The 63510-nt window shown below is 65.8% G+C and overlaps 1 protein-coding gene across 1 annotated transcript; it reads left to right on the forward strand.

Moving 5' to 3' along the window:
• Positions 1-733: 733 nt before the first annotated feature.
• PGAP1 (post-GPI attachment to proteins inositol deacylase 1) lies at positions 734-57016 on the forward strand. The gene is made up of 27 exons (XM_029069686.2): positions 734-843; positions 5862-6015; positions 7211-7386; positions 8437-8608; positions 8958-9118; positions 10191-10243; positions 12469-12535; positions 15772-15877; positions 20221-20276; positions 21034-21117; positions 23451-23497; positions 24906-24957; positions 27222-27299; positions 29519-29594; positions 31993-32066; positions 32201-32252; positions 34101-34167; positions 36209-36317; positions 37504-37542; positions 39959-40052; positions 42406-42496; positions 45099-45296; positions 46070-46259; positions 48888-48938; positions 51800-51999; positions 53374-53478; positions 56398-57016. Exons 1-27 carry the CDS (start codon positions 811-813, stop codon positions 56534-56536), a joined length of 2724 nt encoding a protein of 907 aa, XP_028925519.1. The 5' UTR covers positions 734-810; the 3' UTR covers positions 56537-57016.
• Positions 57017-63510: the final 6494 nt, after the last annotated feature.

A 63510-nucleotide genomic window follows, 5' to 3' on the forward strand; every position in this document is an offset into this window, starting at 1 on the left:
CGCAGGCGCGCTGAGCAGAGGCTGAGCGGAGGGAGGCAGGGCGGTGTAGGGCGCAGGCGCGTCGGGCGGAGGGACGGGGCAGGTGTAGGGCGCAGGCGCGCTGCGGGCGGAGGGGAGGAGGGGTGTAGGGCGGAGGCTGAGCGGCGGGAGCAGGGCGCAGGCGCGCAGAGCAGAGGCCGAGCGGCGGCAGCAGGACGCAGGCGCGCTGGAGGGGAGGGGGAGTGTAGGGCGCAGGCGCGTTGAGCGGAGGGAGCAGGGCGCAGGCGCGTTGGACGGGGGGAGGGGGGGAGGGGCGGGCATAGGGCGCAGGCGCGCTGAGCGGAGGCCGAGCGGAGGGTCCGGAGTGTCGGGCGCAGGCGCGCTGAGCGGAGGCCGAGCGGCGGGCGCAGGGCGCAGGCGCGCTGGAGGGGAGGGGAGTGTAGGGCGCAGGCGCGCCGAGCGGAGGGAGCAGGGCGCAGGCGCGTTGGACGGGGTGGAGGGGGGGGAGGGGCGGGCATAGGGCGCAGGCGCGCTGAGCGGAGGCCGAGCGGCGGGCGCAGGGCGCAGGCGCGCTGGACGGGAGGGGGTGGGAGGGGTGTAGGGCGCAGGCGCCCTGAGCGGAGGTCGAGCGGCGGGCGTAGGGCGCAGGCGCGGGGGCCGGTCCTGCCGTCCGGCGGGGCGGGGGGCGGAGGTCGGGGGTCGGGGTGGGCTTGCGCCATGGGCCCGGGTCGAGGATGGGGGTGGGGGGCCTGGGTGTTCGGGGCGGCGGGGGCGCTGGTGGCGCTGGGGCTGTGGGACGTCTTCTTCGGCTTCGAGGAGAACCGCTGCCGCATGAGCTACATGTTCGAGGACCCCGAGTACCAGGTCCGACCCACCGACCCCTGCCGCCCCCCAGCCTCCTCCTCCTCCTCCTCCTCCTCACCCCCTCCCCATCCATCCTCCTCCTCACCCCCTTCTCATCCCCTCCTCATCCTCCTCCCCCCTTCATCTCCGTGGCTCAGTGGAAAGAGCCCGGGCTTCGGAGTCAGGGCTCATGAGTTCGACTCCCGGCTCTGCCACTCGTCGGCTGGGGGACCGTGGGCGAGTCAGTCGCTTCACTTCTCCGGGCCTCAGTTCCCTCCTCTGGAAAATGGGGATGAAGACCGGGAGCCTCACGGGGGACAAGCTGATGACCCCGTCTCTCCCCCGGCGCTTAGAACGGTGCTCGGCACAGAGTAAGCGCTTAACAGATACCAACGTTATTATTATTATTATCTCCACCCCCCCATCCGCCTCCTCATCCTCACCCCCCCTTCATCCCCCCATCATCATCTTCCCCCCTCCTCCTCCCCATCCTCCTCCTCCTCCTCACTCCCTCCTCCCCATCATCATCCTCACCCCCTCCCCATCCTCCTCCTCACCCCTTCCTCGCCATCATCATCCTCCTCCCCCCCCTCCTCCCCCCCTCCTCCCCATCCCCCTCCTCCTCCCCCCCTCCTCCCCATCCTCCTCATCCTCACCCCCTCCTCCTCCTCCTCATCCTCCTCCCCCTTCATCCCCACCCCCCACCATCATCCTCACCCCCTCCTCCCCATCATCCTCATCCAGCGCTCAGAACGGTGCTCTGCACATAGTAAGCGCTTAACAAATACCAACCCTATTATTATCCTCTCCTCCTCCTCCTCCTCCCTTCATCCCCACCCCTCCATCATCCTCCTCCTCCTCCTCACCTCCTCCTTCTCCTCTGACAGTAGTCACCCTGAATGATCATTTTATATATATATCGTTATATTATCATATTCTATTCTATCATATTATCGCATCGTTATATCATATCGTGTCATTGTATTACATCATATTATCACGTTGAAGAAGCAGCGGGGCTCAGGGGCAGGAGGCCGGGCTCGGGAGCCAGAGGTCATGGGTTCGAATCCAGGCTCTGCCGCTCGTCAGCTGGGCGACCGTGGGCCCGTCGCTTCACTTCTCTGGGCCTCAGTGACCTCATCTGGAAAATGGGGATGGAGACCGGGAGCCCCACGGGGGACGACCCGACGACCCCGGATCTCCCCCGGCGCTTAGAACGGTGCTCTGCACAGAGTAAGTGCTTAACAAATGCCGACATTATTATTATTATTATTATCATCATCATCCTAATCACCCCGTTGAGGGCGGCATCTCTTAAGCTTGGGAGCACTGTCCCAAGCCCTGGGCCAACCCGCTGCTTTTCTTTTGCTCTCTTTTCCTTTGCTGTCTGTGCCCCCTCCCCCTCTTCTAATAATAATGACGATGCTGTTTGTTAATAACGATGTTGGTGTCCGTTGAGCGCTTGCTATCTGCAGAGCACCGTCCTAAGCGCCGGGGGAGATACGGGGTCATCGGGTCGTGCCCCGTGGGGCCCCCGGTCTTCATCCCCATTTGACAGATGAGGCCGCTGAGGCCCGGAGAAGTGAGGTGACTCATCCAAAGTCACCCAGCTGACAGGTGGGGGATGTGGGATTCGAACCCATGGCCTCTGACTCCCAACCCCGTGCTCTGTCCACCGAGCCACGCCGCTTCTCTATTATTTGTCACTCCGATTAACGTGTCTCTGTCTGTGAGCCTCTTGATCTATCTCGATGGTATCGACGCCTGACCCCTTGTTTCGTTCTGTCGTCCGTCTCCCCTTTCTAGACCGCGAGCCCTCCGTCGGGCGGGGACGGTCTCTCTCTGTTGCCCAGTTATCCGTTCCGAGCGCTTAGCGCAGTGCTCTGCACACAGGAAGGGCTCGGTAAATGCAATCGAATGAATATTTCAGTGACTCTCCCCACTAATTTATCAGGTCGTGGGTTCTAATCTCGCCTCCGCCACTCGTCGGCTGCGTCGCTGGGCCTCAGCTCCCTCGTCTGTAAAATGGGGAGGAGGACCGGGAGCCCCCCCCCCCCCCCGATGACCTTGGGTCCCTCCCGGCGCTTAGAACGGTGCTTGGCACATAGTGAGCGCTCAACGAATGCCGCCCTTATTACTACGATTACTTTCCAGGTGCTCAGTTGGAGGCTTGGCGCGCATTAAGCTCTCGATAGGTACGATCGAGCGAGTGGGATGACGCCAGGTTTACGAGCTTGCGAGACAGGGAGGATGGTGGTCCGGCTCCTGGCACGCTGTGGGCTCTCGGTTGCGTGCCCGGCCCGCGGTGGGCGCTCAGTACAGCGCCCAGCCCGCAGCGGGTGCCCGGCGAACGCCGTCGAATCCCTCCTTGAGCTGTGAGCCCCACGTGGGGCGGGGACGGTGTCCGAACTGATCGACTTGTCTCTCTCCCGGTGCGTAGGACACCGGTTGAAGCGTAGTAAGCGCCCGACGAATGCCCTGATTATCGTCGATGGATCAGGGGCTTTGGTCGTGGCATTTAATAGTGGTATCCGTTAAGCACTAGCTGTGTGTCACGCACTGTTCTAAGCGCTGGGGGACCTTCTAGCTCATCATCCTTTTCTTCCTCTTTCCTTCCTCCTTTCCTCCTCCTCCGTTCCTCCTCCTCCTTTCCTCCATCCTTCCTTCCCTCCCCCTTTCCTGCCCCTCCCCTCCTTTCCTCCTTCCCTTTTTCCTTCCTCCTTCCCTCCAGTTTTCCTCCTCCTTCCCTCCTGTTTTCCTCCTCCTTCCCTCCTCTTTCCGTCCTCCTCCCCCTCCTCCTCTCCTCCTTCCCTCCTTCCTTCCTCTTCCTTCTCTCTTCCTTCTCTCCTCCTTCCCTCCTTCCTTCCTCTTCCTTCCCTCCTCCTTTTCTTCCCCCTCCTCTTTTCTCCTCCTTCCCTCCCCCTTCCCTCCTTTTCTTCCCCCTTCTCCTCTTTCCCTCCTCCTCTTTCCCTCCCCCTTCCTTCTCTCCTTTTCTTCCCCCTTCTCCTCTTTCCCTCCTCCTTCCTTCCCTCCTTTCCTCCCCCAGCGTGGAAGCAGCGTGGCTCAGTGGAAAGAGCGTGGGCTTTGGAGTCAGAGGCGATGGGTTTGAATCCCGGCTCGGCCACTCGTCAGCCGGGTGACTCTGGGCGAGTCGCTTCACTTCTCGGTGCCTCAGTTCCCTCATCTGTAAAATGGGGATTAAGACCCTGAGCCCCAGGTGGGACGACCTGATTCCCCTGTGTCTACCCCGGCGCTTAGAACGGTGCTCGGCACGGAGTAAGCGCTTAACGAATGCCACCGTTATTATTCCCCCTTCCCCTCCTTAATAATAATGTCGGTACTTGTTAAGCGCTCACTCTGTGCCGAGCACTGTTCTAAGCACCGGGAGGGATACCGGGCGATCAGGTTGTCCCTCGTGGGGCTCCCGGTCTTCATCCCCATTTGACAGATGAGGTCGCTGAGGCCCAGAGAAGTGAAGTGACTTGGCCAGAGTCACCCAGCTGACAGGCAGTGGAGCTGGGATAGGAACCCATGACCTCTGACTCTCGAGCCCGGGCTCTTGCCACTGAGCCATGCGGCTTCTCTTTCCCTCCTCCTCGTTCCCTCCCGTTTCCTTCCCTCCTCCTTTCCTTCCCCCTTCTCCTCTTTCCCTCCTTCTCCTCCCTCCTTTCCTTCCCCCTTCTCTTTAATAATAATACCGATAATAACGATGTTAGTATCTGTTAAGCGCTTACTATGTGCAGAGCACCGTTCTAAGCGCCGGGGGAGATCCGGGGTCGTCGGGTCGTCCCCCGTGGGGCTCACGGTCTTCATCCCCATTTTCCAGATGAGGTCACTGAGGCCCAGAGAAGTGAAGCGACTCGCCCCCGGTCACCCAGCTGACAGGCGGCAGAGCTGGAATACGAACCCGTGACCTCTGATTCCCAAGCCAGGGCTCTTGCCACTAAGGCACACCGCTTCTCTTTCCCTCCTCTTCCTTCACTCCCCCTTCCTTCCCTCTTCCTTTCCTTCCCCCTTCTCCTCTTTCCCTCCTCCCCTTTCCCTCCTCCTCCTTTCCTTCCCCCTTCTCCTCCTTCCCTCCTCCTCCTTCCCTCCTCCTTTCTTTCCCCCTTCTCCTCTTTCCCTCCTCCTCTTCCCCTCCTCCTTCCCTCCCCCTTCCCTCCTTTCTTTCCCTCCTTTCCTTCCCCCTCCTCCTCCTCCCCTCCTCCTTTCCTTCCCCCTTCTCCTCTTTCCCTCCTCCTCTTCCCCTCCCCCTTCCCTCCTGTCCTTCCCCCTTCTCCTCTTTCCCTCCTCCTCTTCCCCTCCTCCTTCCCTCCCCCTTCCCTCCCTTCCTTCCCTCCTTTCTTCCCCCTTCTCCCCTTTCCCTCCTCCTCTTCCCCTCCTTCTTCCCTTCCCCTTCCCTCCTTCCCTTCCCTCTTCTCCTCTTTCCCTCCTTCCCTCCTCCTCCCTTCCTTCTCCCTTCTCCTCTTTTCCTCCTCCTCCTTCCCTCCCCCTTCCCTCCCTTCCTTCCCTCCTTTCTTCCCCCTTCTCCTCTTTCCCTCCTCCTCTTCCCCTCCTTCTTCCCTTTCCCCCCTCCTCCTCTTTCCCTCCTCCTCTTCCCCTCCTCCTTCCCTCCCCCTTCCCTCCTTTCCTTCCCCTTCTCCTCTTTCCCTCCTCCTCCTTCCCTCCCCTTCCTTCCTTCCCTCCTCCTTCCCTCCCCCTTCCTTCCCCCCTCCTTTCCTTCCCCCTTCTCCTCTTTCCCTCCTCCTCTTCCCCTCCTCCTTCCCTCCCCCTTAATAATAATAATAATAATAATGCACTGTTCTAAGCGCTGGGTTCCTTCCCCCCCCCTCCTCTTTTCCTCCCCCCCATTCCTCCTCCCTTGCGCCTCTCCCCCACCCCCCCCCCCCCCCTCCTCGTTCCCGCCGTCTCGGAGCCCCGTCCTCCCGTCTCCCCGAGGCTGTGGCGGGCCGGGGGGGGCGTGGCGGGGGGGGGGGGTCCCTCCCTCCCGCCCCCCGTCGCGGGGTCTGACCCGGGGGGCCGGGCCCGTTTCCCCGCAGAAGATCAAGCTTCCCAAGAAGCTGAGCCGCCGCTTCCCCGCCTACGAGCTCTACCTGTACGGCGAGGGCAGCTACGCCCGCCGCAACAAGAAGCTGCAGCTCGCGGGCGTCCCCGTCCTCTTCCTCCCCGGCAACGCCGGAAGCTACAAGCAAGGTGAGCGGGACACCGGACGTCCCGGACGTCCCGGGCACCGGGCGCGGGGGACGCCCCGGCACGGAGAGACGACCCGCGTTCGCCCGCCGACCGGGCGCGGAGCCGGGGGGGTCCCCTCCCCGCCCACACTGGCTATCGGGACCCCGGGCCCCGGACCGCGGGAAAGAGGCGGCGCTGGCGGGTTATCGTCGAAAGGGTAACCCCGCTATCGGAGCGCTTGGTGATGGCATTTGATGACTGCCTGTTCTCGTTATCAATATTGACGATGATGAGGATATTTAAGGGCTCGATGATGAATAATCCTCTCGATGGTATTGCTTAAGCACTTGGGCCCGGGGGAGGGGAAGAGGCGGGATCGATACTCTGTGATCGTCATAGCCGTGGCATTCAAGCGGTCCGTATTAATAAGGGGATTCCGTGGCTCAGCGGAAAGAGCCCGGGCTTGGGAGTCCGAGGTCGTGGGTTCGAATGCGGCCTCTGCCGGTCAGTCGGGTGACTGTGGGCGAGTCGGGTAACTTCTCCGTGCCTCGGCGACCTCATCTGCAAAATGGGGACGAAGACCGGGAGCCTCGCGTGGGACCGCCCGATGACCCCGTATCTCCCCCAGCGCTCAGAACGGTGCTCGGCGCCTAGTGAGCGCTTAACGGATACCGACGTGATTATTATTAATAATGATATCGTCGATGACGACGGTGTCCGTTAAGCGCTCAGTACGTGCCAGGCACCGTCCCGAGCTCGGGGGCGGATATGAGGGCGTCAGATCGGGCGCGGTCCCCGTCCCGCGCGGGGCTGGCGTCTCCGTCTCCATCTTACAGGCGAGGAGACCGAGGCACGGGGAAGTGGATAACGATGATCGTCGTACGCGTCAGGCGCCGCCCGCGTGCCCCCGCGCCGTACCGAGCGCCCTTCCCACTTCGTACGTGGACGGAGACGGCGCGGCCGAGTGGGCGGGGCCCGGGAGCCGGAGACTCACGGGTTCCGATCCCGGCTCCGCCGCTCGTCCGCGGGGGGAGCCGCGGGCGAGTCCCCTGGCTCCTCTGGGCCTCGGTTCCCTCCTCCGTGGAAGGGGGGACGGCCCGACGGCCCTCGATCCGCCAGCCTGAGCGCCCGAGAGATCCCGGCGTCACCACGTAGCGAGCGTCGAAGTGCCGCGGTGACGCTGACGGTGACGATTGTTATTACGGTGCCCGCCCAGTGCGATCGCTGGGCTCCGTCGCCCTCCGCAAGGCCGAGGACATCGACTTCAAATACCACTTCAACTTCTTCAGCGTCAACTTCAACGAGGAGCTGGTGGCCCTCTACGGCGGGAGCCTCCGCAGTCAGACGAGGTTCGTGCACGAGTGCATCAAAGTCATCCTGAGACTCTATAAGGTAACGAGCGCCGTCGTCGCGCCCTCGGCCGAGCGCCCGCTACGAGCGCCGGGCGGGGCGGGGGGGGGGGGGGCGGGGATACGAACCCGCGGCCGCTGACGCCCGAGCCCCGCCGGGCGCTCGCCTCCTCCGGGAGGCCTTCCCGGACCGAGCCCTCCCCTTCCCCTCCGCCCCGACTCCCTCCCCCCCCCCCCCGCTGCGTGCCCGGCGCCGTCCCGAGCGCCGGGGGAGAGGCGGGGTCGTCAGGGTCCCGCGTGGGGCTCCCGGGCCTCGTCCCCGTTTGACGGATGGGGAGACCGAGGCCCGGAGAAGAGCCGCTTAAGAAACGATGGCATCCGTTGGGCGCTTACCGTGCGCCGAGCGCTGTTTCGAGCGCCGGGGAGGATACCGGGCCATCCCGTCGTCCCCCGGGGGGCTCCCCGTCTTCATCCCCCTTTTCCGGCCGAGGTCACCGAGGCCCAGAGCGGCGAAGTCACCCGGCCGACGGGCGGGGGAGCCGGGACCTGAACCCACGACCTCCGACTCCCCAGCCCGGCCTCTCTCCGCCGCGCCGCTGCTCTGAGGGAAGCGGAGCGACCGGCCCGAGGTCACGCGGCAGGCGGGCGGGACTGGGATCCGGGACCTTCCGGGCTCCGCGCTCCGGCGTCCGGCCCCCCGCCGTCCCCGGCGCCCAGTACGTCCGGCGCGGCCCGGTGGAGAGAGCCCGGGCTCCGGGGGTCGGAGGTCACGGGTTCGGATCCCGGCTCCGCCGCCCGCCGGCCGGGGGACCGTGGGCGAGTCGCGTCGCTCCCCGGTGCCTCGGTGGGGGCGGAGACCGTGAGCCCCACGGGGGACGGCCCGATTCCCCCGCGTCTGCCCCGGCGCTCGGCACCCGGTAAGCGCCCGACGGGCGCCGACGTCGTCGTCGCGCCTCGCGGCACGGCGCGGCCCGTCGGCGCCGGGATCGCCGCCCCGTCCCCCGTCCTCTCCCCGGGCCCTCGGCTGACGCTCGGTAGGCAGCCCGGGGCCGGGGCGGGGGGGGGCCGACCGACTCCCGGATCTTCCCCGAAGGGTCAGGATTTCGCCCCGCGGAGCGTGGCCATCGTGGGCCACTCGATGGGCGGCCTGGTGGCCCGCGCCCTGCTCACCCTCGACCACTTCGAGCCCGAGCTGCTCAACCTGTTGATCACCCAGGCCGCCCCTCACGCCGCCCCCGTCGTGCCCCTCGACCGCTACCTCACCGGTGAGTCTCTCCGCTCGGCGCCGTGGTGGTCGCCGCCCGCTCTGATGATCGGGGGATTGGTTGGGCGCCCCCTCTGAGCCGGGCCCCGTCCCGATTTGACCGCGAGCCCGTCGGAGGGCGGGGACCGTCTCCGTCCGTTACCGGTTTGTCCATTCCGAGCGCTCGAGCGCTCCGAGGCGGCGCGGCCTAGGGGACGGAGCCCCGTTCTCGTCGATCGTCGATCCCTCGGATCGGCCGGGGGGGGCGGGGGGGGACGGGGGTCCGGCGGCGGGCGCGGCGCCGGCGGCGGGCGCGGCGCCCGCGCCGAGCGCGCACCGACCGGCGGCGGGGGGGCCGGGTCTCCTCCTAGACTTCTACGTGGCCGTCAACTCCCACTGGGCGCGGAGGGGCCGGGACGTCCAGAACCTGACGGCGCTGTCGGTGGCCGGCGGCTTCCGCGACTACCAGGTCCGCTCGGGCCTGACCTTCCTGCCCACGTCCGCCCGGCACGGCGGCGCCTTGTCCGTCGTGGTGAGCTCCGCGCCCGCCCCCGCCCGCCCCCTCCCTCCGTGGCGCCCGCGTCCCGCCTCCGGCCCGCCCTCCCTCCTCGGGTCCCACGGGCCGGCCCTCTCCCCGCCCCCCGGATCCTCAGAGAGGCGGCGCGGCGGCGGGAGCCCCGGGCTCGGGAGGCCGAGCTGGTGGGTTCGAATCCCGGCTCCGCCGCCCGTCGGCCGGGCGACCCCGCGTCTGGGTCTGGGTCTGGGTCTCCCCTGGGCCTCGGCGACCTCGTCTGGAAAACGGGGATTAAGATCGGGAGCCTCACGGGGGACGACCCGACCACCCCGTGTCTCCCCCGGCGCTCAGAACGGCGCTCTGCACGGAGTAAGCGCTTAACGGATGCCGACCTTATTATCGTCGAGGGCCCGCCTCCTCCGGGAAGCCTTCCCTGCCCGCGCCCTCCCCTTCCCCCGCTCCCTTCCTCCGTCGCCCCGTCTCCGCTGTGGGCGGGGGACGCGTCTGTCCGCCGTTCCGCCGGACCCTCCCCGGCGCTCGGTACGGCGCCCTTTCGGCCGTATCCGTCGAGCGCCCGCCGTGTGCCGAGCGCCGGGCCGAGCGCTCGGGAGAGGACGGTGTGACGCCGGATCCCCGCCCGCCACGAGCTCGCGGGCTAGACGCCGCGAGCGCTCGGTAAATACGATCGAGTGGGGCGTCTCCCTCTCCCCTCCGAGCCCCCCTCCCGAGCGCCCGGTACGGCGCCCTCTCGGTCGTCTCCGTCGAGCGCTCGCCGGGCGCCGTACCGAGCGCTCGGGAGAGGACGGCACCACGACGACGGATCCCCGCCCACGCCGGGCTCACGGTCTAAGCGCCCAATAAGTAGGGTCGAATGACCGAGCGGGGCGTCTCCCTCTCTCCCCTCCGAGCTCCCCTCCCGAGCGCCCGGCCCGGCGCTCCTTCGGTCGTATTTAGTGAGCGCTCGCCGTGTGCCGAGCGCCGCGCTAGGCGCTCGGGAGAGGACGACGCGGCCACCGGGAGACCCGGCGCCCCGAGACCGCGAGCGCTCGGTAAATACCACCCGGCGCCTCCCCTCCCTCTGTCCCGTCAGAGCTCCGCCGTGCCGAGGACCTGGGCCTCGACGGATCACCTCTCCATCGTCTGGTGAGTCGGGAGGACGCCTCGCCGCCTTCCGTTCGGCCGGGGGACCCGGGGGCGGGGGGCGGACGGACGGTGGCGCCGACGGGATCCGTCGGGCGCTTACTACGTGCCGAGCGGCGTCGGCGGCGCCCGGGGGGGGATCCGGGGTGGTCGGGCGGCGCCCCGGGGGGGGGGGCGGGGCTCACGGCCTCCGTCCCCCTTTTCCGGCCCGGAGAAGCGAAGCGACCGGCCCGAGGTCGCCCAGCCCGCCGGCGGCCGGGGCGGGATCAGAACCCACGGCCTCCGACTCCCGAGCCCGGCTCTCGCCGCCGAGCCCCGCCGCTTCTCGGGCGGGTGGGGGTGTCCGCTTTGACGCCCCCCCGCCCCCCCCCAGAGCCGAGCGGCTCCGCGTCCCACCCCCCCGTCAGCGGAAGGAGGCCGGGCTTGGGAGTCGGAGGTCGTGAGCTCGAATCCCAGCTCCGCCCCTCGTCAGCCGGGTGACCGTGGGCGGGTCGCTTCGCTTCTCTGGGCCTCAGTCGCCTCATCTGGAAAACGGGGATGACCCGTGAGCCTCCCGTGGGACGACCCGACGACCCCCGGATCTCCCCCGGCGCTCGGAACGGCGCTCGGCACGTAGTGAGCGCTTAACGGATCACCGACGTTATCGTTACCGTTATTAAATGACGATGACCGTAGGACTTCTCGAGCGCCCACGCTGGGCCCAACGCACCGTTGTAAGCGCCGGGGTCGGCTGCGTGACCGTGGGCGAGTCGCTTGGCTTCTCCGGGCCTCGGTGACCTCATCTGGAAAAACGGGGATGAGAAGGCGTGAGCCCACCGTGGGGCCATCCGACGACCCCGTGTCTCCCCCGGCGCTCGGCACTTAGTGAGCGCTTAACGGATACCGTAATTATCATCGATCATCGCTTCGCCTCTCCGGGCCTCGCTTCCCTCATCTGGGAAATGGGGATGAAGACCGGGAGCCCCACGGGGGACGACCCCACGACCCCGTATCTCCCCCGGCGCTTAGGACGGTGCTCTGCACGTAGTGAGCGCCTAACGAACGCCCTAATTAATTATCAGTTATCACTTCGCCTCTCCGGGCCTCGGTTCCCTCATCTGGAAAATGGGGATGAAGACCGGGAGCCCCACGGGGGACGACCCGATCGCCTCGGATCTCCCCCGGCGCTTAGAACGGTGCTCGGCACCTAGTGAGCGCTCCTCGAGTACCGTAACTGTCTGTGTCATCAGCACTGTTTTATAAGTGCCCGAGAGAGGCGGCGTGGCTCGGCGGAAAGCGCCCGGGCCGGGGAGTCAGGGGTCGTGGGTTCAGGTCCCGGCCCGGCCACTCATCAGAGAAGCGGCGGGGCTCGGGAGTCGGAGGTCAGGGGTTCGAATCCCGGCCCCGCCCCGCGTCAGCCGGGTGACCGTGGGCAAAGTCACCTCGCCCCTCTGGGCCTCGGTTCCCTCGTCCGGCCAACGGGGACTGACCGCGAGCCTCCCGCGGGACGACCCGGTGACCCCGTGTCTCCCCCGGCGCTTGGAACGGTGCTCTGCACGTGGTGAGCGCTTGACGGATGCCGACCTCATCGTCGTCCTTATCGGCCGGGCGACTCTGGCCGGGTCACTTCACTTCTCTGAGCCTCAGTCCCCTCCTCTGTCGAATGGGGATGAAGACCCCGAGCCCCGTTCGTTCATTCGGTAGTATTTATTGAGCGTTTACCGTGTGCTGAGCGCTTGGAATGGACGGTTCGGCAACGGGGGGATATATACGTATATCTGTCCGTGTACACGCGGGCATAGATATAGAGGCATAGACGCGTACGTGTCGTTAGTAAAATAAATAGAATGGTAAATACATGGGGCGACCTGATGACCCCGAACGCTTAACGAATGCCGTCGTCGTCGTCATCATCATTATCATCATCGTGATTATCATTAAGAAAGCGTTCTCCTAGGCCCCCCGAAGAGTCAGAGCGGGATCAAAACCCGCGAGCCTGCCCCGGAGGAAATCACGGGCCGGGGCGGGACGCCGGACGGACGGCCACCCGCGACGGCGTCGAGTGCGGCGGACGGGAGGCGGGGGCCGCCTCGCGGGAAGGAGCCGGGGCCCCGGAGGAAGAGGGCCCTCGGGGCCCGACCGCGGGCTCCCCCGCCCGCCCGCCGCGCCGCGCCGCCTCCTCCCCGCGAGCGTTGGGCACGGCGCCCCGGAGACGCCGCCCGGCGATCGACTCTCCTTTGACCCCTTAGGTGTAAGCAGCTGATCCTCGCCACCGTCCGGGCCTTCTTCGACCTCGTCGACGCGGACACCAGACAGGTCGGGATTCGTTCCTCCGGCGGCCGCCGCGAGGCGCGGTCGGGTCCCCGTCCCCCGCGGGGCCCCCGGTCCTCGTTCCCGTCTGACGGACGAGGGGGACCGAGGCCCGGAGAGGCGACGGGACCGGCCCCGGGGTCGCCCGGGGGATGGGGCGGGATGAGAACCCGGGACCTCCCGGGTCCCCCGCGTGGACGGCGTCGGGGCGGAGAGGGGACCCGCACAGCCGACGTGACGTGTCGGGAGGGCGGGTCCGGGCCCATCTTCCCACGCCGTGCCGGGCGCCGTGCCGGGCGCCGGGGGAGGTGGGAGCGGCGGGGCTCAGGGGAAAGAGCGCGGGCTTTGGAGCCGGAGGTCACGGGTTCGAATCCCGGCTCTGGCCACCCGTCAGCCGGGTGACCCTGGGCGAGTCGCTTCACTTGGTCCGGGCCTCGGTTCCCTCATCTGTCAAATGGGGGTGAAGCCCGTGAGCCCCGCGTGGGACGACCCGATTCCCCTTTGTCCACCCCGGCGCTTAGAACGGCGCCCTGCGCACGGTAAGCGCTTCACGGATGCCAACGAATACCAACGTCATTAGGAGGCCGTCGGGCCGTCCCGCTCCCGCCCTCCGTCCCCGTCGGACGGGCGGGGGAACGGAGGCGCCGAGAGGAGCGGCTCGGCCGCCGGGCTCAGGACGGCGCTTTGCACATAGTAAGCGCTCCGCACGGCGTGGCTCAGTGGAAAGAGCCCGGGTTTAGGGGCCGGGGGTCGTGGGTTCGAACCCCGGCCCCGCCACCCGTCAGCCGGGTGGCTCCGGGCCGGTGGCTTCGCTTCTCGGCGCCCCGGCGACCTCGTCCGTCAAATGGGGATGAAGACCGGGAGCCTCCCGGGGGGACGACCCGACGGCCCCGTGGCTCCCCCGGCGCTTAGAACGGTGCTCGGCGCATAGTGGGCGCCTAGCGGATACCGGCATCGCTATAATTCTTCGCTTCTCCGGGCCTCGGTTCCCTCACCTGTGAACCGGGGACGGAGACCGTGAGCCCCACGGGGGACGGGGGGCCGCGGCCGACCCGATTTGCTTGGATCCACCCCGGCGCTCAGTACACCGTCTGGCCCGTAGCGGGCGCCCGACGGAGACCGGAATTATTAGACCGGCGCTCAGGACGGCGCCCGGCCCGTAGCGAGCGCCCGACAGATAAGCCCGTGAAACGGCAGGGACCGTCTCTATCCGTTGCCGACTTGTTCATCCCAAGCGCTCGGCCCAGTGCTCTGCACAGAGTAAGCGCTCGATAAATACCGTTGAATGAACGAACGGATACCGGAATCATTCAGTCGGCGCTCAGAACGGTGCCCGGCCCGTAGCCAGCGCTCGACAGATCCCGGAATCGTCAGACCGGCGCTTGGTACGGTGCCCGGCACGTGGCGAGCGCTCGACAGGTATCGGAATCATCAGACCGGCGCCTGGGACGGTGCCCGGCCCGTGGCGAGCGCTTAATAGATACCGCCGTTGACTATTATTCTTCACTTCTCTGGGCCCTCGGTTCCCTCGCCTGTAAAATGGGGATGGAGACCGTGAGCCCCACGGGGGGACGGGGCCCGTGTCCGTCCCGGTTTGCTCGTCTCCACCGCGGCGCTCAGTGCGACGCCCGGCGCGCGGTGAGCGTCTGACAGGCGCCGCGATATACCGTGGCGCCGCGGACCGCTCGGCGAGCTTCCGCGAGCCGTCCTTCTCGAGCGGCGCCCTTTCCCTTGCCGGCGAGAAAGCGCCTAGGACGGGGCCCCGCACGCCGGGAGCGCTCAGTCGGTACGACCGAGGAGCGGACGGGTGACCCGGTCTCCCCCCCGCCCCCCCCCCGCCTCGGGGAGGGGGCGCCGGGCAGAGAAACGTCATCGGCACGATCCCGGCCCCTCGCCTTTTTAATCCGTATTTCACTCCCCGGGGAAACCCTCCCGCGGGCCGAGAGCGCGAGAGACCCCCGGTCTCGGCGACTTTTCCGGCCGCCGGGTTTGCCGGCGGGGTCTTCCGGGAAAAGCGCGAAGCGGCGCGATGAGTTCGCGTGTTTATCGAGAAGCCGCGGGGCTCCGCGGCGAGAGGCCGGGCAGTCGGAGGTCGTGGGTTCCGATCCCGCCTCCGCCGCCTGTCGGCCGGGTGACTCCGGGAGGGTCGCGGCACTCCCCTTGGACCCCGTCCGTCAAATGGGGACGGCGGGACGGCCCCGTAGCTCCCCGGCGCCTAGGACGGCGCCCGGCACGTAGTAAGCGCCCGACGGATACCGCCGTCGTTATCGTTATCGGAAAAGGAGAGGAGAAGACGCACGTCCGTCCTCGGTTCTCGCCTCCGGAGCGGCACGGCTCGGTGGCCGAGCGCGGGACCCGGAGCCCCTGGGTTCCGATCCCGGCCCCGCCGGGCGACCCCGGGCACGTCGCTTCACTTCTCTGGGCCTCGGTTCCCTCCTCGGTCGCCAGAGGGGGGTCCGATCCCCGCTCTCATTCCTCCACTCGGTCGTATTGTACGGAGCGCTTACCGCGTGCCGAGCACCGTCCTAAACGCCTCCCCCTGAGACTGGGAGGGACGGGGAGCGGGTCCGGCCCGACGGCCTCGGGGAACGTCGGTCGTAACGTCGTCGGTACCCGTTAAGCGCCTCCTGCGCGCGGAGCGCCGTTCCGAGCGCCGGGGGGGATCCGGGGTCGTCGGGCCGTCCCCCGCGAGGCTCACGGCCGATCCCCGTTCTCCAGATGAGGGGACCGAGGCCCAGAGAAGCCAGGCGCCTCGCCCACGGTCGCGGTTCGAACTCACGACCCCCGACTCCCAGGCCCGGGCCCTTTCCGCTGAGCCCCGCCGCTTCTCTGTCTCCCCCTCCCCGAGGCGGGCGGCGAGCGCCGGACGGGCGCCGCGCCGGGTCACCTCGGCGGCGATTTCGGCGGCGCCGTCGTCGCTCCGTGCCGGGCCGTCGGCCCCGAGCCCCTCCGGCCTTCTCGTCTCTCTTCGATTCGTTCGACGGCGTCGGGCGCCTGCCACGTGCAGGGCACCGTACCGAGCGCTCGGGACGGACGGCCCGGCGGCGGACGGGGACCGCCCCCTACCCGTCAGGCGCTCGCTACGCGTCGGGCGCCGGGGCGGATCCGCCCCCGCCGGGACGGACTCGGCCCCGCGGCGGGGCGGGATTGGAACCCGGGTCGGGCGGCGGGGTGGGGGGCGGCGGGTCGCGCCCCGGCCGGGAGTGACCGGAGGCGTCCCCGGCCGCCCCCCCCCCCCCCAGATCACGGCGGACCCCCGGAAGAGGCTGTCGGTACTCAACCATCACTTCGTGCGCCATCCGGCCAAGCCGTTCCAGGACGAGCCCGACGTCGTCGCCGAGCTGCCCGGTGCGTGTGCCCGGCCCGGGGGTCGCCCCGCCCCGCGGGGGGCGGCGGGAGGCGGGGAGCGAGGGGGAGGGGCGGGGGGGCGCCCGCCGTCGCCGCCTCAGCCCCGCCGTAGGGGCTCGCTCTCGCCGTCTCCGTCTCTCCCTCCCGCGATCTCGCCCGCTTCTCACCCCGTCTCCGTGTCCCCGTCGCTCCCTCCGTCTCCTCCTCCCCCGTTCTCACTCTGTCTCCGTCGCTGCTCTCCGTCTCTCGCTCTCTCGTTCCCTCTCTCGTCCTCCCTGTGTCTCCGTCTCCCCGTCCCTCTCTCCGTCTCTCTCTGTCTCTCAGTCTCGCTCGATCTCTCCCGGTTCTCACCCCGTCTCCGTGTCCCCGCCGCTCCCTCCGTCTCCTCCTCCCCCGTTCTCACTCTCTCCGTCGCTCTCTCCGTCTCTCACTCTCGTTCCCTCTCTCGTCCTCACTGTGTCTCCGTCTCCCCGTCCCTCTCTCCGTCTCTCGTTCTCACTCTCTGTCGCTCTCTCTGTCTTTCTATTTCTCAGTCTCTCTTATTCTCTCCCTCGCTCTCACCGTGTCACTGTCTCCGTCGCTCTCTCGGTCTCTCACTCTCGTGTTCCCTCTCTCGTTCTCACTGTGTCTCTGTCTCTCAGTCTCACTCTCTGTCTCTCTCTGTCTCTCAGTCTCTTAATCTCCCCCGGTTCTCACTCCATCTCCGTGTCCCCGTCTCTCCCTCCGTCTCCTCCTCCCCCGTTCTCTGTCTCCGTCGCTCTCTCTCTCTCTCGCTCTCTCGTTCCCTCTCTCGTCCTCACTGTGTCTCCGTCTCCCCGTCCCTCTCTCCGTCTCTCGTTCTCACTCTCTGTCTCTCTGTCGCGCTCTCTCTCTCTTTCTGTCTCTCGGTCTCTCTTATTCTCTCCGTCGCTCTCTCTGTCTCTCACTGTCTCGTTCCCTCTCTCGTTCTCACTGTGTCTCTGTGTCTCCGTCCCTCTCTGTCTCTCGTTCTCAGTCTCTGTCTCTCTCAGTCTCTCTCGATCTCTCCCAGTTCTCCCTCCGACTCCGTGTCCCCGTCGCTCCCTCCGTCTCCTCGCCATTCTCACTCTCTCTGTCCCTGTCGCTCTCTCTGTCTCTCACTCTCTTGTTCCTCCTCACCGTGCCTCTGTCTCCCTGTCCCTCTGTCTCTCGATCTTACTCTGTCTCTCTGTCGCTCTCTCCCTCTTTCTGTCTCTCGAACTCTTATTCTCTCCCTCCTGCGTCTCTGTCTCCCCGTCGCTCTCTCTGACTCTCACTCTCTTGTTCCCTCTCCCGTTCTCACTGTGTCCCCGTCTCCCTCTCTGTCGCTCGTTCTCACTCTCTGTCTCTCTCGCTCTCTGTCTCTCGGTCTCCCTTAATCTCTCCCACGTTCTCACTCCGCCTCTGTGTCCCTGTCCCTCTCCCTGCCTCTCGTTCTCCCTCACTCTCACTCTCTCTGTCCCTCTCTCGCTCTTGTTCCTTCTCTCGTTCTCACTGTGTCTCTGTCTCCCTCTCTCTGTCTCTCGTTCTAACTTTGTGTCTCTGTCGCTCTCTCTCTCTGCCTCTCAGTCTCTCTTAATCTCTCCCTCGCTCTCTTCTCCCTGTCGCTCTCTCTGTCTCGTTTTCCCTCCTTCCTCGCTCTCTCTGTCTCCCTGTCGCTCTCTCTGTCTCTCTCTTGTTTCCTCTCCCCCGTTCTCACTCCGTCTCTGTCTCCCTGTCCCTCTCCCTGCCTCTCGTTCTCTCCCGTTCTCACTCTGTGTCTCTGTCGCTCTCTTTCTGTCTCTCTTAATCTCTCCCAGTCCTCACTCCGTCTCTGTGTCCCTGTCGCTCCCTCTGATTTCCTCTCTCGTTCTCACTCTCTGTCACTCTCTCTGTCTCTCACTCTCGTGCTCCCTCTCTCGCTCTCACTGGGTCCCCGTCTCCCCGTCCCTCTCTCCGTCTCTCGTTCTCACTCCGTCTCTGTCGCTCTCTCCGTCTTTGTCTCTCGGTCTCACTTATTCTCTCCCTCGCTCTCACCGTGTCTCCGTCGCTCTCTCTGCCTCTCACTCTCGTTCCCTCTCTCGCTCTCACTGCGTCCCCGTCTCCCCGTCCCTCTCTCCGTCTCTCGTTCTCACTCCGTCTCTGTCGCTCTCTCCGTCTTTCTGTCTCTCGGCCTCTCTTATTCTCTCCCTCGCTCTCACCGTGTTTCTGTCTCCGTCGCTCTCTCTGCCTCTCACTCTCTTGTTCCCGCTCTCGCTCTCACTGCGTCTCTGTCTCCCCGTCCCTCTCTGTCTCTCGTTCTCACTCTCTGTCTCTCACTCTCTCTCAATCTCTCCCAGTTCTCACTCCATCTCGGTGTCCCCGTCGCTCCCTCCGTCTCCTTCTCCTCCTCCCCCGTTCTCGCTCTCTCTGTCTCTCGCTCTCCCGTTCCCTCTCTCGCTCTCACTGTGTCTCTGTCTCCCCGTCCCTCTCTCCCTCGTTCTCACCGCGTCTCTGTCTCCCTGTCCCTCTCTCTGTCTCTCGCTCTCTCTCTCTCCGTCTCTCGGCCTCGCTCAATCTCTCCCTTGCTCTCGCTCTGTCTCTGTGCCCCCGTCACTCTCTCCGTCTCGTTTTCCCTCATTCTCTCTCGTTGTCACTCTCCGAGCCTCTCGGTCTTATTCTCTCCCGTGTTCTCGCCGTGCCTCTGTCTCCCCGTCCCTCTCTCTGTCTCTCGTTCTCCATCTCTGTCTCTCTCAGTCTCTCTCACCCTCTCCCGCGTTCTCACCCCGTCTCCTTCTCCCCCGTTCTCGCTCTCTCCGTCGCTCTCTGGCCCTCACTCTCGCGTCCCCCCCCCCGCTCTCACCGTGTCTCCGTCTCCCCGTCCCTCTCCGCCTCTCGGTCTCTCGTAATCTCTCCCGGGTTCGCGCTCCGTCTCCGCGTGCCCGTCGCTCCCTCCGTCTTCTGTCTCTCCCGCTCTGTCGTAAGCCGTGGTAACTACGGTGTCTGTGAAACGCTTGCTCTGTGCCGGGCGCTGTACTAAGCGCCGGGGTCGAGCCAGGCGGATGGGGTTGGACACGGTCCCTGGCCCACGTGGGGTTCGCCTTCTCCGTCCCCGTTTTCCAGAGGAGGTCACCGAGGCCCAGACAAGTGAAGTGACTCGCCCGGGGTCACCCAGCGGGCGAGCGGCGGAGGCGGGATTAGAACCCACGACCTCCGACTCCCAATCCCGGGCTCTTGCCGCTGAGCCGAGCCGCCGCCCTATCCCCATGTTCGCTCCAGCCCCAAAGCGTTTACGTCCGTACCTCTGAATTCTATACCACACCGGACTTATTTGGTCCCGGTAACGTCTCGTCTCCCCCGCCGTCCCGTAGTAATCATAGTAATGACGATGGTATCTGTCGAGCGCCCGCGGTGTGCTGAGCGCCGTTCTGAGCGCCGGGGGCGCTACGGGGTCATCGGGTTGGCCCACGGCGGGGCTCGCAGACTTAATCCCCGTTTGACAGGTGAGGGGACTGAGGCACGGAGTCGCAGTAATGACGACGTCGGTATCCGTTAAGCGCTCGCTAGGTGCCGAGCGCCGGGGGAGATACGGGGTCATCGGGCCGTACCACGTGAGGGTCACGGTTAATCCCCGTTTTCCAGACGAGGTGACCGAGGCCCAGAGAAGTGAAGTGACCGGCCCACGGTCACACGGCTGACGCGCGACGGAGCCGGGATTCGAACCCATGACCTCCGACTCCCAAGCCCGAGCTCTTTCCACCGAGCCGCGCCGCTTCGTGATTGATGATTAGTGACGACGACGCTACCTGTTAAGCGCCCGCGACGTGCCGAGCGCCGTGCCGAGCGCCGGGGGAGACGCGGGGTCATCGGGCGGTCCCCCGTGGGGCTCCCGGGCTTCGTCCCCATTTGACAGATGAGGTCACCGCGACCCAGAGCGGTGAAGCGACTCGCCCGAGGTCACCCAGCTGATAAATGGCAGGGGCGGGATTAGAACCCGTGACCTCTGGCTCCCCAGCCCGGCCTCTTTCCGCCGAGCCCCGTTGCTTCTGTCCACGGTACTCGCTCAAGTAAACGGCCCCCGCCGGTCGACCGGCGGAGGGATGGGCTACGTCAGCCAGACCGTGCTTTCCCAGGGAAGCGGCGCGGCCCGGTGGCAAGGGGCCCGGCTCCGCCCCTCGTCAGCCGGGTGACCGCGGGCGAGTCGCTTCGCTTCTCTGGGCCTCGGTTCCCTCGTCTGCAGACGGGGATGGAGACCGGGAGCCTCCCGCGGGACGACCCGACGACCCCGTATCTCCCCCGGCGCTCACAACGGTGCTCGGCACGTAGCGGGCGCTTAACGGATACCAACGTCGTCGTTATCATCATCATTATTATTCTTCTTCCCGTAGGAGAGGCCGCGTGGATCCGCGTAAAAGTTCCCCGGTGGACCTACACGGTGCTCAACGTAAGGAATCATCCGGGGGGGGGGGGGGGGGGGGGGGGGGGGGGGGCCCCCGGGGATTCGCCGACCGTCAGCCGCGCAGAATTCCTCCTTCCCTCCCATTCATTCGTTCGACAGTATTTATCGAGCGCTCACTACGTGCAGAGCACCGGACTGAGCGCTTGGAACGGACGGATGGGTAACAGAGACGGTCCCCGCCCTCCGACGGGCTCCCGGTCCGATCGGGGGAGACGGACGGACGAGGACGATGGATAGCTATCGATATCTATAGGTTATCGTAGATTATTCTCTACAAAAATAGACTCACGCTGTCTTCGTTCATTCATTCAAAAGTGTTTATCGAGCGCTTCCTACGTGCAGAGCACTGTACTAAGCGCTCGGAACGGACAGAGGGGCAACAGGTAGAGACGGTCCCCGCCCTCCGACGGGCTCCCGGCCCGACCCGGGGGAGACGGACGGACGAGAACGATGGCGGTAGATCGGGTCGGGGGGAAGGACGTCTCGTTAAAGCGGTAGCGGATAAAGAGAATCAGGGCGACGTACGGCTCGTTAAACGAAATAAGTCGGGCGATGAAGGAGCGGACGGGTACGGCGCCGGGGGGAGGGGACGGGAGAGGGGGAAGAAGAGGGTTTAGCCGCGGAGAGGCGAGGGGGCGGAGGGAGAAGGGGGGAGCTCGGCCCGGGAAGGCCGGGAGGAGGGGGCCGGGGGATGGAGACCCTTGAAGCTTTTGGGGTTTCTCTTTTGGTTTTTCTTCCGTAGGAGTCGGATGAGAAGTACTTTTTATTCCCGCTCGCCGGCCACAGAGGATCCTCCAGTCACGTCTACTGTCAGAACAGCCTCTTGGTGAGAGTCGGCCTCCGTTCTCTCCTCCGCCTCCGGGCGGGAGAGCTCGGATCCGGGCGGGGGACGTGACCCTCGGCTCGCTCGGGGTCTCTGAAGCGCTCGGTGTGGGCCGGGCCCCGGAGCGAGCGTGGGGGCGGTTCGAGCCGGGCGGGTGGGACGCGGTCCCCGTCCCTCGTGGGGCTTTCGCTCTCGATAATAGTAATACCGATGGTAATCGTGGCAGTGAAGCGCTTACTGTGTGGACTGAGCCAGTGCGCTAACTCAATTAAGCGCTCGCTCCGTGTACCGGGTCAGTGTACTAAGCACTGGTGGGGCGCACAAGCGGATCGGGCCGGTCACGATCCCCGTCCCACGTGGGGCTTTCTTTCGGTCTTAGTGTTGATAATCGTGGTATTTAAGCGCTCACTACGTGTCGGTCACCGCGCCGAGCACCGGTGGGGCGTACGAGCAGATCGGGCTGGACGCGGTCCCCGTCCCACGTGGGGCTTTCTGTCCTGACAATAATAACGATCACGGCGTTTAAGCGCTTACTACGTGTCGCTCGCCGCGCTAAGCACCGGCGGGGAATACGAGCAGATCGGGCTGGGCGCGGTCCCCGTCCCACGGGGGGCTTTTCTGTCTTAATAATAATCGTGGTATTTAAGCGCTTACTACGCGTCGGTCGCTATACTAAGCGCCGGTGGGGAATACGAGCAGATCGGGCACATGGGGCTTTCGGTCTCAATAATGATGACAGTCGGGGATATTGAAGCGCTCACTACGTGTCAGTCACCGTGCCAAGCACCGGTGGGGCGTACGAGCAGGTGGGGCCGGACGCGGTCCCCGTCCCACGTGGGGCTTTATATCTTAATAATAATCATCATCATCATCGTGGTATTTAAGCGCTCGCCGTGGGTCAGTCACTGTACTAAAGACCGGTGGGGAATACGAGCAGATCGGGCAGTGGGGCTTTCAGTCTTAATGATGATGATGATTGTGCTATTTAAGCGCTTACCAGGTGTCAGTCACTGTACTGAGCGCTAGAGGGGCGTACAAGCCAAGCGGGCTGGACACGGTCCCCGTCCCATGTGGGGCTTTCAGTCTTAAGAAGAAGAAGAAGAAGAATAACAATAATCATGGTACTTAAGTGCTTACTGTGTGTCAGTCACTATACTAAACACTGATGGGGCGTGCGCGCGGATGGGACTGGACGCGGTCCCCGTCCCGCGTGGGGCCTTCTTTCTGTCTTAATAATAATACCAATCGTGGTGTCTAAGCGCTCGCTACGTGTCAGTCACTGGGCTAAGCACCGGTGGAGACCACAAGCAGATCGGGCCGGACACGGTCCCCGACCGGCGCGGGGCTTTCGGTCTCGATAAATGATGATAATCGTGGTATTTAAGCGCCTACCGCGTATCCGTCACTCTGCTAAGCACCCGTGGGGAGATAAAAGCGGACGGGGCTGGACACGGTCCCCGTCCCCGTTTTCCAGATGAGGTCACCGAGGCCCAGAGAAGCAGAGTGACCGGCCCGAGGTCACTCGGCAGAGGGGCGGCGGAGCCGGGAGGAGAACCCGGGTCCTCCCGACTCCCGGAGCCCCGGTCGCCGCTTCTCGATTCCGTGGCCTCGTCCGCTTCCGAGCCCTTGGCGCGGCGCTGCGCGCGTAGCAAGCCCGTCAGAGGGCGGGGACCGTCTCTGTCTGTGGCCGATCTGTCCATCCCAAGCGCCTGGCGCGGTGCTCCGCACGTCGGGAGCGCTCGGTAGATACCGTCGAATGAACAGTAGGCGCTCCGTCGATTCCAGAGTCGGCATCCACGCTCCCCGTCCCACGGACAGCTTACCGTCGGGGACGACGGACGTCGACGGAGATGAATCCTTCAGAATATAGAATTTAGCGCCGTAGACGGAAGTGCCGTGGGATCGAGGGTGGGGCGAGTAGCGAGTGCCCGGAGGCCGCAGATAATAATAATAATAATAATAATAGATTATAACGATAAGCACATTAGGCGTGCCAAGCACTCTTCCAAGCCCCGGGACAGATACGGGGCCATCGGGTCGTCCCACGAGGGGCTCGCGCTTTCGGTCCCCGTTTTCCAGACGAGGTCACCGAGGCCCGTCCAGAGGCCGCGCGCGGGGGGGCTGCGTGACCTCGGCCGAGTCACTCGACCTCTCTGGGCCTCCGCGGTCTCGTCGGGAGGCCGGGGAGGAGGACGGATCCTACGGGCGTCGTGCCCGTGTCCTTCCGGCGCCGAAGCGCTCGGGAGGGTTTAGGAGCGTCGACCGGCAGGCGGATTTGGGGTCGGGAGGCCGAATGATTTTCTTTCCACGCCTCACTTGGGCTTTAAAATTTCCAGGACACCAGAAGCTGGATTTTCGGCTGCCGTAACGGTGGTTCTTCCTGGTGAGTATCCCCTTTCGGGCGACGACGATAACGGCGGGATCGGTTAAGCCTTACTACGTGTGGCTCGGCGGCGAGAGGCCGGGCTCGGGAGCCGGGGGTCGCGGGTTCGAATCCCGGCCCCGCCGCCCGTCAGCCGTGGGCCCGTGGGCCGGTCGCTTCGCTTCGCTTCTCCGGGCCTCGGTTCCCTCGTCCGTCAAACGGGGACGAGGACCCGGGAGCCTCACGGGGGACAAGCCGACGACCCCGTGTCTCCCCCAGCGCTTAGAACGGCGCCCGGCACGGAGTAAACGCTCAGCGGACCCCAACGTTGTGTGCCGGGCGCCGTTCGGAGCGCTGGAGTAGATCCGGGGTCGTCGGGTGGTCCCCCGTGCGGCTCCCGGTCCTCATCCCCGTTTGACGGACGAGGTCTCCGGGGCCCGGAGGAGGGAGGCGACTCGCCCAGGGTCGCCCGGCGGACGGGCGGCGGAGTCGGGATCGGGAGCCGCGACCTCCGACTCCCCGGCCCGGGCTCCACCCGCTGAGCGACGCGCTGTTTGGGAGCACGTTCGGAGATGGCTGGGCGCCTCGACGACCTCTCTCAGACGTCCGGCCCCCGGGCCCCGGACGAGAACCCGTAACCGATCATGTGACGGTCGTCATTAGTCCCAAGAACGATTGCGGTATTCGTTCAGCGCTTGCTGCGCGCCGGCCGTTGGGAAATACGAGGAGATGGGGTTGGACCCGATCCCCGTCCCCCGTGGGGGCTCGCGGTCTCCATCCCCGTTCTCCACATGAGGGAGCTGAGGCCCAGAGAGGCGAAATGACCCGCCCGGGGCCACCCGGCGGGCACGGGGACGGAGGCGGGATTAGAACCCGCCACCTCCCGACTCCCGGGCCCGGGCTTTACCCGCTAGAAGCGGCGTGGCTCGGCGGCCAGGGGCCGGGCTCGGGGGTTGGAGGCCGGCTGGGTGACCTGGGGCGAGTCACTTCACCGTGCCTCAGTTCCCTCGTCTGTCAAACGGGGACGAAGACCGGGAGCCCCACGGGGGACCGCCCGACGACCCCGTATCCGCCCCGGCGCTTCGAACGGTGCTCGGCGACGTTATCGCTGCTACTAACCGCGGGCGGGAGACGCCCCGTCCCCGGCGCCCCGCGCGCTCCGAGGCCTCGGTACATTCCACCCGTCGCTCGGTCGACCTCCGGCGGCGTCGATCCTAAAGTGGATTTTCCGTAAAGCCCGGACCCGCCCCCCCCCCCCCCCCCCCCGGATCCCCGCCTCCGCCCCCTTGGACTCGCCCGAGCGTCCGGCGCGGCGTCCCGCGCGCGGCGCGCGCTCGGTCGATGGATGGATCGATCCCCCGCGTGCGCGTCTCTGTGCCTTTCTGCCTCCGCCGCCCGGCCCGACGCCATCCCGACCTCCGGCCCGCAGTCTGGAAGGTATCGATCTGTCCTGGAAAGCGGAACTGCTGCCGACGGTTAAGGTAAGTTGTATCGTATTTCATTTCGGGGGGCCGGGGGCGGGGGGGGGGACGGTCTCGGTGCAGATTTGCATCCGTCCTCACTTCTGGGGGCTGGTGGGAGCTTATGTATTTATATTCTTTATATGTGTATAGGTGCGTATTTGCATATCTTATATATACATAATGTGAGCATAAGGAGGACGAAGACCCGGAGCCCCACGGGGGATAACCCCATCGCCTCGTATCCTCCCCGGCGCTTAAGACAGTGCTCGGCGCCTAGCAGGCGCTTAACGAATGCCGTCGTCATCGTTATCGTTATCACACGTATTTATATAATGCGCCGTATATTTATGTAACGTGTAAATTGTATATATCATAGGATATGTCAGTTGTACGCGTGATTATACACAGGTTATATACAATTATACATGCTATAAATGAATATATAATTATACGTTTTATATATCACATGCGTGCGGGTGTATATGAAATACATTTTTATATTATATATATACGTACAATAATAAGGACGGTATTTGTTAAGCGCTCGCGCCGTGCGAAGCACCGTGCTAAGCGCCGGGGGCGATGGAAAGTGATGACGTCGTCCCCCGTGGGGCTCCCGGTCCTCGTCCCCGTTTGACAGATGGGGTCACCGAGACCCGGAGAAGGGGAGCGCCCCGCCCGAGGTCACCCAGCCGACAAGGGGCGGGGGCGGGATCGGAACCCACGACCTCCGACCCCCCCCACCCGGCCTCTCGCCGCTGAGCCGCGCCGCTTCCCTCTCTTCGTGGGTGTATATGAGTATACGCTACTTTATGTATCAGCGTGTACCGTACGTGCGTGTACGGCGTCTACTTGTGCCTGTCTGCGTCTACAATATATCGTGTGTCTCTAATACGTGATATATCTAAGCGCCATAACGATGACGTCGGCGTTGGTCAAGCGCCCGCCGCGCGCCGGGCACCGTCCTAAGCGCCGGGGGAGACCCGGGGTCGTCGGGTCGTCCCCCGTGGGGCTCCCGGTCTCCGTCCCCATCTCACAGCCGAGGGAACCGAGGCCCAGAGGAGCGTAGGCACTCGCTCGGAGTCGCGCGGTCAACGAGCGGCGGGGCCGGGATTCGAACCCACGACCTCCGACTCCCGAGCCCGGCCTCTCGCCGCTGAGCCCCGCCGCTTCCGGGGTCTGGTGGGAGCTTATGTATTTATATGTCGTATGTGAGTGCGCGTCTGATATGCGTTATAGATTTATCTATTAGATACGTGCACGTATTATATGTTTACGCATAACCCCGGCGCGGGGCCTCGCGTCGAGAGGCCGGGCTCGGGGGTCGGGGGCCGCGGGTTCGAACCCCGGCTCCGCCCCCCCCCCCCCCCCCCCCGGTCGGCCGCGTGACCTCGGGCGAGTCGTTCCACTTCTCCGGGCCTCAGTGACCTCGACCGTCGAACGGCCGCCGGGACGGGGAGCCCCACGGGGGACGACCCGATCGCCCCGTATCTCCCCCCCCCCCCGCGCTCAGTACGGCGCTCGGCACGGAGCGGGCGCTCGACGGATATCGCCGTCGCTTCGAGGAGCGGCGCGGCTCGGCGGCGGGAGGCCGGACCCGGGAGTCGGAGGCCGCGGGTTCCGATCCCGGCTCCGCCAGCGGGCGGCCGGGCGACTTGGGGCGAGCCGCTCCGCTTCCCCGGGCCCCGGCCCCCTCATCCGCGGAACGGGGCTGAAGACCGGGAGGCCCCACGGGGGCCCGCCTGCCGACCTCCTCTCCCCCCCGTGGCTCGGGACGGCGCCCGGCGCACGGGCGGCCGTCATCGCCGTCGTACGGGCGCCCCGTAGAATTCGCTGTCGCGTTTACCGGGCGCTCGCCGGGCGCCGGGCGACCGGGAGAGACGCTCCCTGCCCGACGACGGGCCCGCGGTCCGGAAGCGGGGAGGCGGCCGACGGAACGAGCGGATAGATGAGGGGCGGCGGGGCCGGGGAGGCGGAGGACGCGGGTTGGGATCCCGTCAGCCGGGCCAGTCGCTCCGCCGGGCCCCGGGCCCCCCCCCCCCCCCCGGTCCGTCCGTCAAACGGGGATGGAGACCGGGAGCCCCCCGGGGGACGGCCCGATGACCCCGGTAGCATCTCGGTGGCGTCGAGACGGACCGGGGGCCCGTCGAGGGGCGGGGATCCTCCCTCTCCGTTGCCGGATTGCGCGTCCCGAGCGCGTAGCCCGGTCCGACCGAGCGGGCGATCGGTCGGTCGGACGCTAGCCGCGTTCCCGGCGAAACCGAACCCTTGCCCCTTCTCAGGCCGTCCGGCTGAAACTCCGAGATTATCCGGCGTTGTCCCACCTCGTGCTGCACGTGCCCGCCCTCGACGGGAAGAAGGTACCCGGGGGCCGGGAGGGGAGGGACCGGCCCGGACCCGGGGGCCCGGACCCGGGGGCCCGTCCGCCGCTTGGCACGCGGCGAGCGCCGCAGCCGACGACGACGACGACGGCATCTGTTAAGCGCTCGGCGCGTGCAAAGCACCGTTCCGAGCGCCGGGGGGGACGCGAGGCGATCGGGCGGTCCCGCGTGGGGCTCGCCGGCCTCGTCCCCGTTTTCCAGATGAGGTCACCGAGGCCCGGGGAAGCGAAGCGACTCGCCCGGCGTCACCCGGCGGACGGGGGGGGGGGGGGGGGGGGGGGGGGGGGGGCGCCGGGATTCGAACCCGTGACCCCCGACTCCCGAGCCCGGGCTCTCTCCGCCGAGCCACGCGGTGGCCGTGACGTCGTCGTTAGAGACGTAACGAGGTGGTGTTCGTGAAGCGCTCGCTCCGTGCCGGGCGCCGTTGCGGGCGCCGGGATGGATGGGGGTCCCCGGGCGGGGCCCGCCGTCTTCATCCCCCTTGCGCAGGGGAGGGAGCGAAGGCGCGGGGGCGTGAGGCGAGTTCCCCGAGGCCACCCGGCCGCCAGGCGGCGGAGCCGGGCTTCGAACCCAAAGGCCTCCGACCCGCGAGCCCGGCCTGTCGCCGCCGAGCCCCGCCGCCGCCCGTGACGCCGGGCCCCGACGCGTAGGGAGGCGGCGGGGCCCGGCGGGCGGGGCCCGGGCCCGGGAGGCGGAAGGACCGGGGTTCTAATCCCGGCTCCGCCGCGTGGCCGCCGGGGGACCTCGGGCGAGGCGCTCCGCCTCCCCGGGCCTCGGTTCCCTCCTCCGTGAAATGGGGGCGGAGACCGGGAGCCACACGGGGGGGGGGGGGGGGGGGCGGGAGCTCCGGCCGGCCCGTCTACCCCGACGCCTCTCCCCCGATCGGTTCGATGGTATCTGTCGAGCGCTTCCTACGTGCAGGGCGCCGGACTGGGCGCTTGGAACGGACAGGTCGGTAGCGGGTGGAGGCGGTCCCTTCGTTCATTCATTCAGTAGCATTTATGGAGCGCTCCCTACGTGCAGAGCGCCGGGCTAAGCGCTCGGAACGGACGGAGGGGCAACGGATAGGGACGGTCCCCGCCCTCCGAGGGGCTCCCGGCCCGACCGGGGGAGACGGGCGGAAAAGAGGGCGATGGCGGTAGATCGAGTCGAGGGGAAGGACGTCTCGTTAAAGCGGTAGCGGGAATCAGGGCGACGTACGGCTCGTTAAACAAAACAGATCGGGCGCTGAAGACGCGGACGGTCGAGCGGACGGCTACGCCGCGGGGGAGGAGGAGAGGGAGAGGGGGAGAAGAGGGTTTAGCTGCGGGGAGAGGGAGCGGAGGGAGAAAGCGGGGAGCTCGGTCCGGGAAGGCCTCTCGGGGGGAGGTGGGCTGCGAGTAGGGATTCGAAGAGGGGAAGAGAGCGAGTCCGGCGGAGGCGAGGGGGGAGGGGCCCTCCGGGACCGCGGGAGGACGCGGCCCGGGGGTCGACGGCGGGCCGGGCGAGACCGGGGGGCCGGCGAGGAGGCGGGCGGCGGAGGAGCGGGGCGCGCGGGGTGGCCGGTGGGATGGAGAGCCTCGAAGCCCAGAGTGAGAAGGTCAGACCGTGCGCCCGTCAGAGGGCGGGGCCGGTCCCTATCCGTCACCGATCCGTCCGTTCCGAGCGCTCGGTACAGTGCTCTGCGCAGAGTAAGCGCTCAGTAAACGCTACGATGATAACGTGGGTATCCGTTAAGCCGCTTACTCTGCGCAGAGCACCGTTCCAAGCGCCGGGGGAGATACGGGGGAATCGGGACGTCCCCCCGTGGGGCTCCCGGTCTTCGTCCCCATTTTACAGATGAGGTCACCGCGGCCCAGAGAAGTGAAGCGACCCGTCGTCCCCCCCCCCCCCGCCCCGTCACGCAGCAGACGAGTGGCGGAGCCGGGTTTCGCACCCCTGACCTCCGACTCCCAAGCCCGGGCTCTCTCCGCCGAGCCACGGTGAACGAAGGAACGCTCAGACCGGCGCTTGGCACGTAGTAGGCGCCCGGGTGCCCCTGCCGCTCGCCTGCCGGGTGGCCTCGGGCGAGTCGTTTCCCCTTAGAGGAAAATGGCGTCTCCTACGCGTCTGCTACGCGGCGGGCACCGCGCTAAGCGCCGGGGAGGAGGGAGGCGGAGGAGGCGACCGAGGCCCGGGGAGGCGAAGCGGCTCGCCCGCGTCGGCGTTTTCTGTTTCAGTTTACCGTGGACTGTGAGTTCTTCAGGGAAGACCAGAGGACCAGCCAGCTGCCCGTAACTCATCTCTTTTCTCTCGGTAGGCGGCTTTCCCGTCCCGCCCGCCGGGGTGAGCGGCCCGGCCGTTGGGATTCGGGGGAGGGGAGGGGAGGGCGGCGCGGCCGGGAGGCGGGGAGGGGGAGGGGGGACCGGGCTCCGTCCGGGCCGTGGAGCGTCCCGGCGGCCCCCGGGGGTCGCCGCCCTCGGGAGCGAGCGGGCGCGACGGCGGTTCACGCGGTCGCCCTTCTGGAGCGCTTACCGCGTGCGGGGCGCCGGGCCGGGAGGTCCGACCGGGCAACGGGTAGAGACGGTCCCGACGCACGGCGAAACGAGTCCGCCGGCCGTCGCCGCCGGCCAGATGGGTCACCGTAGATCCGTGTCCTTGGTTCGTTCGTTCGGTAGTATTTATCGAGCGCTGACTACGTGCAGGGCACCGGACCGAGCGCTTGGAACGGACGGGCCGGTAACGGATGGAGACGGTCCCTGCCCTCCGACGGGCGCGCGGTCCGATCGGGGGGAGACGGACCGACGGGAACGATGGGTGGATGTCGATCGCTCTGGGTTACCGTAGATTACTGTCTGGGAAAATAGAGAATCACAGATGTGTGGGCATCATGAATAAAATAGAGACCCAGTAAGCCCGTCAAAGGGCAGGGCCCGTCTCTATCTGCGGCCGACTTGTCCATCCCGAGCGCTTAGTCCAGTGCCCTGCACATAGTGAGCGCTCGACAAATACTGTCGAACGAACACCAGTGTAGGCGAGTGGTGTGGGGAGGGGACTGGGGGAAGAGCGGAGGGAGGGAGTCGGGGCGACGGGGGGGAGGGGCGGAGGGTCACGTTCGTTGGGCGCTCACCGTGCGCAAAACACCGGACTGAGCGGTCGGGAGAGGACGACGCAGCCGTGGGCAGGCCCGCTCCCCGCCCGCGACGGGCCGGCAGCGGGGCTCGCTGGGAAGAGCCCGGGCTTGGGAGTCGCGGCTCACGGGTTCGAATCCCGCCTCCGCCACTCGGCGGCTGCGTGACCGCGGGCGAGTCGCTTCGCCTCCCTGGGCCTCGGCGACCCCATCCGCCGAATGGGGATGAAGCCCGGGAGCCTCCCGGGGGACGACCCGATGGCCCCGCGTCTCCCCCGGCGCTTAGAGCGGTGCTCGGCACGCGGCAGGCGCTTAACGGATACCGTTCGTTCATCCAGTAGTATTTGTTGAGCGCTTACCGTGTGCGGACCGACGTCGTCGTCGTTATTGTCGGAGATGACCGTTTCATCTCCTCTCCTCCCGCTCCCTTCCGCGTCGCCCCGACGGGCTCCCTTTCTTCGTCCCCCCCCCCCCCGGTCCCGGCCCCGCACCGCTCCCGTCCGCGTCCCTCGTTCCTCCCTCTCCGTCCCCGTCCGCCTCCCCCCCCGGACCGGCGGCCCCTCGTGGGCGGGGGAGCGCGTCTCGCGCGGTGTCCTCTCCCAAGTCCGGCGCTCTGCCCGCGGTTGACGCTCGATGAACACGACCGTCCGACGCCGGTGCCCCGCGGCGCGGGAAGACCGCCTCGACCCTTCCCGCCCGTCCTCGGGAACGGGGGCCCTTTTCGGAGCCGGCCTGGTTTCGTCCTGGACCGCGCCGTCGCTGACGCGTCCCCTCCCGAACGCTTAGCCCGGTGCTCCGCGCCCGGTAAGGGCTCGGTAAATGCGAGCGAGCGAGCGAGCGAATGAGCGGTGAAAACGTCCCTTAAGATGTTTTTGGCTTTTTCCGAAAAGCCCCGGCCGTTGAACGGGCACCAAAGAGGCATTTTCAATACCCTGTTTATTTTGTTGATGAGCCGTCCCCGATTCCCTTCGTTTCTATCATTTCCGTCCGTCCGTCCGTCCGTCTCCCCCGTTTAGACCGTGGGCCCGTCACTCGGCGGGGATGGTCCCCGTCTGTTGCCCGATTGTCCGTTCCAAGCGTTCAGTCCGGTGCTCCGCACGCAGGGAGCGCTCAATGAATACGAGTGAACGGACGAACGCAGCAAGCGCTCAGTAAATACCGTTGAAGCGGTAGAGCGGGACGGGAGCGGAGCGGGGCTGGGACGGGGGGATGGCCGCGAGAGAAGCGGCGCGGCTCCGTGGAGCGAGCCCGGGCTTGGGAGCCGGCGGTCGTGGGTTCGAGTCCCGGCCCCGCCCCTCGTCGGCTGGGTGGCCGCGGGCGGGTCGGCCTCCCTTCTCCGGGCCCCGGTGACCTCGTCTGGGAAACGGGGATTCGCCGGGAGCCTCCCCGTGGGCCGACCCGACGACCCCGCGTCTCCCCCGGCGCTCGGGACGGTGCCCCGCGCGCAGTAAGCGCTCGACAGATACCGACGTGATTATTATTGGGCGGATGACGGAGGCGGGGTTAGAACCCGGGGCCGCCTGACCCCCCCCCCGGGCCCGGGCCCGACCCGTCCGCGGTCATACGGGACGGTCCTTTCCGCAGGACTGTCTTGGAGGACGATCGTGCCGAATTCCACCGGCCTGCTCCATCGCGTCGAGCTCCTCGACTTCGGGCAGGTAAACGGGGCCTTCCCGGGGAGACGTCTTCACCGTCGCCCTGAGGTGTCCGTCCGTGTCGTTCGCCGGGCCGGCCCACCGAGGGGTCCCTCTCCGTTTCTTGTCTTTCCTGCTCCCTCTCCGGTCATCCGTAGATCTACCAGGCCTTCAGAATCAACGTGGTGAGCAGCTGCCCGCCGGCCCCAGGTGAGCCCGGGATTCCCCGCGGCGGCGGGGGGGAGAGGAGAAGCGGGCCCCGGCTTGGTGGCGTCGGTTGCCGGATCGGACTCCCCGAGCGCTCGGGACGGCGCTCTGCGCGCGTTAGGCGCTCGGGAAATGCTCTGCCCCTCGTCAGCCGTGTGACTGTGGGCGAGTCGCTTCCCTCCCCCGGGCCTCGGTTCCCTCATCTGTAAAACGGGGTGGACTGCGAGCCCCCCGCGGGACGACCCGACGACCCCCGTATCTCCCCCGGCGCTTGGAACGGTGCCCGGCACGGAGTGAGCGCTTAACGGATTTGAGAAGCAGCGTGGCTCGGTGGAAAGAGCCCGGGCTTTGGAGTCAGGGCTCATGAGTTCGAATCCCGGCTCTGCCACTTGTCGGCTGTGGGACCGTGGGCGAGTCACTTCACTTCTCTGTGCCTCGGTTCCCTCATCTGTAAAATGGGGATGAAGACCGTGAGCCCCACGTGGGACGACCCGATTCCCCCGTGTCTACCCCGGCGCTCAGAACGGTGCTCGGCACATAGTGAGCGCTTAACGGATACCAACATCATCATTATTATCATTATTATTATTAAATGCGATGGAATGAGCCCGGGGACCTGGGTCCGGATGCCGGCTCCGCCGCCGTGCGGCCGGTGTGCCGGGTCCCTTGGCTCCTCCGGGCCTCGGCGACCTCAACTGGAAAACGGGGAGGAGGACCGCGAGCCCCCGCGGGGGACGCCCTGCCCGGTATCTACCCCGGAGCTCGGAAGCAGCGGGGATCGGTGGAAAGAGCCCGGGTTTGGGAGTCGGGGGTCACGGGTTGGGATCCCGGCCCTTCCCCTCGTCGGCTGTGTGACCGCGGGCGAGTCGCTTCACTTCTCCGGGCCTCAGTTCCCTCGTCGGTCAGACGGGGATGAAGACCGGGAGCCTCACGCGGGGCGACCCGATGACCCTGGGTCTCCCCCGGCGCTTACAACGGTGCTCCGCACGTAGTGAGCGCTTAACAGACGCCACCACCGTTATTATTATTATTATTATTATTATTAGAACAGCGCGTGGCGCATAATAAGCGCCCGTCTCCCCCGATTAATAACGTCGGTATCTGTTAAGCGCCTGCTACGTGCAGGGCACCGTTCTGAGCGCTGGGGGAGATACGGGATAATCGGGTCGTCCCGCGTGAGGCGCACGGTCTTCATCGCCGTTTCACAGGTGAGGGAGCCGAGGCACAGTGAAGTGACTCACCCGCCCACGGTCCCCCAGCTGACGAGCGGCCGGGCCGGGATTCGACCCCGTGAACCCTGACTCCCAAGCCCGGGCTCTCTCCGCCGAGCCGCGCTGCTTCTCCGGCCCGTGCGCCCGTCGAAGGGCCGGGGCCGTCTCTGTCTGTCGCCGATCTGTCCGTTCCAAGCGCTCGGTACAGTGCTCGGCACGGAGCAAGCGCTCGGTAAATACTATCGAACGAACGAACGAACGACAGATTCCATCCTCACCGTCGTGGGATGGCGGCGGCCCACCGGGAAAGAGCCCGGACCGGGATCCCGAGGCCCAGAGAGGCGAAGGGACCGGACCGGGGGCGCGCGGCAGACCGGCGACGGAGCCGGCTTTAGAACCCGGCTCCTCCTGATTCCCCGGCCCGGGCTCCGCCCACCGGGCCACCCCGCTTCTCCGCAGCTGAGAATCTTTGCCGCCCCAGACGGGGAACGTGTCTGCCCGCCGCACCGCGTAGTACCCGCCCGATGGCGACGATGATAGTTGTGGTATTTATTAAGCGCCCGCCGAGCGCCGTCCCGAGCGCTCGCCGCTTCCCAGAGGGGCGCTCTGCGAGGGAATTCTGTTTCTGCTCTTATTCCAGAAAGGAGACCTAACATCTATCGCCTTCATATTCCTTGGTCCCACGAAGATTCGCTCACCCTCTCCAAGTACGTGAAAGCCTCCAGACTCCCCGCCCCAGCCCGTAGACCCGTCGCGGGCGCCCAGCGCGTCCCGCCGCGCCGCCGTCCCGTCGTCCCCTCCCGAGCGCTTAGTCGGGCGCCCCGCGCGCAGAAGGCGCTCGGTAAATACCGCCGCCTGCCCGGCATCCGTTTCCCGCGCGGCGCCAGCCGCCGGTCCCGTTGGTCGCGCGGGCTTCCCGCGGCGTCGCCGGAGGACGGCCTCCGGATCCCGGGCCCCAGGACGGACGCCCCGGACCCGGGTTCTGATCGCCGTCCCGGCCGGCTCTGACGGAGGCGGCCCCGGTCTTGAGTTTAGATCCGTGCCCTCTTCTCCCCCGCCGTCGGCCCCGCGGCCCGCGCGGTCCGGATCCCCTGATCCGTCTCTCTCTCTCCGGACGTCTGTCTCCCCCTAAGCGGGTCTGCCGAACTCCGTCGTCCGCTCCCGAGGGCTTGGTGCGGCGCTCCGCGCCCGTCCGTCTCGCCCGCGTCCCGCCTCCGTCCCGGACGCCCTCCCTCCTCGGACCCCGCGGACGATTCCCCTCCCCCGTCTTCAAAGCCTCATCGGAGTCCCCTCTCCTCCCGGAGGCCTTCCCGGACCGCGCCCTCCTCTCCTCCCGCCCCCTTCCGCGTCGCCCCGACGCGCCCCCTTTCTTCGTCCCCCGTCCGCTGCCCGTCCGCAGCCCTCGTTTACTTCTTTCTCTTCGTGCCCGTCTCCCCGTCTACGCCGTCAGCTCGTCGCCGGCGGGGAACGTGCCTCTCTGTCGTTCCGTCGTCCTCCCCCAGGGATGACGGCGATAACGGTGGTATCCGTTAAGCGCCGACTACGTGCCGAGCACCGTTCTAAGCGCCGGGGGAGATGCGGGGTCGTCGGGTGGTCCCTCGTGGGGCTCCCGGTCTTCATCCCCGTCCTCCAGACGAGGCCGCCGAGGCCCGGAGAAGCGAGGCGGCTCGCCCACGGTCGCGCGGCTGCCGAGTGGCGGAGCTGGGATTCAGCGCCGGGTAAGCGCTCAATAAATGCGACCGGCTGACGGACAGGAACCGTGTCCAACCTGATGACCTTGTATCTGTCCCGGCGCTTCCAACGGTGCTCGGCACGTAGTCGGCGCTTAGCAAGTACCGTTATCATCATCGTCGTCGGTATCGTCACGAGAAGCAGCGTGGCTCGGTGGAAAGAGGCCGGGCTTGGGAGTCGGAGGTCGTGGGTTCTAATCCCCGCTCCGCCACCCGTCAGCCGGGTGGCTTTGGGCAAGTCGCTTCGCTCCTCGGGGCCCCGGTTCCCTCATCCGGAAAAGGGGGGTGAAGGCCGTGAGCCTCCCGTGGGACGTCCTGACGACCCCGTAGGCCCCCCCCCCCCCCGGCGCTCAGAACGGCGCTCGGCACGTAGTGAGCGCTCGACGGATACCAGCGTCTTGCATCGTCGATGCAAGAGGGGCGGAGGGCCCAATCCCCACCCCCGGAGAGCTTCCGGGGCGGAAGGGGAGAGCTGGCACCTCGGGCCGAGGTCCAGTCGGAGTAGGTTGGCCTCCATCTCGCCACCGGAGCTAAAGGTGAGGACGGCGGCTGAGACGGTTTGTCCTCTCGGAGCCCCCTCTTCGGGCAGACCGAAATCTCTCCTTTCACAGCCCCCTCTTCGACGCACCGAGATCTCTCCCTTCGGGGCCCCCTCTTCGACGGACCGAGATCTCTCCCTTCGGGGCCCCCGCTTCGGACGGACCGAGATCTCTCCCTTCGGGGCCCCCTCTTCGGGCGGACCGAGATCTCTCCCCTCGGGGCCCCCTCCTCCGGCACACCGAGATCTCTCCTCTCGGGGCCCCCTCTTCGGGCACACCGAGATCTCTCCTCTCGGAGCCCCCTCCTCGGACCTAAATCTCTCCTTTCGGAGCCCCCCCTTAGACGGTCCGAGATCTCTCCTTTCGGAGCCCCCTCTTCGACGGACCGAGATCTCTCTCTTTGGAGCCCCCTCCTCGGGCGGACCGAGATCTCTCCTTTCGGAGCCCCCTCTTCGACGGACCGAAATCTCTCCTTTCAGAGCCCCCTCTTCGACGGACCTCTCTGCGAAGCTGCACGTCGCCCGGCCGGAGAACGGCAGCGGGCCGGCGGTGCTGGAGATGTACACCTCGGCCGATTGCCGGTACCGGGTAAGCGGCAGAGATGGACCCCTCCCTCCCTCCTCTCCCCCCCCCCCGGCCGGGGAGGCGGGGAATCCGGGTGGGAACCGAGAGGGATTCGCCGTCGTCGCCTTTAGCTGTGAAGGAGACGCCTCTCGGGCGTCGTGCGGTGGCCGGCTTTCTTATTTTGATGGCCTCGGCGAGACGCTTATTTCACGCCAGGCGCTGTCCTGAGCGCCTGGGGTAGAGGCGAGCCAGTCGGGCCGGACCCCGTCCCCGTCCCACGCTCTCGCCTCCCGTTTTACGGATGCGGCCCACGGAAGTGAAGCGGCTCGCCCGAGGTCACGCAGGCGAGCGGCGGAGCCGGGATTAGAACCCACGACTTCTGACGCCCAGGCCCGGGTCTGCGCCCCGCTGCTTCTCATGAGTGGCCAGTGGTCTCTTCTGTTCCCTGGGCCTCAGTTCCCTCCTCTGTAAAATGGGGGTGAAGACCGTGAGCCCCGCGGGGGACAGGGTCCCACCCGGTCTGCCCCGATCCGCCCCAGCGCTTAGTACGGAGCCCGACACCTAGTGAGCCCTCAATAAGTACCCGCCTGGCTACTTGTTCCGTTATCCGTCTCCCCCTTTTAGACCGCCAGCCCGTCGTCGGGCAGGGACGGTCTCTGTCTGTTGCCCGATCGTCCATCCCGAGCGCTCGGTCCAGTGCCCTGCACGCAGTAAGCGCTCGGTGAATACGATCGGGTGAACGAGAGAGCACGGTTATTATCGTCGCCAGAGGCCCCGGGACCATATCGAGGACCCAGAGGGCTTGAAATCGACCCTGGGGACGGAGCTTCAGGAACGCGCGCGGGAACGGTGTTGGAGGACGCCCTCGTGACTCGGGCATCGGGCCGCGTTGAACTTTCCACCGTGAGAAAAGGGCGGCGTAGGCCTCGCGGGGAGAGCCCCGGTCCGGGAGCCGGAGGTCCTGGGTTCTAATCCCGGCTCCGCCGCTTGTCCGCCGGGTGACTTGGGGCGAGCCGCTTCGCCCCTCTGGGCCTCGGTCACCTCGTCTGCCAAATGGGGATGCAGACCGTGAGCCTCACGGGGGCCGACCCGACGGCCTCGTATCCCCCCCCCGGCGCTTAGAACGGTGTCCGGCGCGCAGTAAACGCGCGACGGATATCGCAGTTATCACTCTCATTTTAAAAAACGGTGTGCCGTGGTTTCCCCCTAGGTGACGATTAAGACGTCATTTCCTCAAGTCCTGGGCCAGGTGAGTAAACCTTCAAATACCAGCTCCGGTCTCAGGAATGGATCGCGGCATCCCGTCGATCGTATCCCTTGAGCGCTTACCGGGTGCAGAGCGCTGTACCGAGCGCTCGGAAGAGGACGTTTAGAACGATAAACGGACACGTGTGTCCCCGTCTCCCCCCGTCCCGTCCCCCCCGTCCCCCCCCCCCCGCCCAAGGAGCTGACGGTCTAGAGGGGGAGACGGATGTGAACAGAAAGAAAGAAGAGGAGCGATGCGGACGGGAGCGGAGGGGGGATGAAGGACGGGAGCGAGTCGGGGCGACGCGGAAGGGAGCGGGAGAAGGGGAGAGGAGGGCGCGGTCGGGGAAGGCTTCCCGGAGGAGGCGGGCCCGCGGTAAGGCTTTGAAGAGGGGGGAGAGTCGTCGTCGGTGGGATCCGAGGAGGGAGGGCGGCGCGGGGCCGGAGGCGGGACGGGCGAGACAGGCCCGGGGAGCGCAGTGTCTCTGTGCTAGACGTGACCGACCCGACCGATCGGTATTGATTGGTTGACTCTCCCAGAAGCGACCAACCAGACCGATCGCTATTTATTGGGCGAATCTCCCAGAGGCGACCGGCCAGACCGATGGCTATTTTTTGGGCCAGTCTCCCGGGAGCGACCGGCCAGACCGATCGATATTGGGCGAATGTCCCGGAAGCGACCAAGCAAACTGATAGAGAAGTACCGTGGCTCAGTGGCAGGAGCCCGGGCTTGGGAGTCAGAGGTCGTGAGTTGGACTCCCGGCTCCGCCGCTCGTCAGCCGTGTGACCGTGGGCGAGTCGCTTCACTTCTCTGGGCCTCGGTTCCCTCGTCTGTCAGATGGGGATTAACCGTGAGCCTCCCGGGGGACCACCCGGTGACCCTGCGTCTCCCCCGGCGCTTAGAACGGTGCTCGGCACATAGGAGGCGCTTAACAAATGCCGACGTTATCACTATCTGTTGGGCGAATCTCCCAGAAGCGACCCGCCAGACCGATGACTATTTATCGGGCCAATCTCCCAGAAGCGACCCGCCAGGCCGGTGGCTATTTATTGGGCGATCTCTCCCAAGAGACTGCCAAATCCCCCTCCGCGTTCCCGTCCTGCCGCTCGGAGGCGATTGGGGATTTTAAGAGACTCCTAAACTGGGGGGATCGACTTGCTTTGCTTGAAGAAGGGCTTCCCGCACTGGCTCGGCCTCATTTTCACCCTCTGAGTCGTCGTCATCGAGCGCCCGCCGTGTGCGGAGCGCTGTACTGAGCGCTCGGGGGAGGGAGGTCGAACAACTTTCCCTGCCCGGAACGAGCTTTTTAATCGGGACGCCGTAATCACGCGTGGGTTTGTGACGACTCGGTTTCCCGAGCCCGTTACCTCGGCGTGGATATCTTGGGTGTCTCTCGCGGGCCCGCGTCCGCCACCTCGGTCGCGTCCTGCGCTCCCCAGCGCTCGGCACGGCGAGTACGGCCCGTGAGAAGTCGCGTGGCTCAGCGGAAGGAGGCCGGGCTGGGGAGTCGGAGGTCGTGGGTTCTAATCCCGCCTCCGCCGCTTGTCAGCTGGGTGACTTTAGGCGAGTCGCTTGCCTTCTCTGGGCCTCAGTCGCCTCATCCGGAAGATGGGGGTGAAGCCTGTGAGCCCCACGGGGGACGACCTGATCACCCTGTAGTAATAACGATGTCGGTGTACGTTGAGCGCCCCCTCTGTGCCGAGCACCGTTCCGAGCGCCGGGGGAGATCCAGGGTCATCGGGTCGTCCCGCGGGAGGCTCCCGGTCTTCAGCCCCATCTGACAGACGAGGTCCCTGAGGCCCAGAGGAACGGGGTGACTTAGAATAATAATAATGTCGGTACCTGCTAGGCGCTCACTATGGGCAGAGCACCGTTCTAAGCGCCGGGGGAGATAACGGGGTCGTCGGGTCGGCCCGCGGGAGGTTCCCGGTCAATCCCCGTTTTCCAGATGAGGGCACTGAGGCCCAGGGAAGTGAAGCGCCTCGCCCACGGTCACCCGGCTGCCAGGCGGCGGGGCGGGGATTCGGACCCACGGCCTCGGGCTCCCGGGCCCGGCCTCTCGCCGCTGCGCCCCCGCCGCTCCTGCCCGCCAAGGACCGTTCTGAGCACCGGGGCTGCGCACCGTCTTTAACCCCCGTTAACCCCCGGTGAGGGCGCTTGGTACGGTGCCCTGCACGTAGTAAGCGCTCAATAAAGACTATCGAACGAGGCCCGGAGAAGGGGAGGGACGCGTCGGCAGTCACCCGGCTGACAGGTGGCGGAGCCGGGAGTCGAACTCACGGCCTCCGACTCCGGAGTCGCCCGGCGGCCGAGGGGCGGGGCCGGGATCAGAACCCAGGTCACCGAGCTACGCTCCCTCCCGCCCTTGCGTCCTCGGGGGCCGCGGCCTGATTTCTCTCCCCCCCCCCCCGCTTTCCAGGTCATCCGTTTCCACGGGGAATCTCTTCCCGCCTACATAATCGCCAGCATCCTCCTGGGCTACGGAGGACAGCTCAGCTCCCTTCTTTCAACGGGTGAGAATTCGGTCGGGCCTGTCTTCGGAGCGCTTACTGTGTGCGGGGCGCCGGACCGAGCGCTTGGGAAAGCACAGTTCGGCAGCGGACGGGGACACGTCGCGTACCCACCACCTAAATATCGTTGTCGCCTTTACCGCCACCGGCGTACTGGGCGCGGCGCGGCGGCAAGAGGCCGGGCTCGGGGGGCCGAGGCCGTGGGTTCCGATCCCGGCTCCGCCGCCCGTCCGCTGGGTGACTTCGGGCGAGTCGCTTCCCTGGGCCGTCGCTGTTCGTTCTTGCCCGTCCGTCTCCCCCCGATCGGACCGTGAGCTCGTCGGATCCCGATCCGTCCTTTCCGAGCGCTTGGTCCAGCGCCCTGCGCGTAGTGAGCGCTCGGTAAATGCTACTGAGTGAATGAATGGACCTCAGCGACCTCATCTGGAAAATGGGGATGGAGACCGTGAGCCCCCCCGTGGGACGACCCGATCCCCTTGCGTCTCTCCCGGCGCTTAGAACGGCGCTTGACACGTCGTGGGCGCTCAACGGATACCATCACTTTTAGGAGGAGCGGCGAGGCTCGGCGGAAAGAGGCCGGGCCGGGGGGGCGTCGGGGGCCGTGGGTTCGAATGCCGGCTCCGCCGCTCGTCAGCCGGGGGACTCTGGGCAAGTCACGTCGCGTCGCTGGGCCTCGGTGACCCCGTCTGGAAAACGGGGACGAAGACCGGGAGCCTCGCGGGGGACCACCCGATGAGCTCGGAGCCCCCCCCCCCCCCCCCCCCCCGGCGCTTAGAGCGGTGCTCGGCACCTAGCAGGCGCTTCACGGATGCCATTTTGATTTGTGCTTCTCCGGACCTCGGTGACCTCATCTGGGAAATGGGGCTGGAAGCCCGTGAGCCCCACGGGGGCCGGCCCGATGACCCCGTATCTCCCCCGGCGCTCGGGACGGTGCTCGGCACCTAGCGGGCGCTTCGCCGATACCGTCGTCATCGTCATAATTAATGCAGCGATGATGCCAACGGTACCGAGGCGCTTGGGAGAAGACGGCGCCACGGCGATGGGCGACGTACGTCGTCGTTCTTACCGCGGATGTATCGGTAACGATAATGGCGATAAAGCACGTGGGAGAGGACCCGAAGAAATGAACAGCGATGCTTACGTCAGTACGGTAACGATAACGTCGGTGTCCGTTGAGCGCTCACCACGTGCCGAGCGCCGTGCCGAGCGCCGGGGGAGACGCGGGCTCGTCGGGCTGTCCCGCGGTCTCCATCCCCGTTTTCCGGACGAGGTCGCCGAGGCCCGGAGGAGCGAAGCGACTCGCCCGCGGTCCCCCAGCTGCCGGGCGGCGGAGCCGGGATTCGAACCGGTGACCTCCGACTCCCGCGCCCGGCCCCTTGAGGGCTTGGCAGGTGCCCTTGACTCCGTTGGTCGCCGTCGTCCTCCTCCGTCCGTCTCCCCCGGTCGGCCCGGGCGCCCGTCGAATCTACCCGTTGCCGACTCGTCCGTTCCGAGCGCCCAGTACGGCGCGCTGCGCCTAGGGAGCGCTCGATAAATACTACGGAATTGAATTTTGTCATCGTCGGTATCGCGTCGGCGATGATAGAGCACTCGGGAAAGGAGAACGTAACGGAGTCCGCGGGCGGATCTCCTCCCCACGAGGAGCCCCCGGCTGGAAGGGGAGACCGACCGGAGATCGGACTGGGCGCGGGGGACGTATCCCGGTGACGACGGTGGGATTGGTTAAGCGCTTACCCCGTGCCGAGCGCCGGGGGGGGATCCCCGGGGTCATTCGTTCATTCGGTCGTCTTTATCGGGCGCCTGCTACGCGCAGAGCACCGTGCCGAGCGCTCGGAACGGACCGTCGGGCAGCAGGCGGAGACCGTCCCCGCCCGACGACGGGCTCGCGGACCGACCCCGGGGGGGACGGACGGACGGAGCCGAGACGGCGGCGTCACGATGAATGGAATCCAGCTGGGACTCGTCCGGTCGTACCTACCGGGCGCTTACTACGTGCCGAGCACCGGACCGAGCGCCCGGAAGGAACGGGTCGGTCACCCGTTGAGCGCTCACTACGGGCCGGGCGCCGGGGGAGAGACGGGGTCGTCGGGTCGTCCCCATTCGGGGTCACCGGGGCCCGGAGGAGGGAGGCGACCCGCCCGCGGTCCCCCCCGGGCTGGGATTCGGACCCGTGACCTCGGACTCCCGAGCCCGGCCTCCCGCCGCCGGGCCGCTCCCCCACCGGCGTCGCGGGCTCGATCCCCGCCTCCCGGACGGGCTCGGCGAGGCGCCCGGCCCGAGGCCGCCCGGCGGACGGGCGGCGGGGCGCCGTCGGAACCCCACGTCCCCCGCCCAGCGCGTCGCCTCTCCTCCCCAGGCCGGTGCGGCCACTTGGGCGCGGCGCTGCAGAGGACGGCCAGACCCTACAAGGTGGAGCCCGTGGTCCACGGCCTCAACTTCCTGCTGGGGTGAGTGGCCGCGTCCCCCCGGTCGGCGGGCGGGGCTCCGTGCCGAGCGCTCGGCAGGTCCGCCGGGGCAACGGAGGGAGGCCGACCCCGCCCGGCGAGGGGGAGACGGTAGAAGAAGAGCGGGATCGAAACTCGGATCCATCCCCCCCCCCCCCGGGGGGGACGCGGGCCGGGTCCGGCCCGCCTCGCTCGGCTCCGCCCCGGCGTTGGGCGACGATGGCGGAGAGAGGTCGCGGGTCGCGGGTCCGGATCCCGGCCCCGCCCCTCCTCGGCAGCCGGGGGGCCGTGGGCGGGTCGCCTCCGTGCCCCGGTTCCCTCGTCGGTCGAATGGGGATGGAGCCCGGGGGCCTCACGCGGGACGACCCCGTGACCCCGGGTCTCCCCCCGGCGCTTAGACCGGTGCTCGGCGCGGAGTGAGCGCTTAATAGTGACGACGTTGCTGCCCGTTAAGCGCTCACTCCGCGCCGAGCACCGGTCTAAGCGCCGGGGGGAGACGCGGGGGAATCGGGTCGTCCCCCGCGGGGCTCCCGCTCCTCATCCCCATTTGACAGACGAGGTCACCGAGGCCCGGAGAAGTGAAGCGACTCGCCCGCGGTCACGCGGCTGACGAGTGGCCGAGCTGGGATTCGAACCCATGGCCTCTGACTCCCAAGCCCGGCCTCTTTCCGCTGAGCCGCGCTGCTTCGAAGCACTTAAATACCGACGTCGTCATTATTATTGTCATCATTATTATCATCATCGTAATATTCTCAGTGATAATCGAGAAGCAGCGGGGCTCAGCGGAAAGAGCCCGGGCTGGGGAGGCGGAGATCACGGGTTCCAGTCCCGCCTCCGGTCAGCTGTGTGGCTCCGGGCCAGGCGCTTCGCTTCTCGGGGCCTCGGTTCCCTCATCTGGAAAACGGGGATGAAGACGGGGAGCCCCCCCCCCCCCTCCGGGGGACCACCTGATCACCTTGCATCTCCCCCCCGGCGCTTAGAACGGTGCTTGGCACATAGTGAGCGCTTAACAGATGCCATCGGTATTATCATCATCATCCACCGCTTAGTAGAGTGCCTGGCACATAGTAAATGCTCAACAGATGCCATCGTCGTCATTATCATCACCATTACCCACCGCTCAGTACGGTGCCTGGCACGTAGTAAGCGCTTAACAAGTGCCATCGTTATTATTACTAGTATCAATTACCCACCGTTTAGAGTTCCAGGCACGTAGTGAGCGCTTAACTAAATGCCGTCGTCGTTATTATTATTATTATTATTATTATTATTAATAACCACCGCTTAGTACAGTGCCTGACACATAGCAAGTGCTTTAACAAGTACCATCCTTATTATCATCATTACCCGCCGCTCAGTACAGTGCCTGGCACCTAGTAGGCACTTAACAAGTGCCATCATTATTATCGTTATTATTGTTTTTATTACCACTCACTGCCTAGCAGAGTGCCTGGCACCTAGTAAGCGCTTAACAAATGCCATCGCCGTCATTATCGTTATTATTATTATCATCATCACTCACCGCTTAGTAGAGCGCCTGGCACCTAGTAAGCGCTTTAAAAAAATGCCATCGTCATTATCGTCGTCGTTATCATGATTATTTTTATCATCACTCACCGTGTGGTAGAGTGCCTGGCACCTAGTAAGCACTTAACAAATGCCATCATCATCATTATTATTTTTATCGTCGCTCACCGCTCAATAGAGTGCCTGGCGCACGGTAAGCGCTCTAACGAATGCCGTCGTCATCGTTATTAATTACCCACCGCTCGGTAGGGTGCCCGGCGCACGGTAAGCGCTTTACCGAATGCCGTCGTCGTCATTATTGCCCACCGCTCAGTAGAGTCCCCGGCACACGGTAAGCGCTTAAATTACCCACCGCTCAGTAGAGCGCCTGGCACATGGTAAGCGCTCCCCCGATACCATCCGAAAAATAGGGCGCCCCGTCCCGAAGGCCGATTCCTCGACCGATTTGGAGCCCGAGAGCTCGTCTCCGGACCGCCGGCTGGTCGGGGTGACGACGACGACGACGACGACGATGTTGGTATTTGCACAGCGCTCAGGATGTGCCAAGCACCGTCCGAAGCGCTGGGGGGAGATACAGGGAAGCTGCCGCTTAGGAGAAGCGGCGCGGCTCAGCGGACGGAGCCCCGGCTCGGGAGCCGGAGGTCACGGGTCTGAATCCCGGCTCCGCCGCTCGTCAGCCGGGCGACCTCGGGCGAGTCGCTTCACTTCTCTGTACCTCGGTTCCCTCATCTGGAAAACGGGGACGAAGCCCGGGAGCCTCACGGGGGGGGGGGGGGGCGGGGGGCGCGACCCGACGACCCCGCGTCTCCCCCGGCGCTCAGAGCGGCGCTCAGCGGACACCGACGTTATTATACGGGGTCGTCGGGCCCTCCCCCGCGGGGCTCCCGGTCCTGATCCCCGTTTGACGGATGAGGTCCGCCGAGGCCCAGCGGAGCGGAGCGACTCGCCCGGGGTCACCCGGCTGCCGGGCGGCGGGGCCGGGACTCGAACGCGCGTCCCGGGGACGGTCCCGTCGGCGCGTCGCGCGGGCGGCCGGGAACGAGGAAGGAGCGGGGGCCGACCGTCTCTCCCCCGGCAGATTCGGCTGGTTCCGCGAGGCCTGGGAGGCGACGCTGCTCCCGGAACCGGACGTGATCCCGGCCAGCGCCGGCGGGCTCCGCGTCCCGCTGGTGTCGCCCGTCCTCTTCCTCTTCGGCACGGCCTTGGCCTACTGGGGTCACGCACTGGGCGCCGCCTCGCTGCGCCTCCTCGCCTCGGCCCGCCCGGCCCTGCCCGGGTAAGCCTCCCCCGGGACGCGGCGGGGGGGGGGGGGGGGGGGCGCCCGAATCGATCCAGCTCGGCCCCGGGGAGCCCGGGCTCCGGAGTCCCGGGTCGCGGGTTCCGATCGCGGCTCCGCCGCCCGTCGGCCGGGCGACCGTGGGCGGGTCTCCCCGGTGCCTCGCTTCCCTCGTCTGGAGAGTGGGGAGCCCGGGCGGGACGGCCCGACGACCCCGTGTCTCCCCCGGCGCTTAGAGCGGTGCCCGGCACCCGGTCGGCGCCTAACGGGCAGCGACGTCACCGTCGGGTGCTTGCTGCGGGCGCCCAAGTGGCTTCACCTCCCTGGGCCTCAGTGCCCTCATCTGGAAAATGGGGATGGAGCCCGGGGGCCCCACGGGGGACAGCCCGATGACCCCGTACCTCCCCCGGCGCTCGGGAGAGCGCTTGACAGATGCCGTCATTAATGTTGTCATCGCGACCCCGCGTCTCCCCCGGCGCTCGGGACAGCGCTCGGCGCAGAGTGAGCGCTTAAACGTGCACCGTCACGGTTATCATCGTTGCGCGGCCCCGGTGGCGGGCCGGGGTCGGGGAGGGAAAGCGGCCGGGCTCACGGAGCAGCGCGGCCTAGCGGGTAGAGCCCGGGCCTGGGAGTCGGAGGTCGTGGGTCCCGCCGATCCCGCCTCCGCCGCTCGCCTGCCGGGTGGCCTCGGGCCGGTCGCTTCGCCCTCCCGGGCCTCGGTCCCCTCGTCTGGAAAACGGGAACGGAGCCCGGGAGCCCCACGATCCCCGATAACGGATTCCCGTTACCGTCGGTGGGGGGCTCGGAAGGGCGGTGACCCGGGTGTCTTTCAGGTGGTCGGCCCGGCCGCGGGGGCCGGGGCCGGCGGGCGCGGCCTGCGGGGTCCTGGTCCTGGTGCCGGTGGGCTGGACCGCGTGCGGAGCGGTCGCCCTCGTCCTCGCCGGCCTCCTCTACGCGCTCCGGGTAAGCGGCGCGGCCCCGTGGCCGGAGCCCGGGTCGGGGTTCTGATCCCGCCTCCGCCGCCCGTCTGCCGGGCGACCGCGGGCGGGTCGCGTCCCTCCCCTGGGCCTCCGCGCCCTCCTCCGTCGGGTGGGGACGGGGCCGGGGGGGCCCCGGGCCACCCGGAAGGCTTTGGATGCGTTCATTGGATCGCATTCGCCGAGCGCTTGCTAGGGGCGGAGCGCCGTACCGGGCGCTTGGAATGGACAGTCGGGCAAACGGATAGAGACCGTCCCTGCCCAGTGACGGGCCCGGTGTCTTATCGGGGGACCTCCCGGGGCTCGGTGCCTGGCACCTGGTAAGCGCTTTTCAAACACCGCAATTCTCCCTCTCCCTCTCCCTCTCCCTCCTCTTCTCCCGCTCTGTCTCCTTTTTCTTCTCCGTCCTCTCCTCCCTCTCCGTCTCCTTCCTCTCCTCTTCCTCCCCTTCTCCCTCTTCGTCGTCCTCTTCCTCCCCTTCCTCCTCTTCGTCGTCCTCTTCCTCCCCGTCCTCCTCTTCTCCCTCTTCGTCGTCTTCCTCCTCTTGGTCCTCTCCTTCCTTCCTCTTCGTCGTCTTCTTCCTCCTCCTCTTCTTCCTCCTCCTCCTCCTCCTTCCTCCTCCTCCTTCCTCTTCTTCTTCTAATAATGATAATAATAATGACGGTTTCCGTTAAGCGCTTCCTACGTGCCGAGCACCGTTCTGAGCGCTCAGGGAGGTGGGAGGTCATCAGGTCTGGCCCCCCGTGGGGCTCCCAGTCTTCAGCCCCATTGGACAGATGAGGTCACTGAGGCCCAGAGAAGCCAAGCGACTCGCCCGAAGTCCCCCCGGCGGACAAGCGGCGGAGCCGGGATCAGAACCCGTGACCTCTGACTCCCAAGCCCGGCTTCTTTCTACGCCAGCCTGCTCCTCTCTCCTCCTCTTCCTTTTCCTCCTCCTCTTCTTCTTTCTTCTTCTTCATCTTAATAATAATAATAATAATGGAGACAACGGCGCGGCTCAGTGGAAAGGGCCCGGGCTTTGGAGTCGGAGGTCACGGGTTCGCATCCCGGCTCTGCCGCCTGCCTGCCGGGTGACGGTGGGCGAGTCGCTTCGCTTCTCGGGGCCTCAGTTCCCTCATCTGGCAAATGGGGATGAAGACCGGGAGCCCCACGTGGGACGACCCGATTCCCCTGCGTCTCCCCCAGCGCTTAGGACGGTGCTCGGCACCTAGTGAGCGCTTAACGAATACCAACGTCATTATTATGATGATGATTAAACCGGCACTGTGTCTGTTGACTGCTGTACTGTCCTCTCCCAAGCGCTTAATACCGTGCTCAGCGCACAGGAAGGGCTCAGTAATTCATTCGTTCATTCGGTAGTATTTATTGAGCGCTTACAATGTGCCTCTGCGCTGTACTGAGCGCCTGGGGTGGACAGATGGGCGACAGATGATAATCACGGTGGTATTTGTTAAGCGCTTCCTGTGTGCAGAGCGCTGTTCCAAGCGCCGGGGGGGATACGCGGTGATCGCGTCGGCCCCCTTGGGGCTCCCGGTCTCCATCCCCGTTTTCCAGATGAGGTCACTGAGGCCCAGAGAAGCGAAGCGACTCGCCCCAGCAAGCGGCGGAGCCGGGATTCGAACCCACGACCTCCCACTCCCAAGCCCGGCCTCTTTCCACCGAGCCGCGCTGCTTCTCTATGGAAACGATCGAATAAGCTGGAAGTCCTCTGTGGGCGGGGACTGTGTCTCTTCACTCATCCGGCCGTATTCGTCGAGCGCCCACTGTGCGCGGAGCACTGTGTTCAACGTTGGGAAAGTACAATCCGGCAATAGAGACAGCGAGAGACCATCCCTGCCCACACTGGGCTTACAGTCTAGAAGGGCGGGGGGGGGGGGGGGGGGAGACAGCGCGGCTCAGTGGAGAGAGCACGGGCTTTGGAGTCAGAGGTCACGAGTTCGGATCCCGGCTCTGCCACTCGTCAGCCGTGTGACGGCGGGCGGGTCACTTCACTTCTCCGGGCCTCAGTGACCTCATCTGTAAAATGGGGGTGGAGACCGGGAGCCCCACGCGGGACATCCCGGTTCCCCCGTGTCCTAGAACGGCGCTGCGCACGTAGTGAGCGCTTAACAAATACCGACCACGTTATTACTGAAGACGCCGATACGAGTAAGCGGGCGTCGATGTAAATAAATGAAATTATAGATATATAAATAAAAATACGTATATAAATAAAATTGTACAAGTGGCCGTGGGGCCGGGAGCACTTACGTCGTCGTTCTGTCCTCCCCCGAGCGCTTAGGGCAGTGCCCCGCACACGGGAGGCGCTCAGGAAATACGACCGGCCGACTAGAATGTAAGCTCCTTGTGGGCAGGGAATGTGTCTCCTGTGTTGGACTCTCCCGAGCGGTTGGAAGAGCGCTCCGCACGCGGTCAGCGCGCGGTACAGCCCGTCGGTGACGTCGATTCTCCGGACCGTGGGCTCGTCGTCGGGCGGGGACGGGTCTCTATCTGTTGGCCGATGGTCCGCTCCGAGCGCTTCGTACGGTGCCCCGCCCGTAGGAGGCGCTCAATAAATACGACCGAATGAATGACGGTGCTTTTGATCGATGGATTTCTCTCCGTGTCCTCCCAGGTGATCCACCTGCACTCCGTCACCCGAACCCCGAGAAGTGGCCTTAATGTGGTAAGCTCGTAGAGACGAGCCGCCCCGGCCCCCCCCCGGCTTGAGCTGATGACGACGTGGGTGTCTAAGCGCTCGCTACGTGCCGAGCACCGTTCTGAGCGCCGGGGGAGATACCGGATGATCGGGTTGTCCCACGAGAGGCTCGCGGTTAATCCCCAGCTGAGGGAACCGAGGCACCGAGCCAAGCGACCGGCCCAGAGTCACCCGGCTGACGGGTGGCGGGGCCGGGATTAGAACCCGTGACCTTCGACTCCTAGGCCCGGGCTCTTCCCACGGGGCCACGCCGCTTCTCGGCGACGGTATCCGTCGAGCGCTGGCTACGTGCCGAGCGCCGTTCCGAGCGCCGGGGGAGATACGAGGTGGTGAGGTCGTCCCCCGTGGGGCTCCCGCTCTTCACCCCCGTCGGACAGACGAGCGAACTGAGGCCCGGAGGAGCCAAGTGACTTGTCCGAAGTCTCACAGCTGCTCAGCGGCGGAGGCGGGATCGGAACCCGGGTCCTCCGACCCCCCCCCCCCGGGCCCGGCCTCCTTCCGCCGCGCCGCTCCGCGATCCCGTTTCGGGCGCGAGCCCGTCGTCGGGCGGCGCCGGTCCCTATCTGTTGCCCGGCTGTCCGTCCCGGGCGCTCAGTACGGCGCTCTGCACGCGGTCGGCGCTCGACAGACTGAGCGAACGAAGGAGGTGGGTCGGAGACCCTTTAGTGGCGGAGGGCTCGGGAGTCCGAGCTCGTGGGTTCGAGTCCCGCCTCCGCCGCCCGTCGGCTGGGCGACCGCGGGCCGGTCGCTTCCCTTCTCTGGGCCTCGGTGACCTCATCCGTCAGACGGGGGTGAAGACCGGGAGCCTCCCGTGGGACGCCCCGACGACCCCGTATCCCCCCCCCGCCCCCCCCCCCGGCGCTCCGAACGGCGCTCGGCGCGGAGCGGGCGCTTAGCGGATACCCGCGTGATTATTACCGCTCCCACGCCGACGGCGCCCGCCGAGTGGCTCTGGAGGCGCGTGGTCCCGGAGGGCGCCGGGTCGTCCCGGCCGCTCTTCCGGGCCAAACTCCGGGACCGCCCGCCGGGGCACCGGGTTTGGCGGCCCGAAGGCCGGTGACCCGCGGCGGGAGGCCGCCCTCTGCGGAGACCCCTCGCCGTCGGCCCCGGAGCCTCGCCCGGCCGCTCCCCCGCGGCCTCGGGCCCGTCCCTCTGGCCGCCGGCCCGCGTCCCGCCTCCGTCCCGGCCGCCCTCCCTCCTCGGATCCCCCGGACGATCCCTCTGCCCTCCTTGGAACCCTCACCGCGGGCCCCCCTCCTCCCGGAGGCCTTCCCGGACCGCGCCCTCCTCTCCTCCCGCTCCCTCCCGCGTCGCCCCGACTCCCTCCCTCCCTTCATCGCCCCCCCGGCCCCATCCCTCATTTCTTTCTTGTCACGGCCGCCTCCCCCTCCGGGCCGTCAGGTCGCCGTGGGCGGGGACTGCGCGCGTTCTCGAAAAGGCAGCGTGGCTCAGTGGCAAGGGCCTGGACTCAGGAGTCAGAGGTCACGGGTCCGAATGCCGCTCCGCCTCTTGTCAGCTGTGTGACCGCGGGCGAGCCGCTTCACTCCTCTGGGCCTCGGGGACCTCATCTGTAAACATAAAAGAGCGGGAGCCTCACGGGGGACGACCCGATGACCCCGTATCTCCCCCGGCGCTTAGAACGCTGCTCGGCGCGTAGTGGGCGCTTGACTGATACCGACGTTATCATCGTTATAATTTTGCACTCTCCCGAGCACCTAGTACAGTGCTCTGCACACAATAAGTGCCCGATACAGTTGACCGCGCGAGGAGGAGGGAGAAGATCCAACGCCTAGAGCAGGGATCCGGCGCTCAGAACAGCGCCCGGCGCGTAGTAAGCGCTTGACGAACACCATTATTATTGAATCCCCGCTTTGCAGATGAGGCAGCCGAGGCCCAGAGAACAGAAGCGACCCCCCCCGGAGTCACGCGCGGCCGACAAGCGGCGGAACTGCTACCCGGGGCTGAATTGTGCTTCCCGAGCGCTTGGCACAGTGCCCTGCACGCAGCGAGCGCTCGGTAAATACGGCCGAGTGAATGAACTGGGCGGGGACCCAGGTCCCTTGACTCCCAGGCCCAGGCTCTTCCCGCCAGTAGTAACGATCCTGTTGTCCAACTGTACTGAGAAGCAGCGTGGCTCAGGGGCAAGAGGCCGGGCCTGGCAGTCAGAGGTCACGCGTTCGAAGCCCGGCTCTGCCCCCCCCGTCAGCCGTGTGCCCGTGGGCCAGTCGCTTCGCTTCTCTGGGCCTCAGTTCCCTCATCTGTCAAATGGGGATTGAGTGTGAGCCTCCCGGGGGACGACCCCATGACCCCCGTATCTCCCCCGGCGCTTAGAACGGTGCTCGGCACAGAGTAAGCGCTTGACAGGTACCGGCGTTAAATTCACTTACCGTCCAAGCGCTCGGTACGGGGCCCCGCACGCGGTCGGCGCTCAATAAATCCCATCGGATGGAATAACCGTGGTACTTGTGAAGTGCTCCCCAGGGGCCAGACGCCGTACTAAGCGCCGGGGCGACTGGGACGGCGTCGAGCACAGTCCCCCGTGGGGCCCGGTCTCCCTCCCCGTCTTCCAGACGAGGGAACCGAGGCCCGGAGAAGTCGTCGGTTCGTTCGGCGGTGTTATCGAGCGCCTCCTCTGTGCGGAGCACTGGACTAAGGGAAGCGGCTCGCCCGGGCTCGCCCGGCAGGCCGGTGGCGGAGGCGGGATCGGAACCCACGACCTCCCGCCGCCGGGCCGCGCCGCTCCCCCTCTCGGAAGCGCCCCGTCCGGTCCCGGGCACGCGGCGGGGGCTCGGTGAGCGGCGTCGACGGGTCTCTCTCCCGCGGCACAGACGCCGGGAGGCGCGGCCGGAGGCGGGGAAGCCGCGGGCCTCGTCCGAGAAGCCACCGAGAACGGCGGGTCCGGGCCAGAGCCCCCCGCCGAGGCCGAGGCCGAGGACAGCCTGAGGATGCACGTCACGGCTCTGCACTTCCTCGCCTGGATCGTGCTGCTCAGCGCGCCCTCTTTAATTTACTGGTTCAGAAATCTCAGGTAATCCGGGGCCGCTGGCATCGATGATGACGGTGGAGTCCGGGGAGCGTCGACCGCGCGCCGGGCACCGTTCCGAGCGCCGGGGCGGGAACGGGATCGTCGGGTTGGGAGGATAGTATTCCCGAGGATTCATTCGGTAGTATTTATCGAGCCCTTGCTACGTGCAGAGCACCGGACCCAGCGCTCGGAACGGACAGGTCGGTGACGGAGAGGGACGGTCCCTGCCCTCTGACGGGCGCGCGGTCCGATCGGGGGAGGCGGGCGGACGGACGGGAGCAGTAACTGCAATCGAGGGGATGGACGTCTCATTAGAACGGTAGCGGATAGGTAGAATCAGGGCGGCGTACGTCGTGTTAACAAAATAAATAACGCAGACGGACGGGTACGGCGCCGGGGGGAGGGGCCGGGGGAGGGGGAGGAGCGGAGGGAGAGGCGGGAGAAGAGGGTTCAGCTGCGGAGAGGCGGAGGGGCGGGGAGGGGGAGCGGAGGGGGAAAGGGGGAGCTCGGTCCGGGGAGGTGGGCTGTAAGTCGGGTTTCCAAGAGGGGAAGAGAATTAGTGAAGTGCTGACTACGTGCCAGCTACTGTCCTAAGCGCTGGGGTAGGTACGGGGTCGTCGGGTGGAGGGGGTGATGGTCACGATGATGGAGTCTGGGAAGCGCTCACTACGTGCCAGGCACCGTTCTAAGCGCTGCGGTGGGGACGGGATCGTCGGGTTGGAGGCGGGCCGTGCCCCACGTGGGGCTCCCGGTCTCGATCCCCGTTTTACAGATCGAGTCGCCGAGGCCCAGAGAAGTGAAGGGACTTGCCCCGGGGGTCACCCGGCAGGCAGGTGGCCGAGCCGGGATCGGAACCCAGGTCCCTCTGATTCCCGGGCCCCGGCTCAGTGGAGAGAGCCCGCGCTGGGGAGTCGGAGGCCGTGGGTTCGCCTCCCGCCTCCGCCACCTGTCAGCTGGGTGACCTTGGGCAAGTCACCTCGCTTCTCTGTGCCTCAGTGACCTCGTCTGGAAAACGGGGATGAGGTCCGGGAGCCCCACGGGGGACGACCCGATCACCTCGCGTCTCCCCCGGCGCTTAGAACGGTGCTCGGCATTCATCCGTTGGAGCGTGTCCATTGAGCGCCCGCCGTGTGCGGAGCGCTGGACCGGGCGCTCGGAAGGTGCAGCTCGGCAGCGGACGGAGACCATCCTCACCCGACAGCGGGCTCGCGGTCCGCGCGTAGTAAGCGCCTGACGGATGCCGTCGTCGTCGTATTCACCGAGCGCTTACTGTGTGCAGAGCACCGTATTAAGCGCTTGGGGGGGGGTTCTTCGGGGTCTCCCCGAGACCCGCCGTACTCGCCCAGAGGTGACCCGCGTTGAATTGTTCCACCGTAGGTACAGCATTCAGCTGGATCCCGATCCCTGTAAACCTCTGGCTCTTATCCTGGTTCCGACGGTGGGGATTCTCATGAATTCCAGCGCTGCCTCAGTGAGATCCAGGTAAGTCTGCCCTCCTCCGACACCCGGACCCGATCGGACCCCGCGAGACGGTGCTCTGGATTCGACACCTCCGTTTTCGCCGGCGCCCGGGCGTCGGGAGGACCTGGGTTCAGATCCCGGCTCCGCCCCGTGTCCCCCCGGGTGACCTCGGACGAGTCCCTTCGCTTCCTCGGGCTCCGTCTGTGGGGTTGAGGACGGCGAACCCTCTGCGGGACGAGGTTGGACCCCCGGCCGGCCGGCTTAGCGCCAGTCTCCCCCGGCGTCTAGTACGGCGCTTGGCACGTAGGGAGCGATTAAGGGGTGCCTTTTAGAACAGAAGGGGCGAAACCCGAAACCGCTCGTTCCCGTCCCCGTCCGGAAGGAACCGTGGCTTCCCGAATCACTTCCTGCCCGGCTCCCGTGCTTTTCGCCGGCCCGTCCGGTCGCTGGGTCGTATTTATGGAGCGCTCCCTGCGGGCCGAGCGCTGTGCTGAGCGCTTGGGAGAGTTCGGAGTTAGAGTTGGGGGCTGGCGGGTCCCCCGTCCTTAAGCGGCTCGCAGCAGACGTTGAGAGACGTGAAAAGAAATGGCAGCCGTGGCCGCGAGGGCTGTGCGGGGCCGGGAGCCGGGGAGACCGTCCCAACGCCGGGGCGACGCCGGAGGGAGCGGGGGAAGAGGAAAAGTGGGGCTTAATCGGGGAGGGCCTCTGGGAGGAGGCGGGCTTTCCCTTCGAAGGCGGGGAGCCTCATCGCCGGTGGGATTTGAGGAGGGAGGGCGTGCCGAGATGATAATGTCGGTATCTGTTAAGCGCTTACTACGTGCGGAGCACCGTTCCGAGCGCCGGGGGTGATCCGGGGTCATCGGGCCGCCCCCCCCCCCCCCCCGTGAGGCTCCCGGTCCTCATCCCCATTTTCCAGTTGAGGGGACTGAGGCACGGGGAAAAATAATATTGTCGGTATCTGTTAAGCGCTTACTACGTGCGGAGCACCGTTCCGAGCGCCGGGGGAGATCCGGGGTCATCGGGCCGCCCCCCCCCCCCGTGAGGCTCCCGGTCCTCATCCCCATTTTCCAGATGAGGGGACTGAGGCCCAGAGACCTGAAGCGACTCGCCCCGGGTCACACAGCTGACAGGTGGCGGAGCCGGGATTCGAACCCACGACCCCTGACTCCTAAGCCCGGGCTCTTTCCACCGAGCCACGCCGCTTCTCTGTAACAGAATTAGCCGTCACGTTCCCTGCCCAGAACGGGCAGGTGGGAAACCGGAGGCCCAGAGCGACAAAGTGCCTTGCCCAAGGTCACGCACCAGAGGGGGAACCGGGATTAGAACCCGGGTCCCAACATGCCTTACGTCATTCCTTACCTTATTCCAAAGGCCGTTGGGCAAAACGGGCTTTTCCCGTTCCCCCCCCCCCCCCCCCCCCCCGCCCCCTTTGAAGTTCCGTCACCTTCCCGAGCCGCTTGGGTCCCGAGGGAGGTCGAGCTCGGGAGCTCGGGAGCTCTTCCAAGACGAGGAGAACGAGAACCAAATTACCGACGACCACAGAGGAGGAAGTCACGCATTTAAAGAACGCCAAAATTTTGAAAAGAACGTTTTAAAAGTGGGCCGTTCCCTTTGAGGGGCAAGGAGAAAAAGAAATCCGTCCTCTGCCGTTCGCGTCTTAAGGCCAAATGGGGGACGATGGGCGCGGCGCCGTCTTCGGCCCCGCGCGAGCCACTTGACTTCTCCGGGCCTCGGGTCCCTCATCTGGAAAACGGGCGTGAAGACTATAAGCCCCCCGTGGGACAAGCCGATGACCTCGTGTCTCTCCCGGCGCTTAGAACGGTGCTTGGCACGTAGTAGACGCTTAACAGGTGCCATCGTTATGATCACCGTCCCTCTCCCTGCCTCTGTCTCTCTCCCTCTCCGCCAACCGATCGGCGGTCTGTATCGAGCGCTTACTGTGTGCGGAGCACTGGGCTGGACGCTTGGGAGAGGACGGCGGAACAGAGTTGGTGGACGTGCTTCCCCGCCCGTAGCGCGCTTTCCGTCTCTCCCACTCTTTCCTCTCTGCCTCCGTCTCCCTCCGTCTCTGTCCCCCCGTCTCTCTCCGTCTCACTCCCCGTTAGTCCCTTTCCCCGTCTCGCCGTCTCTGTCCCCCCGTCTCTCTCCGTCACACTCCCCGTTACTCCCTTTCCCCGTCTCGCTGTCTCTCTCCGTCTCTGTCCCCCCGCCTCTGTCCGTCTCACTCCCCGTTACTCCCTTTCCCCGTCTCGCTGTCTCTGTCACCCCGTCTCTGTCCGTCTCACTCCCCGTTAGTCCCTTTCCCCGTCTCGCTGTCTCTCTCCGTCTCTGTCACCCCGTCTCTGTCCGTCTCACTCCCCGTTAGTCCCTTTCCCCGTCTCGCTGTCTCTCTCCGTCTCTGTCACCCCGCCTCTGTCCGCCTCACTCCCCGTTAGTCCCTTTCCCCGTCACGCTGTCTCTCTCCGTCTCTGTCACCCCGTCTCTCTCCGTCTCACTCCCCGTTAGTCCCTTTCCCCGTCACGCTGTCTCTCTCCGTCTCTGTCCCCCCGTCTCTCTCCGTCTCACTCCCCGTTAGTCCCTTTCCCCGTCTCGCCGTCTCTGTCCCCCCGTCTCTCTCCGTCTCACTCCCCGTTAGTCCCTTTCCCCGTCTCGCCGTCCCTGTCCCCCCGTCTCACTCCCCGTCGGTCCCTTTCCTTGTCTCGCCGTGTCTCTCCGTCTCTGTCACCCCGTCTCACCCCGTTACTCCCTTTCCTTGTCTCGCTGTCTCCGTCTCCATCTCCGTGTCTCTCGCTCCATCCCCGCCCGCCCTTCCCTCCGTCTCTCTCTGCCGTCCCTCCCCCTCCCCGTCTCTCTCGCTCTGCCCGTCCCCGCGTCTCCGCCGCCCCGTCTCCCCCCCTCCCGTCCCTCTCACGCCGTCTGTCTCTCTCTCTCTCTCCTCAGCAAGTTCCTGAAGATGGCCGCCAGAGTCCCGCCCGTTCTGTCGGTCGCCACCGTGGCCTTCGGCGCGGCGCACCTCTACCGCGTCCCGTACCTGGCTAGCGTCCCGCTGGTCCTCCACGCCCTGTGTAGCGTGGTGTGACCGCCCCCCTCCCCGCCCCCCCCTTCCTTCCCCGCCCCGGGGGCCGAGGAGGGACCGTCGCCTTCGGACGTTCACGGGACCGGGGTCGGGGCGGCCCCCCGGGAGGAGAGCCGGCCCCCCCGCCCGGCGCCCGAAGACGTCCCCGCCGCCTCGCTCGGCGTCTCTCGGCCTCGGTCCGTGTCTCCGTCCGTCCCCGTCCGTCCGGGTCTCTCCGGGGACGCCCCGGCCCGGGCGGGGCGGCCCCGTCCCCTTCCCGTCTGCCACGGCGTTTCCCTCCGGTCGCTGCGGAGCTGGGAGGCGGGGAGGAGGGGCTTTCCGTCCGTTCGTGCCCGAGAAATCGGGGGACCGGGGCGGGGGCCCGGTCCCCCCCCCCCGAAGCGCTCCGTGAATGATCCGGGGAGGGACGGTCGGGTCCGGGAGCGTCGTCTCCCGGCGGCGTTCGGCCCCTCCGTCCCGCCTCCCGGGATTGGCGAGCGGGGCCCCCCCCCCCCCCCCAGCCCATCCCGGGGTCCGCCCCGACCCCCCCCCCGTCCGAAATGAGGCCGCGGGAACCGGCTGGGATCGCCTCTGCTTTCCCTGATCGGCTCCGGGCACCTGCTCTTCTGCTTTTCTGGCGAGTTTGGGGGGGGGGGGGGGGCGCGTTTTGTTTTTTGGGTCTTTTTAACGTGGGGTAGATTTAGGTCCAGTGGTTTGGAGCATCTGGACTTGAGCCGTATTAATTTTACAAAGCAGGTCCCCGTCGGGCGCCTCCTACGTGCCGGGCACTGCCCCGAGCACCGGGGTGGATAAAAAGCGGGATTCACAGCCCGAGAAAGCGCGGGGGGAGGTCGCCGGCGCCACCCCTTCCCCAGACGGGGAGACGTCTTGCGGGGAGCCCAGAGGTTTCGGTGGGGGGGATGGACCGGGGAGGGGGGGATACGTACGGCGAAGATCCTCCCGCGGGTAGGGGGACGGCGGGCTCCCCTGCCCCCGAACTCTCGGGGTCCCCGGAGGGCGGGGGGCCCGCTCCTGTCGGGATCCCGGGGGCTCGTGGCCCCGGGACCCGATGGCCCCACTCCCGTCAAGACCCCGGGGCTCGTGGGCCCGCTCCCGTCGGGGCCCCAGGGGCTCAGAAACCACCAGCGCCCGCGGCGCCGCCCGCCTCTTGGGAGGGCCCGGGAGCGGCCGGACCCGGGCCGGACCTCGGCACCCCCCGGACCGTTACCGGACGGGTCGTAGCCCGCCATCGCCGCGGATCCTCGAGGCCTTCCCGCTCCGCCACCGCCAGCCCCCCGGGCCGCTGCACTGATGCCCACGGGCGGCGGGGGTGGGGCTCTTCACCGCAGAAACCTTCGGGGACGCCCGGCGGGCCCGGGCACCGCGGTGCCCGCCGCCCGTCCGTCCCCGCGCCCGGGCCACGACGGGGCCCCGGAGCCCCCGGGGTCCTCCCTGAAGGTGGGAACGGGGGGGCTGGGGAGGACGCCCGGGCCTGCCCCTCTGCCCTTGGCGCTCGGGCAAGCCCGTGCCCAGAACCGCCCTTCGCCCGTGGAGAGGTCGCCGGCCAGAGGCCCGCTCCTCTCTATTGGGGGTCGGGGGCTTTCCGCACACGTACTCTTAGGGGAGAGGGCAAAATTCTTGCTGCTGTGGAAAATCTCTTGTTTTCTATTGACACCCGAACATCGGTTCACTCAGCGGAACCCCGCGCCCAGCTGCTCTGGGCAACCCTGGAAGTTGTCCGGGTCCTTTTTTTTTTTTAACTTGAGTGGTATCCGTTAAGCGCTACAACGTGCCAGGCGCCGTCCTGAGCGCTGGGGTAGATACAAGGTCATCAGGTGGACACGGGCGTCCGTCCCACGTGGGGCTTCCCGTCCCCATTTTCCAGATGAGGGAACCGGGGCGCGGAAGCGAAGCGACTCGCCCGAGGTCACCCGGCGGATTCTCCGCGGAGCCGGGATTGGGATCCGGGCCCTGTGGATTGGAATTCCCAAGCCCGGGCTCTCTCCGCTAGGCCCCGCTCAACGGTTAATTGCCCGAAGGACCGTTGGAAATCGACCGGGAATCTAGGCAGGATATCGAGGTGTGTTTGAAACGGAATGTCGTTTCAATACCATCGGCCGCCCACTGCGTGCGAAGCGCTGTACTGAACCCTGGGGGAGGGCTACTCGGATGGCGATGAAACAGAGTCCCTGGCCCCCAAAGGCATCGTCCGATAGAGACTCTACCGTGTTTTCCGGCGGAGACCTTTTCGTATCCTCGTTTTCAGGGGGAAAACAGGGAGCTGAAATCACAAAGCCCTAAATTACGGATGATCGTTTTCGGTAACTTTTGCCGTCGAGGCTTGTAAGAGATGGAGGAAAGGCGTGCCGGTGAATTCTGCGTACGAGTCAGTCCGCGCTCGGAATCGATGGGAAACGATCTTTTCTACATTTTGTTTTTTAAAAGTAGCACCCGAAACGACCAGGTTCAGAGAGCTTTTGCACTCATCCCGCTTTTTCCTTTTCAAAATGCCCGAGGCTTCCCCTCTCTGACGTCGGGAAAAATACCGAGCGGGTCTGCCGTCCAACTTTCTATCGTATCTTGCTCAAGGGCCTCCCGGTTTTACGCTCTAAGCCCTTAACCTTCCGTTTTCTAGAAACTCTCTTAGGTGTTCTGGGGGGTCCCTTTTTTTCTCTCGCTCAAATGGGTGTCGAAAGGAGCAAAGATTTTTCTTTTCCATGCCGGATCGGTGGCGGGGGGGTGGTGATCTTTCTATGTATCGTAAATTTTGATGGCGTACCAAGTGGATTCAGAAGTGTCTTCTAACGTCGCGCCCATAAAACCTTTACTGTCGGATCCTTAATGGGTTGCCGTGTTCTGTGACTCCGGTAGGTGATGTTGGAAGCGAAGGTGCCGATGTACGGGAGAGGCCGGCCTGCCGGTCGCCAGGCGACCGTCCCACACGGAGAACCTGGAGCGGGGAAGCGAAGATGCCGAGGGACGGGATAGGTCGGGCTGCCGGTCGCTAGGCGACCGTCCCACGTGGAAAACCTGGAGCGGGGAACGTGAGGGGCCGAGGCGGGCGTGCCTTAAACCCCAGAGGGCCGCACCTCGCTTTGGGAGCCGAAGAACTGGGTCTGGTTAAAAACGATGGTATTTGTTAAGCGCTTACTAGGTGCCAAGCACTGTTCTAATCGCTGGGCACATTCATTCGTTCAGTAGTATCCGTTGAGCGCTTACTATGTGCAGAGCACCGGACTAAGCGCTTGGAACGGACAGATCGGTAACAGGGACGGTCCCCGCCCTCTGACGGGCTCACGGCGTGATCGGGGGAGACGGACAGGCAAGGACGATGGCGATAAATAGAGTCGAGGGGAAGAACGTCTCATTAAAACAGTAGCGGATAAATAGAATCGGGGCGAGGTACGTCTCATTAACAGAATTAATAGGGTGATGAAGATCTATACGGTCGAGCGGACGAGTACGGCGCCGAGGGGAGGGGACGGGAGAGGGGGGAGAAGAGGATTTAGCTGCGGAGAGGCGAAGGCGGGGAGGGGGGAGAGGGAGCGGAGGGAAAAAGGGGGAGCTCGGTCCGGGAAGGCCTCTCGGAGGAGGTGAGCTTTAGGGTTTCGAAGAGGGGAAGAGAACGAGTGTGGCGGAGGCGAGGGGGTGGGGGGGCCTTCCGGGACCGCGGCAGGACGCGGCCCGGGGGTCGACGGCGGGACGGGCGAGAACCGGGGGACGGCGAGGAGGCGGGCGGCGGAGGAGCGCAGCGTGCGGGGTGGCCGGTGGGAAGAGGGAAGGGAGGAGGGGTAGGAAGGGGCGAGGTGACGGACGGCCTCGAAGCCCAGAGTGAGGAGTTTCTGTTTCGCGCAGAGGTCGACGGGCGACCACCGGAGGTGTTTAAGAAGGGGAGTGACGGGCCCAGAGCCTCTCCGCGGGAAGATGAGCCGGGCACATCCTTCTCCGGTTCGGTGGTTCCGGACTCTTCGGGTCCGTCCTCGCGTCGACCGTTGGAGAACTGGCCTTCTCGGAGGGCCGTTTTTGGTTTGAAACCGTGGCCCGCGGCATCTTTCCACGAGACCGCTCGGTCCGCGGCTCCCCGCTCCTCAAGACCCTACGCCCCCGGAGTTTATATGAACGTCCCGTAGTATCGCCCCTACGCTCCAGGTTCACCGTGGGTTGGGAACGTCTCTCCCGCCTCTGCTTTATTGTGCTCTCCCAAGCACTTAGTGCAGCGCTGCGCACGTGAGGAGGTCCGCTCTGTGACCCGGGGCAAGCCGCTTCCCTTCTCTGGGCCTCAGTGACCTCATCTGTAAAACGGGGAGTAAGATTGTGGGCCCCGTGGGGGACGACGTCATCACCTTGTAATTCCCACAGTGCCTGGCGCGGAGTAAGTGTCTGTAATAATAATGATGATGTCGCTATTTGTTCGGCGCTTGCTCTGTGCAGAGCACCGTTCTAAGCGCAGGGGGAGATCCGGGGTCATCGGGTCGTCCCACGGGAGGTTCACGGTTAATCCCCATTTGACAGGTGAGGGAACTGAGGCACCGAGAAGTGAAGCGACTCGCCCACGGTCACACGGCTGACAAGTGGCAGGGGCAGGATTCGAACCCATGACCTCTGGCTCCCAAACCCGGGCTCTTGCCACTGAGCCACGCTGCTTACTAAATACCATCATTATCATTATCATTATTAATCCCCCTCCTTCCCAGGAGGGCTTAGCGTATGCCCGATTAGACCGTGAGCCCGTCGTTGGGCAGGGACGGTCTCTATCTGTTGCCCAATCGTCCAGTCCAAGCTCTTAGCCCAGGAAGCGCTCAATAAATACAATTGAACGAATGGACGCCAGGGTAGATACAAGCAAAACGGGTTAGGTCGTGAGGCCCGTCACTTGTACCTGTCGAGCGCTTACTGTGTGCAGAGCGCTGCGTGGGGCTGGCAGTCTTCCTCCCCATTTTATTCATTCATTCATTCAATAGTATTTATCGAGCGCTTACTATGCACTAAGAGCACTGGACTCAGCGCTTAGGAACGAACAAGTCGGCAACAGATAGACACGGTCCCTGCCGTTTGACGGGCTTACGGTCTGAGCGGGGGAATCCCATTTTACAGGTGAGGTCACTGAGGCCCAGAGTCCCACAGCTGACGCGCGGCGGCGCCGGGATTTGAACCCATGACCTCCCAAGCCCGGGCCCTTTCCCCTGAGCCCCGCCGCCCTCATCCCTCCTAAAGAGTCGCGTGGCGCTGACCCACGGCCGAACTGATAATAACGATGATGACGACGACGGCCTCCGTTCAGCACTTACTAAGTGCCGAACACCAAGCACTTGGGAGACGACAGTAGGACACTCTAACAGACACGTTCCCTGCCCTCAACTTGCTTCCAGTCTTGGTGGGACAGGATGCGCCCTGATCGATTCGTTTTTACCCCAGCGCCTGCGCACAGTAGGCGCTCAGTAAATACGATCGAATGAACGAACGGTACTTGACGCAGATACCGTAATAATAATCGTTCATCCGTGAATTCCCAACAATAAGAAGAAGAGGAAGAGTTAACGGTGTCTATTAAGCGCTTATTCCTACTGGACCTGAGCTGATCTGGCGGTCATTTGAGACCCATTCGAAATTTTGTCAGGCCCTCCCCCGTTCAATAGTATTTTTATTCAATAGTATTTATTGAGCGCTTTCTATGTGCGGAGCACGCTACTAAGCGCTTGGGACGGACGATTTGGCAGCAGATAGAGACGGTCCCTGCCCATCGCCGGGCTTACAGTCGAATCGGGGGAGACGGACGGACAGAAACAGCGGCAGTGAATGGAATCGAGGGGACGACACATTAAAACAATAGCAATAAATAGGATTAAGGGGACGTACATCTCATTAACAAAATAAGTAGGGTAATAAAAATATAGAGAGAGAGAAATGAGCACGGTGCTGAGGGGAGGGGGAGGAGCAGAAGGAAAGGGGGGGAAAATGGGGCTTAGCTGAGGGGAGGTGAAGGGGGGGGCGCAGAGAGGGAGCTGAGGGAAAAGGAGAAGTTCAGTCCGGGAAGGCCTCCCGGAGGAGGTGAGCTCTCAGAAGGGCTCTGAAGAGGGGAAGAGAGTGAGTTTGGCGGAGGTGCCCCGAGACCAAATCGAGAGAAGACTCATCCGTGATTTGCTCGGTTCGATTAATTCCCGCCTCCACCTCTCGTTGTGGGCGAGGACTGTGTCTGCTTATTGTGCGTTCATTCAATAGTATTTATTGAGCGCTCTTTCATTTAAGCATTCATCGGGCGCTTGCTATGTGCGGAGGACCGTACCAAGCGCTTGGGAAAGCACAATACAACAGTAAGCAGTGACCTTTCCTGCCCACTAGAAGCTCACAGTCACGGGGAACGGGGGGGCGGGGGTGACAGACATCGATAGAAATCAAATTATGGATATACGTGGAAGTGCCGGGGGGCTGGGAATTTTGTCCCCTCCCGAGCACTCAGTACAATGGTCTGCACACAGTAAGCGCTCAATGATGATGTTGGTATTTGTTAAGCGCTGACTCTGTGCGGAGCACCGTTCTAAGCGCCGGGGGAGATCCGGGGTCATCGGGTCGTCCCACGGTCTTCATCCCCATTTGACAGATGAGGGAACTGAGGCACAGAGAAGTGAAGAGACTTGCCCGAGTTCACACAGCTGACAATCGGCGGAGCCGGGTTTAGAACCCGTGACTTCTGACTCTCAAGCCCGGCCTCTTGCCACTAAGCCAGGCTGCTTCCCTGCTAAATGGGTCTTCGGACGGACTTTATCTTGCCTAAGGGTGCCTTGTTTTGTGGTCTGAGATCTTCATTTTCAGTTTTCTAAAAAACTTGCCAATTGTGCTTCGGCGTCCCGTTTCTCCTCCCGCTCAAATTAAAAGCTTGGAGGTCCCCCCCCCCCCGACTCGGGGTGACCCGGGACTCACCGGCCGGGTGACTTTGGCCAAGTCACCTCGCTTCTCTGGGCCTCGGTTCCCTCCTCTGTAAAACGGGGGTGAAAGCTGTG

The sequence above is a fragment of the Ornithorhynchus anatinus genome, chromosome 7, assembly GCF_004115215.2.
Source record: "Ornithorhynchus anatinus isolate Pmale09 chromosome 7, mOrnAna1.pri.v4, whole genome shotgun sequence".
Classification (NCBI taxonomy): Eukaryota; Metazoa; Chordata; class Mammalia; order Monotremata; family Ornithorhynchidae; genus Ornithorhynchus; species Ornithorhynchus anatinus.

What these genes read in the sequence shown, in the direction of transcription:
- PGAP1 (XM_029069686.2), top strand. Translation starts at nt 811, where the DNA reads ATGAGCTACATGTTCGAGGACCCCGAGTACCAG. An exon ending in CAGCTCCCTTCTTTCAACGG is followed by an intron (nt 40,053 to 42,405) that starts GTGAGAATTCGG and finishes TCTCCTCCCCAG; the next exon opens with GCCGGTGCGGCCACTTGGGC. An exon ending in CGAGAAGTGGCCTTAATGTG is followed by an intron (nt 48,939 to 51,799) that starts GTAAGCTCGTAG and finishes CCCGCGGCACAG; the next exon opens with ACGCCGGGAGGCGCGGCCGG.